This window comes from Lepidochelys olivacea (assembly GCF_965140295.1).
Source record: "Lepidochelys olivacea isolate rLepOli2 genome assembly, chromosome: 6".
Classification (NCBI taxonomy): Eukaryota; Metazoa; Chordata; order Testudines; family Cheloniidae; genus Lepidochelys; species Lepidochelys olivacea.
Window position 1 is genome coordinate 86699477 of NC_140416.1, and position 62557 is coordinate 86762033.

Genomic DNA, 62557 nt, shown 5'->3' on the forward strand with positions numbered 1-62557 from the left:
GAACTTCCCTACTTATGAACTTTCAGTCTTCCAGGCTGAGCACATGGTTGTAGCTTTTCTAATAGAGATACTATCAGGTCGGATTTGAGGCCAAATGCATGTATTTAAAAAAAATCAAATAGACACAGTTTTTTAAAAGTAAGAACACCTTCCCCTGCTGCATATGTAACCCCAACATTCCAGCATTGTGCCAGCACATGAGACCAGAAAGGGAAATTGACTAGAAATTGACTAAAGACAAATGTGAAACTAATTAGTGTGCTGTCATTGTCCAAGCTGAATGAAGTGCTGAAAGAAAATAAACATTAAGGGTGAAAAGCAGATTGGATTTAAACAAATTCCTTCAGCTTTAGTAATCTAAAGAGCTCTTAGTAACATAAGGAGGAAGGGGGAATAGTTTGTTTTTAATATATATGACTTTGTCCTGACACCATCCCCTTAAGTCTGCACATCTATTCCATGAAAACCTGGTTTTCCAAAGGACAGAAGCCTAAGGCCACACACATGCAGTTATCTTATTGGCCCTTTGTATGCACAAATACCTTTTTTGTGCAAGTAGTCATGATAATTGTGTGTGCTAAATAGGCATGCAGTTGCGTGCATGTTTTATCATGCAGCTCTGGACTCCTGCCTTTTGAAAATCAGGCCCTGGATAATTAAGGTTTTTTGATTCACTTTCAAGTTCCCTGTTAGTGTGATCACTGAGACCTACCTTCCTCCATTTTCAGAGGCAGCTGGTCAATGGATTTGTCTGTAGATTATGCATTTTATACTCTTGCTTCTACAAAGCTCTCCGGCTGCAGAGAGAATTCTAGCTGCAGTTATGTCTGTTGTGGAATTCTCAAGATTCTCACCACCACTTTCGTTTAAACATCCACCAACCCTGCTATAAACAACTGAAAGAAGCTCGCCTTGCATCTTGGCTGACAGCCCAGGATAGAAGCGGCTCTGGTGTGAGACAGAAAGTGAGCAAAAAAATAGTGTCAAACCATGAATAATCTCGATGAGGACTGAGTAACCAAGCCAGACAATCATGGTGCTAGGTTCTTAATATATCATTTCTTTCACTGGGAAGATACAAAATGCACTGCAGTCACAGCCAAACTGAAAATGGGGAAACATGACCATGCCAGGCAACTTCCTTTGCACAGCCCATACGAGTATGTCCCCGCCTTTTGTCCTTCTGGAACAAGGCGCATACAACTCTTGAAGTGCTGTACAAATGTGGAATCTGCCCATCAGACGTTTCTCTGGTCTAGGATTCTCGTGGATACCAGAGTTAAAACAGGAAGCAATTTGACTGTATCTTGTTCGTGCTGGAAAGAAAGCTGGACAGTTTCTGCTTGTGAACTGGGACCTAGGCCCCAGACTAAAGGACTGGATCAAACTAACCCGACAATTAGCACTAATGCAGCAAGTGACATACTGTCTGAGACAGGATCCTGGTGGCTTTGAGGAGCAGTGGGCTCCATTCTTGGCTACGTGGACAAACACTGCTTACATCGCCACCCAGCCCCATGATCAGATCTGACCCCAACACATCCTAGGAAAGTGATAGACATGATGATGCTCCCCTATGTCCCACTGCCCTGTCTCCACTGGCTGGTGTTATCAAACTCCATCTTTGTTATTCTGGTCAATAGTAAAATAGAGCTTTTAAAAAACACCAACATCCCCAGCCTAATACATTCTTCCAGCACCCAACTGGATTAAGGGCTGTCACCTTGCAGAGCCCTCCTCACACTGCAACATACAGTAGCTGTTAGCACCAGGCATATCTGATCAATCACATGGATGATATCCCAGCTAACGGGCCCTACAGTGCAGGGAAGACCGATTGCAGCTGCAGGGCCCTCCTGGCTGCAACAGCCGCACAGCCGCCAAACTGAGGGCCACATTGGCAACAGGTGAGGAGCCCAAGGGCTGCACCTAATGTCATTAAGGTCAAACAGAATGAAGCCGTCTTTTGTAGTTCTCCAGAGCTGGCGCATGCAGAGCTGTGGCACACACAGCTGAAGTATGCAGTCTGCACCCACGGAGCCTGCGGGGGCAGCCTGTTCTCAGGGCAATTCACCTGTGGGGGAGTGCAGTAGGTGATACCATTTTGCTCTCTGCCAGGTAGCTTTAAGCCCTAACCAGGGCTAACAGTGACTGCTTGGGAGATGCACTGAGTCAATGCATCTTCACATACCCTGGCGGTGTCCTCTCTGATGATCCTGGTGCACTTGGGAAGCTGAACTGCTCAGCTTTGGGACCCTGGCAGAACAGGGATTTGCAAGTGGTTTGCACCTCTGTGCTGCTCTGAAAGCAGACTGTCTACTGCTGGTTGAGCTCAAGCAGTGAATTTGACCTTCACAGTCCCAATGTGCAATGTGTCAGCTTGATCTGAGTGGCCTGGAGGCTCTGTAGGGGCCACGTTTCCGTATTAAAGGTAAGGATGGATGTGGGCTTCAATGTTTAAATACCTGGGTCACGTGCTGGGCCATCCCTAAGTCTCTCATGGGAATAATACAGAAATGATGGAGATGCTGTGGGATCAAAGGACCATGTGGGGCTGTGCAATGGGTGAGCAGAAATGTGCTGGCCCAGTGCCAGACCTTTCCCATCCCCCCCCTCCCGTGGAATGAAAGATTTCCTTAGAATTTGTCGACACAGGGACATGGCTTGTGAGCACCTTTAGGTTTTTCAGGATAAACAGCTTCCAGTCACACACACATTCTTTTTTCTGTATGTTGCATCTTTATCTCACTGTAATGAATCCACCTAGGAAGTGCCATAGCTCTATTTCGGACTGATTCACTCTGCTACAATGTTTGTGTGGACACATCCCCACGATGAAATAACTATACCTCTTCAGCTAGTCCTGTGACTTCTATCCCACTCCATTGTTTCACATCTGAATTGGCCTGTTGGGTTACCTGCACACTCTCTGCTGCTCCAGGGTCATCTTCACAGCATGTCCCACTCTCTTTTTAAAATACGTCAAGTGCATCTATTTGTGGCTCCAGCTGATGTCAAGTTCATAGACCTCTAGTCCATTACAGCCACCGTGCCGCAGGTTTCCCTGTGATTGTGACAGGAGATCCTAGGTTTCCTTGCCAGGGGGAGGCAAGTTCAGTCTTACCTTTCTACTAGACCCTGGAATGCAAAGTCCTACAAGCAGCTAGCAGAGCAGAGGCAGAAGAAGAGGTTCTCCTGGGACATGTGTCAGGCCAAAGCCAAGGAGCTGTGGCAGAAGTATGAAAATGCCAAAGACAAAAACAAGAGTTCCAGGAATGCTCCCAGTATCTCGAGTAAGGCTCCCAGTCCACATGTACGCTATGAGGACCCCAACCAGATTTTTGCCCGATGTTATACACTGATTTTGGAAAAGTCCAGTGCTGTGTGGATGCTGTGATTCCCAAGGGAAATAGCTTGAGACATTATAGATAAAGATGTATGAATGCATGATTTAGGAAAATTATAGAAAACCAACTGCCTCCCCTCCAAAACCCCCAAACAAACAAACCCCTCCAATGCCAAAACAACTTTCCCTTTTAGATCAGGCCTTTAAAGAAAGGAGTCAACAAGGAGTCAGTCCCCGCAGGAGAACAGGGTCTGTGGCCAAGACAGAAAGAGAGAGGCCCTAGAAGTATCCCTTGGTGAGTGTCTCTCTAAGCACTCCTCTGAGTCACTCATAAAAAAGAAGGAATCAGGAGCAGCAAAAAGCTGTCAGAACAATGGCAAAGCAGAGCCATCTAGGAAGAAGGCTCCGCAGGACAAAGGGCTGCCAGCCATGGAGTTTTGTGGTTAATCTGCTTTGGTGGAATCAGCAACCACTGGCATGTACTTTGTCTTTCTCATTAATGTTCTGTCCACTGAATGGGACCATCAGCCCCAGGGAGCAGGCAGAGAGGTGGTGCTTAGACCAATATTCTAGCAGGAACGTGACTGAGCTGTTCATTGAAATGCTGGACTCAAACCAAAACCAGTCCTGTTTTGGAACAGCTACAATATCCTCTGGATGGAAAACAACACTGGGGGCACCTTGACCAAGGTTTCTAGAGAGCAAATACCAGGGAGTTTCCATCCAAGAAAGATCCAGGCAACATCTCCTTACGGTAAAAAGAACAAAAGTGTTACAGTTCTCTAATTCTTAAGTACTGGAGGGTGTTGAAAAGACTGTTGGGTGGGAGTGCAGAGAACCTTGTGGGGTTTTATGCTGACTGAGGGCGTTCTGAGTGCATCTGTAGCCTGAGCTGCCAGTCTGTGTCATAATCCCCAGCTCTGAGCCCCCCTCTGCTCCTGCGCTCTAACGATCTCCAGAGGTTCGTAGCATCTTCCTGGAGACCCCTGCAGGCAGGGAAGCAGACCAAAACATCAGCAGTATTAGCAACAAATCTGCCGTCTGGCCCTAGGCAGCAGAGCAACTCAGGAGTTTGGCTTTATTTTTCTTCTGCTTTTGGAGCCTTCACTCTTCATAGAAGAGTGGCTGAGTCTGTCACTAACACACATTGTAGGCTAAGAGACACATAAAACCCTGACTATTCTAAGGAACCCAGCTCAGGCATGTTTTAAAAATAATTGTCTCTCATCATTCTTTGACAAACTGAAGCTAAAATCTCATTCTCCATGACCTTGTTTTGTCCGTTGTGCTAGGGTGCTGCTTTGTGGTTGCAGACCTTTGCTATATCTAAGCACCCTGAGTCTGGTCTTGCTCACCCTGGCTTTATACCCATATGAAACCTGATTGATACCAGTGGAGCTGTTCCTTGTTTACCCTGGTATAAAATAGGGGCCCGATTCTGATCCTACAGTACATATACAGCATAGCTTTTTCTTTCCTCCTGCGCCAAATAACAAGATCCAGGCAATAGAGATGAGCTTGGTGGAGCGCAGAAACTGAGCATGTAGCAGGCAGATAGTTGTGCAAACAGTGGTCCTTGCTCAGGCCTGTAAGCAGCTTCACTGAAAGGCAGGTTTCCACAGGGGCATGTGACTCCCCCAGCAACTGCTCTGCAGTCCCAGGAAAATGGTCTTTGGTTTGAGCATTATCCTTCAGGAGAATTTCTTCAGAGCTAGGTAACCTTCCTCCCCCCCCATACGTTCCGGTGCCTGGGTCCTGAGTCTCTGCTCCCTTGAGCTGAAAGACAATGGAACGCTCAGAGCTTTAAAACCTTCGGAACAGCTCGTCTCTATTTTTAGCAGAGCTGCTTTTGAAGGCGGTTGAGCTGGCGCAGGTACTGCGTCCAGGGATTAAGTCACTGTGGGTTCATGGCTTCCTAGATATTAAGCAGCACTTTGGTGAGTTCAGCAGTGGGAGGTTCACTAATCCCGGGGGGTGTTTCTGGGACAGGGAGGAGGGAGGAGAGGGTGTAACTGGTAAAATCTGCAGGCAGCCAAAACCCGGTGTTGTAATGTCTGAGTCCGTCTGAGTTTGGAAAGAGCCCCGCTGATATCACCCTGTGGAACTGTTAAGAGGCAAAATGCAAGAAAGGAAATGAAGTCCTCTCCAAACACTGCAAATGAGGGAAATTAACACCCACTCCTCCCACCCCACAACTGAGCTTGAAAACTTTTCACAGCAAGCCATCCACCCAATAGAGCAATCCTTCATCTTTCCCCCTATCCCTACCACTTCTCTCTATCTATCCTTACTTGTACTTGTGACAGAGGCCATGCCACAGTATCTGAGCTCTTCCCAAGTAATTAAAAATAGACTTTTTAATTGCAAGTCCTTTCACACGCATGGTGCATCAAACCAGGACAACACATGGTTCTGTTGCTTAATGAAGAGCCTTTATGGAAATGAAGTCAGGCTAAACACTGATTGTTAATCTTCAGTGTGCATTTGCTGACATGGTCCATCTTCTGTCACAGGATCCTAGGGAAGAGATGAACATGTTCAAAATAGGAAACAGTTAATCTGGAATAAATGTTCAATACTTCATGGCACTAGCAGTGTAAACAGTGACATCACCAGTGAACATTTGAACCAAGTGATTATTGCCTTGATTTTTCTCAGCTAGAATGTGGAGAACATGAGCATAAAATATTTTTCCCTTAGCTCTTTCTGCTGCTGTAACCGAGGGCTGGTGTGCCTTGCTGAGAACAAGTAAAAACAATGCACTTTAGTTTGCTTTGGAGAGGTGCGCATTCTCTTTTAACAGGTTGCCGGCTGTGCCTAGAATTCCTATTCGCTCCCCAGACTGTGCTTGGGAATGCTGGCTGATCCTCTTCCCCCCCTGCCAACATCTGTGATGGGGTGGGATATTATTCTGAGTTTGGCATGGTTCCTGTAACAGCGCGACCTGCCCCTTTAAAGGCCAAGAGGCCTTGGGCCAGTCAGTCCTGTTCAATCAGCTGTGCCCTGCTACACATGTGCAGGGTTGGATTTAAGAGGAAGGAACTTGGAAGGCCAGCAGTGGAGGGCTGGCTGGAGAGCAAAGTAGAAGGCTATGAAGAGCTAGAGGAGAGCACAAGGGACACAGAGGCCAGTGGAAGACTCCAGGCAGGAAGGCCTGGGAATGAGGCTGAGGGGAGATGTGGAAAGGAGCCCAGGAAGGGCAAAAGATGAGTGCACAGGGTAAGAAGAGAAGTGCTTGAGTTAGAGGAGTGAAGACCGATCCCTGAGGAAGGAATAGTGTTACCACCTGGCTGGTATTTGACCAGCCTGGCTGGTTTTTTTGTGGATTTGCCAGTTGCCAGAAAAATAATTAAATTTGCCATTTTTTTATGTGGATCTAAAGGTTTGCATTATTATCACAACACACTGGGATATCTAATGTTAAATGTTTCTGTGTCCAGCTAAAGATGCTACTGTGTGGCTGTTAAAAACAGGAAATTGCTGGAATTGGCAAAATCAAATGGCAAATACAAATTCAAGAAATTGACTCAATGGATTTCCTTTATGTATAAAGTTCCAAAACATTCACATTCAATTATGTAGTTTAAATTATAGAATCAATGCTGTTTGGGAAAAACTAATCTCAGTGAAGATGGACACAAACAAAGCAGTTTGGAGAAACATAACAACATTTTCTTGTTGTGGTCATCAATCTTATCAGTATGTGTTCTCTCTCTCGATCTGATAAGTGGCTGTTGAAGGGGGAGCGGGCTGCCTTGTGGTTGAGTGTTGGGGTTGCCTTGTGTGTGGGGCATGCTAATTTTTTTGCATTTCAAAGGTGGTAACTCTAGGAAGGAGGAGCTGGGCCCACTTTAAGGCTTGGTCAAAGACTCTGTTTTGTGTTTGGTTTTGGATTTGTATAACTTGGAAGGGGTGGGTTTTTGCTAACAACTTAGCCAGGAGGGCCAAGTTGCTGAGGGAAAACTGCAGGCCCACCCCATGCCACCAGAGGGGTCTCTGGAGGCAGCAACCCTGTTAGCCCCTCCCATTCTCATGCCTGTTAGATGGGGAATGTCCCATAGCCTCACTAAGGCAATCTGGGAACCAATGGATATAATGACTACCACGGAACATTTTGTATAGTGGGGGTGCTGAGAGCCATTGAACCAAACTGTAAACATGGTCTATGATGGAAACCACTTCAAGCCAGGGGGTGGGGCAGCACCCCTAGTTCCAGCACCTATGATGACTACAAGCCACTTTCCTGGATGTTCCATGGCATGCTGTCCTCCAGGCCTCACAGACGTCAGCAAGACAGACCACAGAGCTTCACATACAGTCTTCAGCCCTCCATAGATCCTGGGCTCAGCTTGTCTGATGTAGACACATAGATGTAGATACCAGCTGGAGGTGGGAGAGGAGAGCAGATGTGATGTTTATACTCCAGCCTATTAGCAGCACTGTGCTAGTTAGTATAACACTGTCTCTGAGGAGATCAAAAAGTAGCCAATTGAAATTAACCTTCCAAAATCCCTCACTACTTTCTTTAAACATCTCAGTATGGTGGACAGCAAACTAGACAGGAGTCTGCACTGTGTTGCGGCTTCAGAAAAGGCCACTAGGATTTTGAAGAGTAGTCCAGAGAAGGGAAGTGATAATCCCTGTCTATACAGCTCTGGTGCAGTCTCACATAGAATATTGTGTTCTGTAATGGAGAGAGATTAGATCTCAGGCTTGGCTAAATGATAACCAAGGTGGAAACCTGCAAATAACTGCAAGGGGGGCTTAGGGGTTATTTAGGGTGGAGCATGAGGTGTGAGTTTGAGTAATGAAATGACATAAATAAAAGAGAGAATTTAAAGTGAAGAAGAACAAGCTTTCTGCAAATAAAAGGTGTGGGACTGTGGGATTATCTCGTAGGGGATGGGAGCCCAATATCTGTCAAGATGTTAATAGCAATAATTAATAATTATAATTAATAATAACCAACCATGTAAAACTAGACTTGACAAAGTGCCAGGGCTATATAATAGAGAGAACAAGTACAAACGAGAGCAATGGACCAGATGGGAGCTAATGGTTTTTTCTGACTCTAACTGAGGATTGGACCTCAGGGGGTTGGACTGGAGAAGCTGCAACATGCAAGTGAGGTCTCATTACCTCCCTGCTGTAATGAAATCTAGGCTGAGTCAGTGAAGCCCTTTGGGCCGGGAGATGAATTTGCCTCCCAGGCCTCTTGGCTGAGGCTGCTCAGTTGCAGGAGGTGAGTGTCTTATGGTGTCAATTTTGACTGTATTTGATGGGAGCGGATCTCCAAGATCCTTGAGCTGATTTATTTCACAATCATACCATAGTTGCCATCCTCTCTCTTCCTGTTGTAGCAACCAAGCAAGGTACTAACAAACTTCAACCTGACTTTATTTTCCTCAGCCCTTTGGTACCACTGTGATAGGGGCTGTATAAAAATGCATGAGAGAGCATTAAGAATAAATAGATTTCCCACTAATGCAGAGCATGTGAGCGGCAGCTCCTCCAGGTGCCCAGAAGAGGCCTCCCTCCGGGGCAGGGCTCAAATCCACTGAAGCCCAGGACTGAATTAGCACTTCTTGTGGAATGGTCCCTGACTAATCTGGACTGGAGAGTGAGCTCTCTGAGCAGGAGTGTGTCAGTGATATGCCAGACTGTGGGAAGTAAAACCTGGCTCTCCTTGCTTCCTGTCCCCACAGGCTCCAGCCCCATGGTGGCATCACACCAGCCGGCGGGGATTGCTCAGAGTAAAACAGGAACTGTCTGCTTTATGTTTGAGTCCCAAGCCCATCTGAGATCTCAGCCTGCAGCGGGTTAGACTTCTAGGCCATGAGGCAGGCAGGGGAGGATATAAAGGACACAAACAATTGGAGTCTGTGACCCAGGGGAACAGCTTGACACCAGCCTTCTCCAACCAACCTTCACATCTCATAGTGTTGATGTGAATCATCACTGTCTCTTAGAATCATAGAAGATTAGGGTTGGAAGAGACCTCAGGAGGCCATCCAGTCCAACCCCCTGCTCAAAGCAGGACCAATCCCAACTAAATCATCCCAGCAAGGGCTTTGTCAAGCCGGGCCTTAAAAACCTCTAAGGATGGAGATTCCACCATCTCCCTAGGTAACCCATTCCAGTGCTTCACCACCCTCCTAGTGAAATAGTGTTTCCTAATATCCAACCTAGACATCCCCCACTGCAACTTCAGACTGTTGCTCCTTGTTCTGTCATCTGCTACCACTGAGAACAGTCTAGATCCATCCTCTTTGGAACTCCCCTTCAGGTAGTTGAAGGCTGCTAACAAATCCCCCCTCACTCTTCTCTTCTGCAGACTAAACAAGCCCAGTTCCCTCAGCCTTGCCTCATAAGTCATGTACCGCAGCCCTGTGATCATTTTCATTGCCCTCTGCTAGACTTTCTCCAATTTGTCCAATTCTGTAGTGGGGGGCCCAAAACTGGACGCAGTACTCCTGATGTGGCCTCACCAGTGCTGAATAGAGGGGAATAATCACGTCCCCCGATCTGCTCCTACTAATGCTGCCCAATATTCTGTTAGCCTTCTTGGCAACAAGGGCACAGTGCTGGCTCATATCCAGCTTCTCATCCACTGTAATCCCCAGGTCCTTTTCTGGAGAACTGCTGCTTAGCCAATCAGTCCCCAGCCTGTAGCAGTGCATAGGATTCTTCCATCCTAAGTGCAGTGATCATGTATGTTTAATTCCTGTCCTGTCTCTGTGAGGTTTTTAAAAAGAAGCCAGAGAGCTTCACAAAAGTCCCCAACCCCAGCACCAGAGTTAGGTTCTGAGTGAGAATCTCTACCTGAGCACTGATCGACAGCTATCCCAGCATGACACATCCTGGGAATGTCCTGGCCTGGCCCACTAGTTCAGCTGATGATGATCTCATTCTAATGGGAAGTCATAAGATCAGAGGGAAAATGTGAATGAGAGGGTGACGGAGGACTGAGTGTGCCCTGAATGCAACTTGTCTGATCAGGGAAAGAGGGAACTGATGATTTAGGATCTGGGGAGAGCAGCACAGAGAGAACAACTGCAGCTGTTTTGCAGGTTCCCGACCCAGAGCCACTGAGCTCCACTCATGGGCAATTGGCCACGGCACAAGGGAAACCCAAGGGAGATTGTAAGGATGAGGGTAGGATTTTCAGCAGCATATGTGGAATCCCCTTCTGTTGTTTGGTCTCTGCCCCACAGAACCTTCATTCTAAATTCTATTTGACACAGAGTGGGACAAAGATCGGGAAACATAGGGGGAAGGGAGAGGAAGGACTGGAGGGAATGAGAGAGGTCCCCTTGTGACCCAGCTCAAGGCAGCATGTGCACATCTTGGTGGATCTGCTAACTATTTTTGGCTTTTTGTTACCTTTTTCTCCCTCTTCATGTTTCTTTGGTTTCATAGCAGGAGGGAGCTTGAGGAAGGGGTTTTAATAAGGTGAAGGAAGTATCTTGGTGAACATGTCTGAAGAATGTTGCAAGTATAAGGGGTAGCATAGAAGGAGGCATGGAGAAACCTGTGAGATAAGTATGGAGGCTGGCATCATTGGTGGAGCAGAGAGAGCACGGGGAACACAAAAGGAACCTCAGTCTAAGATTTAGGGGTTGCATGATATTGGGCCTTGAAATCAATGGGGAAGTGATAATACAGCAAGATGAGATCTGTGATGTCAGCCAGAGCAAGTTAATGGAGGACCTAATCCGCTCCTACAGGTGTCTGCTGCTCCACTTCGCCGCTTGCGTTCTCCTGACTTTGGCTTCTTCTGGTTACAAGCCCTCCTTGGCCTTTTTCACCAGGGGGCAGTAGCAGCCTGTGCCCATCAGCTTTCTCTAGATATGTGCAGCTTCTACCGTGCTGTGATGGGATCAGTTCCTGGGACGTTTTTGTCAAGAATCTCTGGAACTTGAATGAACTGATGACACTTCAAATGCAATTTGACACAGTGCGCACCTTTTTAGGTTACCGAAATCCTGCTCTGCAACATTCAGAGGCTCATTGGGCACTTGAGAGCCAGTCTGAGTAACCCACTGCAGGATATGGACCTCCTTTTAATGTGCCCACACTGGAAAATGGCATCATCCTTTATGTTCCTCCCCCATTTCTTTACCGTCATTGCAGTTTAGTAAAGCAGCTTCCCCTCCTGGTGTCTTTATATAATAATAAAATGACTGTTGAATGAATGGGGAGTCCGATGAGGCCAGGGCTGGAGTGCAGATTTTCCCGAGAGAAGACTGGCCCTGGGAAGAACGCTGGTGAAAGAGAATCTCACACCGCAACTGTGGAGATATCTGTGATTTGGTGGGTTTAGGTTCTTTCTACAGAGGCTGCTATTTCTGCACTCTCTGCTCTGGGTGCAATGATTCCTTGCGCTGTGAATCACCAGGCATTGCATCCCTTGTTTTCTGTGGGCAGTCCATTGTGCTTTGTGATGACATTTTGCTCAGCAGAGAGTGACCGATTTTCATGACTTTGTGGTGGTTAATACATTTCCACTTACTCTTAATAAAGAGCCTGTAAAATATGTGATCTGTGAAATGGTACTTGTCATGGTAAAACATTCTCAGGGTTGGTAGCAGTGACTGTAATCCAGGGCGCCCACATGTTGCCCAGCCAAAAGCCACACAGGCAGTATGCCAGGTTGACTAATTCCCCTAAAGCAGAGCCAGTTGCCACCACCTTCATCTCTAATCTGGCAGTGAAGGCTGCATGATGCAGCAGCCACTGGGGTGTGATTGATCACCTCAACATTAAACACTGCTGGCTGGGAAATAAAGACTGTACAGGCTTCATGTCTGTATTAACGATGAAGACAGATGCAGAATGCCTCTCAGGAAACTATATTTTGTTGTCTTCTAAAAGGCTCTTGGAGGTCCGCAAGGCGCATAGGAAGCCCCTCTTCTGCCAGCCAGAGGGAAAAATCTTTGTCTAAAAATAAGTCAAAGGCTGGTCACCCATGACCATGCAGTTGCTGCCTTCCTTGTGAGTGTGGGCAGCACCCCAGGCAAAAATCATGTTGTGATCGTTTTGTCTCGCCCCTGGCTCTGGGGCTGTTCTTAACCCCCGCAGCATCTCATCTGACGGCTAAAACCTGAGAAGCTGCAGATTCCTGAGTTGAAGGCACTGGGCCCTGGTACCAGATTAGCATTTTTTTATTTCCTTTCATTTACCTGGATCCTGCAGAGCTGGGCAACTGCCAGTCCGTCTGTCAAGAAGGGAACTATTTGGGGAATTTTTATGATGGAACAATATTTTTTCGGTAAACAAACGGAAAGCTGGTAAACAGGGACCTTCACCTCTCAGTTCCCAGTTCACCTCCCTCACTGCTGAGATGCCACAGTGACTGCACTGTCCAGCGCGAAGAGCTCCCTTCACAGCTCTGGCAGGGGCAATACAAATAGCAGGGTTCCTCCCCGCCCCCCCTTTCATTAACTGCTCAACAATAAATGTGGGGAAGAAGAAGAGGTGTTTTGGTTCATGTGATAGAAGCATTTCCTTGAGGGTGTTAACTCCTCAGGTGCCTGAGGGCACACTGGGTATATATCCAAAGATCCGGGGCTCTGTGGACTTGCCCACACTGTGCATCAGTGAGAACATCTGACCCCTTAATTGAAAGCACGAGAGTTAATGCAGTTTGGGACATATTACAGCTGCTTTGTGTATCAGTCTTGGAATTAGTAGAGTTCTGCTTCTCTGCTACACTGTTTAATAAGCTCATCCTCCCAGCACATCCCTGCCCCATTTATCTGTTTCGCCCACCTGTCTGACACGTTCTCTGAGCCTTTAACAGACTCTGAGAACTAGTAGGTAAGGTCAGAATATCTAAGGAGAAAAGAGGTTCTGGAGAGCTGGCAGTTTCTCAACGAGACCGTATTAAAGGCACAATTGCAAACTATCTGATGCAAAGGAAAGATGGAAAGAATAGTAAAGATGGCTGCATCAGGAGCTCTTTAACTCTGTGAAAATCAAAAAGGAATCCTACAAAAAGTGAAAACATGCATGAATTGCTTAGGAGTTTAAAAGAAGAACACAAGCATGTAGAGACAAAATCAGAAAGGCTAAGGGATAAAATAAGTTACATCTAGCAAGAGACATAAAAGATTCTAGAAATACAGTAGGAGCAAAGAGAAAGACAAAGGAACGTGTTGATCCCCTGTTTAGTGGGGAAGAAGAACTAATAACTGATTACATCAAGATGGCTGAGGTGTTTAATGCTTATTTTGCTTCAGTCTTCACTAAAAAGGTTAATGGTGACGAGGTACTTAACACAATTAATATCAACAACAAGGGGAAAGTAACAGAAGCCAAAATAGGGAAAGAACAGGTTAAAGAATATTTAGATAAATTAGAAGTATTCAAGTTGGCAGGGCTTTATGAATTTCATCCTACGGTACTTAAGGAACTAGCTGAAGAAATCTCAGAACAGTTAGACTCTTTGAGAAGTCATGGAGGATGGGGGCGGCCTTAGACGACTGGCGAAAGGCAAACATAGTACATGTCTTTAAAAAGGGGAACAAAGAGGACCCAGATAATTATAGACCTATCAGCCTCACTTTGATACCTGGAAAGATATTGGAACAAATTATTAAACAATCAGTGTATAAGCACCTGGAGGTTAATAGGGTTATAAGGACTAACCAGCAGGAATTTAAAAAGTCAAATTATGCCACACCAATCCAATTTCCTTCTTCGACAGGGTTACTGCCTAGAGGATAGGGGAGAAGCAGTAGATGTGATATATCTTGATTATAGTAAGACTTTTGGTACAGTCCCACATGACAGTCTCTTAATCAAATTAGGGAAATGTGGTCTAGATTAATTTACTATAAGGTGGGTGCACAACTAGTTGAGAGACCGTACTCAAAGACTAGTTTTCAATGGTTTGTCAAACTGGGAGGAGGTATCTATTGGGGGTCCCACAGGGATCAGTCCTGAGTCCAGTACTAGTCAATATTTTCATTAATGACTTGGATGATGGAATCGGAGAGTATGCTTAAAAAATTTGCAGATGACACCAAGTTGGGAGGGGTTGCAAGCACTTTGGAGGACAGAATTAAAATTCAAAATGACTGACAAATTGGAGAATTGGTCCAAAATCAAAAGATGAAATTCAACATAAGTGCAAAGTAAGTGTAATTCAATTCAATGTAAATGCAAAATACTTCACTTAAGTACTCCACAACTACAAAATGGGCAATAACTGGCTAGCTGGTAGTACTGCTGAAAAGGATCTGGGGGCTATGGTGTATCACAAATTGAATATGAGACAACAATGTGATGCAGTTTCAAAAAAGGCTAATAGCATTCTGGAGTGTCATGTAAGACATGGAAGGTAACTGTCCCACTCTATTCGGCACTGGTGAGGCCTCAGCTGGAGTACTGTGTCCAGTTCTGGGTGCCACACTTTAAGAAAGATGTGGACAAATTGGAGGAGTCCAGAGGAGAGCAACAGAAATGATAAAAGGTTTAGAAAACCTGACCTACGAGGAAAGGTTTAAAAAAACTGGGCAAGTTTAGTCTTGAGAAAAGAAGACTGATGGGGGAGCTGATGACAGTCTCTGCAAATATGTTAAGGGGTGTTATAAAAAAGACAGTGATCAATTGTTCTCCATTTCCACAGAATGTAGGACAAGAAGTAATGGTCTTAATCTGCAGCAAGGGAGAGTTAGGCTAAACATTAGGAAAAACGTTCTAACTACAAGGGTAGTTATACTCTGGAACAGGCTTCCAAACGAGGTTGTAGAATCCCCATCACTGGAGGTTTTTAAGAACAGGTTGGACCAACACCTGTCAGGGATGGTCTAGGTTGACTTGCTCGTCTAGGTTGACTCAGAACAGAGGGCTGGACTTGGGTGATATCTGGAGGTCCCTTCCAGCCCTACATTTCTATGATTCAATGATCCTATGTAGACTGTGAGCTGTCTGCGGCAGGGACTGTCATCTTTGTTACTTGTCTGTACAGCATTTAGCACAATAAGCCCCTGATCCTTGATTGGGTTTATTAGTCACTATTGTAATACAAATAAAAAATGAGACAGCTGACTTGCCACCCAAAAGAAAGCCTTCCATCTTTGAAGTGTTCATTAGTAGGAAGTTTTGGTGTAGTCAGGAGCTGGCAAGGTCAGGACAGGCAGCATATGTGGACAATTGAGGAGTTAGAGGGTGCGTTGAGGGAGATATAGGATTGGGTGTTGTTTGCCTAAAAGACTGAAGCTAGCAATGAGGAGGGCAGAATCTTGCAGCATTTCATGGTGGTGGGACCATAAAATTTGTCTTTGAAGGAACCTTTAGTGGGTCAACTAGTCCATCTCCCAGTACTGAGCTAGCTTTGATTTAATGGAGCATCCAGTCTCACTTTGGATATGTGTGCACTTGAGTCTTTTAACTGGAATTTGTTGCCAATTAAATAGAGTGAGCCAACACATTTGTACATGCTAGTCTGGATACTCCACAAACATCTGTTCCAGGGCACAAATATTTGGACTGTCCAGATTAGCTTGTACAGACGTGTTGGCTAACTCAGTTTAACTGGCAGTCAGTTAACTGGCGTTAATACGCTCTAGACAGACCTTTCAATTCTCTTTAGTGATGGTGATTCTCTTCCTTACCTACCACCTTGTTTCATTGTCAAACTGTTCTGACAGGGATAAAGTCTTCCCTACCGTTTAACTTAGGCTCGCTTTGCTACAGGCTCATCCTGTGCTCTCCTCATTGACTAGCAAGAATTGCTGGTGTGAACACACATTATGGGATCTTTCACCTCTCCCGTCTTGCTTCTGCCTTGGGATCTCTCCCTGACCTCATTAACTATTCTTGCATTGAAACTTTTGTTACTAAAGTTTTTTTTTTTTTTTTTTTTTTTAATGAAGCATGAAGCAAAATAGCCAATGAGCAATTCCACTTTCCCTCTGTCCTACTGCCTTCTCCCCTCCCTGGGCAGTAGCAGCCCCTCACTTTCCTTTGTCTTCCTGTGGCTTCTTCTCCTGTTTCTTTTGTTCCCTTCTGCAGCAGGCTCAGCAGGATGGTTGGAGCCTTTGCCTGTTAGTTTACACCATCCTCCTGTATGTGGCTCCTGGTGTGTCTCCTTTGCCTATTTTTTAATTTGATCCCCATTTCACTTTCAGGTCTTTAAAAATCTCCTGGTGCCACCTCTTTATCCCTTTGTTACTTCTACTTACCCTTTGCATTGGGATGGTTTTCTGCCCTCTGTGCTATTCTGCCCCTTGGCATGCAGGGTAGTATCTAGGCACCTCACATATATTAATGTAGTGAGGTAAGATGAAGAGGAAGGATGGCCCAATGGTTAGGACACTAACTTAGGATGTGGGAGACCTGGGTACAAGTCATATCTCTGCCACAGATTTCATGTGTGATGCTGGGCAAGCCACTTAGCCTCCCTGTGACTGAGGAATAATTATGCGGCTAATAATACTATCAGACTTCACTGCGGGGTTGGGAGGATAAACACATTAAAGATTGTGAGGTGCTCAGCTGCTACAATAACAGTGACCATATAAGACAGGTTTCAGAGTGGTATCCGTGTTAGTTTGTATCAGCAAAAACAACGAGGAGTCCTTTACCTTAGAGACTAACGCATTTATTTGGGCATAAGCTTTCGTGGACTTATGAAAAGCTTACGCCCAAATAAATGTGTTAGTCTCTAAGGTGCCAAAGGACTCCTCATTGTCTTACATGAAAAAACAGACCTATCCTCACACTGCTCCTGGGAGGATGACAGTATGATTACCCTATTTTACACATGGGGAACTGAGGCACAGAGAGAGACTTGCCCAAGATCACACAGCAAATCTTGTGATCCTAGATCTTCTGAGACCCAGTGCTACACCCTTAAACAGATACCTGGGTAGTAACAGTCCATGTGACTCCCATTTCCTGTGGTTGCAACACTTACCAACGGTTTAGGAACCTCTCTTCTATCTCCTCTTCCTGCTTTGGGTCTATAGTATCCACTGTCCCCTGCTGCTGACTTCCCCTCTCTTCTTTTCTCCTTTGGTTTTAACCCAGAGGTATTCCGCATGCGTATCTCTCATGCCCATCTGCCCCTCTGAGCATGTGTTATAGCCCTGATAACTAACCCAGCTCCATTGCCCTTTATCTCTCACTCCTGACCTGCTCATGCCCTTCTGTAGTTTATCATCTCACTAGGTCTCTGTGATGCACCCAAATCAGTGTTGTTCATGCATGAAACCCTCAGTTCCTCTTGTCAACTCCTATTCATGCCATAAAGATGGCTACAGTTTTGTTTTACATTACGTGCTTCTGCAATTTTGTTCTTTCTCCTTTGTCCACCTCCATATCCCCCATTTCAATCTGGAATTTGACCCTTATGTGTCAGTTTGGAGCCTTGTATTCCAGATGTGCAACTACATTTAAAAAAAAACAACAACAACAATGGGTGGGAGCTGGAGTCCCACAGCTATACCGAAAAGGACATGGCTAAGATGCTAAATAGTTGTAGAGGACATGAACACCCCCACCCCACTGTTCTCCCCTGCAGTAGTTGTGCCTATGCTGCATCAATCCTCCCATTAATAACGACTTTCCTGATACTCCGCTCATATCTTTCTGGTTTCTGTCCTTCAACTGTGTCCCAGCTCGGTTTCCCTAGTTTAAAGCCCTCCTAGCCTGGTACCTACAAAATTGGTTCTAATCTGCACAGGCCTTTCTCCCCCATGCACCCCCAAATGAATGTGAAGGCTCTGTTAACCCAAACCCACGGTCTCCTCTAGCGGAACACTTCCTGAAGGATCTTTCTCTAGTAAGTCACCTTTAAACTGCAAGGCCTCTGAATAGATCACCAACAAAGGAAGGCTAAGACCAGGAAAATAGATGGTGCCTTGCTAAGAAGTGTCTGAGTGGAGTTCTCTGGCTGGCTGCAGGGGTATGCTGTGTTAGGTTTCTGGTAAGGCCAAGTCTTGCTGATCTTTATGTACAAAATGGCAAAGAGTCCTGTGGCACGTTATAGACTAACAGACGTATTGGAGCATGAGCTTTCATGGGTGAATGCCCACTTCGTCGGATGCAGATCCAGACGAACAGGGCTACCCCTCTGAAGTTATGTTTGTTTACTGGATAATGGCCTCATCTGGTTTTTATCTCCCACTTATCTCATGTGGGATGGATCTGTGTGGATGAAACCTCAGCTCCCTGGCTGGTCTCTCCTATCATTTCACCTAGTGGTTCAAGGTGCTCAGTGCTTCAGGGAACATAATTCTTCACGTGGCTCACACACAGGGGTCTTCATACAATGGATTATGTGTGGTAAGTTACATTTGCCTTTGTCTTTTTAAAAATACAGTCAAAGCAGTAGTTATCCCTGAATCTCGAGTGGAATCTCTGGAAGGTCTGGGTGGAAGGATAGTGAATGGCTGGCAATTGTTATCTTTGATATTCAAGATGATTAAATAGGGAGGTTTATAAACCGAAACATGCTCATTTTCTAGCTCAAGACCTAGCCCTAGTGGCCCCCGTGCTGCCATCGTGAAACCCTTCCGGCTGAGCCTTCTCAGCCCCATAGGTCCTCAGACTCCATATAGATCCCGCAACAGGAAGTGAGCTGGCCCTTTTGTTGCTGAGGCATGAGGCAGAGTGGAATCCAGGATGGGTTTTCTGCAGTTAGAAGGGCTCTGCAGGGTAGAAAAGCCTTGCTGGGTCTGAGTGGAGGGGGTTGTAGGGAGCACGTGAAGGTGGTAGCAAGGGCCCATTTTTACAGTGTCCCTTTCCTTATCTTAAAACCCCTGTTGCTATGGCTGGTGTAACCTGACCCCTTCACCTTGAGCCTGAATAAATACATCCATTAGGTTGGAAGAGAGTGTGGTACCTACTGCCGCCTCCCTTCCCACTGTTACCATGGCTACCCACACAACTGGGAATGACATCACTCTGGCCAGCAGCACATCCAATGGCTGCAGCATCCTCAGGAAGCAGCTTTCAAACGGGCTCTCCCATGGAGGGAGGTGTGAGGGAAAGCCTTAGGATGGTGGCATAGGAAACCAGTCCTCTCCACCAGGTGTCTTTGGGATCCTCTTTGTTGTTACTGTAGCTGATTGTGTGCTTGACTTTCTCCTTCCCAGCCTCCAGCTCACGGGCATCTCCTTGTCCTGTGTTGTTTATGACATTGTGATCTGTTGTCCTGGAAATAGTGGATGTTATATCCCAAGTGTAGCCTATGACTTCACTGCAGGATGAGGCAGGAGGAGCAGATGGTTCTATCCATCTATTATATTGCATTTCCCTTATCCTACTATCTCGTTGGAGAACAGGGATCCATGATTCAGCACAAATATCTCTGGCCTGTATCTTTCTATGATTTAAAATACATGTCTGTTGGGTTAGGATATGGCTGGTGTCACGACTTTGGTGGCTTATACACTGAAATCAATCAAAACTAGAAGAATCACAGGTTACCAAATTACATGGCCCTACTCCCTCTCCCCCCTACCAGTACCATTTTTTGCTGTCCTCATTGGTATATTTGAGTGCTGAGGGGATGGGGAGGCTTTACTCCTCAATCCCTGTTGCCTGTGTCTCCCCCGCCTTATAGCGTCTCTTCAAAAACCCTCAGGCTTCTGCTGGGTTATTTTATTGTTTCACACGTTGAACCTGTGGCAATATGTTTCCCCTGCTCCATGCAGCCACCATGTGGTCCCTGGCCTACAAATCTCATAGACTGGAACCCTGCTAGTCGGGGCCAGTTCGGCTGCAGTTATGCCATGTACACGCTAGGCCGTTAGGGAACCAGATGGAATCTGCCCCTTCCTTCAGATGAGCTTTCCCTAAAATTTGTGTTCAGAAGGACTGGTGGTGGAGAGGGCTTGGTAAGCACACAGGGACTAGTAGGCTCTTGGGAGAATAAAGATCTGATTTGCCTACAGATTTCAGTTTTTGGTTTCTACAGGCTGCTCTGCTCTATGCTAGTCTATTCTGTTCCATTCAGGTTTGTATACTGTACCCATCACTGGGACATCTGAGTGCCTTAACTAGCCGGAAAACTACATTTAAAAATGAGTTTTGAAATTTGCTTTTCCTGGGGGATTGCCACTTTGTAGCTTGTTTAGGCTGAGCTCTCTGCATACAGCAAGGACCCCTCACCTCATATCCCTCCATTCCCCACACAAGCTCCCTGTGGGCTACCCTCCTATCCCCTGCCAGGGTTTCTGTGTGCCTTCTATTCTCCCCTTGTCCCCCAGTAGGTTCCCCCAACCAGCCTCCCACCAGGGCTCCCCCCATGGTAGGGACTCTGTCTGACCGCCATTCCCACCTTTACCCCCATGCTAGAGGCTGTATGTGCCTCCCTTTTCCCCTCCCCCCCCCCACCAGGGTCCCACATTCTCCCCCCATGTTAGGGCCTGTGTGGACACCCACTCCCTACTACTATTCTTTCTGAGTGATAAGTCATTCACGGTGTCAACATGCTAATGTATTGGGAGGATGAACAGAGATGAAATGGGGTTGGTTATGCTGGAAGGCATTAATGGGTGCCATCCATAAGTCTATAGACAATGGCAGAGGTGCTTGTGGCTGTGGTTTTGCTTAAGAGCTGGTAGAAGCTGCATGTGTCCCCTGTTTCCCACCATTCGGTTTTCCCATTTTCCCCCAAATCAATAGAGTTCTACTCACTGAAATTTCCTGAAATTTTGGAATTGATTGTATGAAGCATTCAAAGGTTTTTGCGTTACATGCAGCCAGACAAACCGAGAAATGCCTTTGAACAGAGTGTGAGAGGCCTTCACAAGCACGGCCAGTAAACTGGTCAATTCTTCTTTATGATTAAAACTCGGAAATGGAAAAATGGATTAAAAGTGGGTTCCCTTTAGTTCATCTATGGCAATAGTTTGCTGTGAGTTCATAGGAAAATGGTAACATTGGATTATGGAAAGGGGTAAAACTCCTGTAAATTGGGATTGAGGTGAAAGAATGGAGCTGGGTGAGGGGAGGTTGGGATTGAGGTGCATGGGTGGATCTGTAGTTGGAGACAGAGGTGGGCTTGAGGTGCCTGAACTGAACTGTGGCAGGAAGGATGCACTGTGCTGCTCACACTATGGCCTAGTTTCAGGGCTTCTCAGCCTTTGTCTTTCTGAGCCTCCCCCCCCCCCCCAACATGATATAAAAAATTCCATGTTCTACCTGGGTCACAACAACGGTTTTTCTGCATATCCAGTAGATTAAAAGCCAGGGCTGGCGTTAGGGGGTAGCCAGTAGGGCAGTTGCCCTAGGGCCCCATGCCACAGGGAGCCCTGCAAAGCTGAGTTGTTCAGGCTTCGGCTTCAGCCCCGGGCGATGGGGCTCAGGGTTCGGCTTTCTGCCCTGGGCCCCAGTGAGTCTAATGCTAGCCCTGTTCTCTGGTTTATTTTGGCAGATCCCCTGAATCCTGCTCATGGCCCACACAGGGACCTCGGGACTCATGGTTGAGAACCGCTGTTTACATCTAAAACTTGAGTTGATCTACCTACATTGTTCAAGACTGTGAAAAATCTCATGCCTTGTGCAAAGTAGTTAGGCTGATCTAATCAGGGCTGTGGAGCAGAGCCCACGGAGCAGCTCCGGAGCGGTGGAGCTGCAGCTTTTTGCCTGGAGCTGGAGGGGAGCCAGAGCACAGCTCCAAAGCCCTGGATCTAACTCCCGCCGTAAATGCAGCTAGGTCAACTGAGGAAATTCTTCCATCAACCTAGCTACCACCTCTTGGAGAGGTGGATTAACTACCCTGATAGAAAAACCCCTTCTGCTGATGTAGGAACCATCTACACTACAGCAGCACGGCTACAGTCCCAGTGCTGTAACTGTGTGGCTGTACTGCAGACACACCCTATATCTAGCTCTGGTGTTGTACTCCCTCATTTTCAAGCATACTGAAGTTACCCATTTTGTAATGGGTAACTTGCTAAGTTGTTTCCTGCTGCCCCGTTAACCTGTGGCTTTACATTAACAGGGACCTATACACTGGCACTCCAGGAACCCCCATGCTGAGCAGGAGGGATTCCTGACACCAGGCACTATGAAGTTAAGTGATCGGGGCTGGAGAGTTCACATACAAAACCTGTACTAACAACCCCCCTTTGTGTCAATGGGAAGTGCAGGCTCCAGCTTCTTTCGATTTCTCACCTATCCAGACTGGTTCAGAGAGAAAATATCTTTACTTACAAGAGTTGAAAAGAAAACCACATCTATTTACAGTGGGATTCCCCAGTGCCCTCCCCTGGGATATTAACCCTTCACCCTCAGGCAGGGAGATTCCTTTGTGTGCTCCCCTGGGCTATTGACCCTTCCTCCCCGCTCTAATATAGCAATTGCCCCGTGTATTTCCCTGAGAGCTCAGCTTTTTCTCACTATCTATACAGAGATCCCCTCTCTTTACATCGTCATGTATTAGGGTGACCATATTTCCCAAAGGGAAAATGGGGCACAGTGTGGGGCTGACCCAAGCCCTCACCCTCCCCTGCCCCCACAGAGCTGGCCCGAGCCACTCACCAGAGCCCCCTCCTTGCATGGGGGGCAGGCAGGGCTTGGGCGGGTAGGGACTCCTATACTAGATAGGGTGACCATATTTCCCAAAGGCTGGGACTGGCATCGCTGCTCACTCAAGCCCTGCCTACCCCCTACCCAAGCCCTGTCTCCCGCACTGCGCAGGGCTGGTATCACTGCTCCCCCTCCCCCCGTACCCCACTTTTTTGACAAAAGTGGGCTTTTGTTCCATTTGCTCTTACCAACTCGATCAGTTGGCAAGAGCAAACTGGACAAATGTCCACTTTTGCCAAAAAAGTCAGGATGGCCGGGACAGGGCTTAAAAAAGTGACTGTCCCTGCCAAAATGGGACATATGGTCACCCTATCATGTATAAAAGTTTTGGGTGCTGTTAGGCTTACTCGTTGGAAAAGTCTTTTTCTAAGGGAGCAGAACAGTCACTGATATGTTTGGGTGGGAGCCTCCATCACTTCTCTTTGTTTTGTCTCTGACCCTAGCAGGTTTCCTCGAGATATTAACTCATTTCCCCCCTTGAAACATCCTTGCTTTCTTCCCGCCTCCCTTTTTGCTTTGTTCCTTTCCCCTGACTTTTGAGTTTTCTCGGAAGGAATCTCAAGCTCTGGCCTCCTTCAGGCTGGAGTGTTGTGTTCCTGTTTTTTCCTTTCGTGCTATGGGCAGGGATTTCAAATTCCAAGCCAGGGAGGAGGGGGAGTAAAGGGGAGGGACAAAGTTTTCTCACTTTTTTTACTCTAAGAGTATTGGGGGCAAGGGTGTGACAGTGAGGTGTTGGGGGTGGGAAGAGCTTTATGTGGGAAGAGGTTTTGAACAAGAAAGGAAAACTTTTTTTCTTACGCTTTCATTAATAGCATTCTACTAAAGAGCACAAAGGAAGGCAAAAAACCCAGTCTGGATAAATGCAAGTGCAAGAGGTTATTCAAACCAAAGAGGTATCATTAGAAAATGAAAATCCAACCCTAGCGAAGCTACTAAGAGAATAAACTACAATGGGTAAAACATAAGAGGAGATGCAGGAAGCCTGAGAGGGAATTTTAAGAGCAAACAGACACAAATAACAAGACGTTCTTTAGAGAGACAAGGTGGTGAGGTAATATATTTTATTGGACCATCTTGTGTTGGTGAGAGAGAAGAGCATACCCCAAGAAGAGCTCTGTGTAAGATCGAAAGCTTGTCTTTCTCACCAACAGAAGCTGGTCCAATAAAAGACATTACCTCACCCACCTTCTATCTCTAATATGCTGGGACCAACCCAGCTCCAACAACACTGCATACAAGACATTCTTTAAGTATAGTGGAAGCAGGAACCCTGCAAGAGATTTAGTGGATCTGCCAGGCTACCAGGCTAAAGGGGAACATTAAGGAGGATAAGGACAGTGCAGAGACGCTAAATGATTTTGTTAGCAGAGGATGTTGGGGAGATACATGCCCCAGAATTACTCTTTTCAGGTAACAGAGATGAAGCACTGTCGGACAGTGAGGTGTCACAAGAGGAGGCGCTGAATGAACTGATTTATTATAGAACAAGAAATCCCCAGGACCAGACAATATTCATGCTAGCATACTGCAAGAGATTAAGAAAGAAGTGTTTGAGCTACTAATGAAAATACACAATCTCATTAAAATAAGTTACTATACTAGTGAAAGGCAGGTAGCAAACGTTATATTTCTTTGGGAAAAAAAAGTGCTAGGGGTGATCCAAGAAATCACAAGCCAGTGAGTCTTACTTCAGTCCCAGTTAGATTGATTGAAAGTATAATTAAACCCAGGATTATAAAACAGCTACATGACCATACTATCCTAGAAACATAAGGATGAAAGGGACCTTGAGAGGTCATCTAATCCAGCCCCTTGTGCTAAGGCAGAACCAAATATACTTTGACCATCCCTGACAGATGTAAAGGAAAATTGCACCTTTCTAATCCGTTAGAATTATTTGAGTGTGTCAGTAGAACAGTGAATGAAGAGAGAGATGGAAACCAAATTGATTTGGGGTTTCAAAAAGCCTTGGACAGAGTCCATCACAAGTGTCTATTAAGGAAACTAAGTAGCCATGAGGTGAGCAGTAAAGTACTGTCATTGATTAAATACTGGCTAAGAGACAGAAAACATAGGTCTCAAACATTCAGAGCAATTCACTTGTGTGTTTGTGCGTATGGAGGTTCAAGCAAAGTTATTTTTGTGCTTCCTCAAACCAGCCACTCTATGCTGGATCACTGTCTCAATGCAAGGTGGAGCAGCCCAGAATGTGTTCTGTATGCAGAAGCAGCCAAAGAGCAAACACAAGGTTAGGATGCATAAGAAGTAGGATGGAAAATAATACAAAAATTATAATGCCACTGTATAAATCAGTGGTTTGCCCTCACCCGGAACACTGTGTTCAGTGCAGGTCACCCTATCCGAAAAAAATAGGAGATACAGACACAATGAAAATGATTAAAAGTATGAATGCAGTGGTGTTGTAGCCATGTCAGTCCCAGTATATTAGAGAGACAAGATGGGTGAGGACCCATTATTGAAGCAAGTTCCGTTGGTGAGGGCGAGCTCGCTCTGTGTTCCATAACTGACTGTCAATTATACAGTTTCTTGCACTTTCCTCTAAAGCATCTCATTCTGTGTGCTCTCAGAGACAGGATACCTGACTAGGTGAACTAGTGGTCTGGTCTATCATCTTATTATTCCTATGTTCATAAATAAGTGGTCTGGGCTTCAGTCACTCCCTCTCTTGTGTGTAAGTCATTGAAAGCTATGGGTGTTCAGTACCTTGCAAAATCAATTTGAAATTTTTGACCTAAATGACTTGACCAAGGTCACATAGCAAGTCAGTGGCAGAGGAGGGAATAGACTTTGGAAGTCCTGAGTCCCATTCCTGTGCCTTAGCTCATGGAATAGGCTTAATGTTAAGAGGCTAGGATACTGAATAGAAAATTGGCTTAAGTGAGAAGCAAAGGGAAGTGACAGAAACATTTCTGTTGGAAAGGGGTAACTATTGACAAACCTTAGGGGTCAGTGTTAGTGACAGTGTTGCTCATAATAAACATAAGTTATTTGGACGAGGGTTTTGGAAATAAGATCTCCAGGTTTTCAAATGCTGGAGGCAAAGCAAATGAGGAGGAGCATTTGAACTGGATTCCAGAGGATTTGGGTGGTTTAGTGATTGGGTAACAGATGGCAAATACCATTTAATGTAGAAAGATATTAGATAATTAGTCTGGAAGCTAGGAGACAATCTGGGGAATCTGAGCTAAATGGAGCAATCACACTGCCTGCTGATCCCAAGTGGGCAGAGAGAAAATCATTAACCCCATCAGCTCTGTGCAGAGCAGCAATGAAAAGCCACATACAGGATGTGTGTGCATGCATGTCTGTCTAGGCATTTCTACATACATATCACTGTGCTACCCAGCTGTAATAAAGAAGAGGGGTGACATAGTGCACAAGACCCTTGTTGTACTACTAATAATTAACTACTCAGAATTGTGCTGGATGTTGCAAATAGACCTATGTCTAGTCTACTCTCGACTTTTGCCAAATGTTTTCCACTGGTGCCCACACCCCCAGTTCACCTCCATCAGTTCATCTCCCTACGGAATGGAGAGTGCTGGCATAGGCAGCATTTTAAGCACTGTGGATCTGCTCTGAGCAGGATTAGATGAGATGGTGCTTAAAATGCTAGTGGCCATTAGGAGCACGGTCTATTTTGTCCCACCATTGCTACCATTTGTGGAGCTGGAACAGCAGGAGCAATGTTGAGAATTTTTTGGCAAAAAAGGCTAGTGTAAACACCCCCACTAGAAGAGCACAGGCCCTGCCCTAGGGAGCTTACAATCTAAATATGAGATGTGACACAAGTAAAGGTGACAGTCAAAAGGAACCGGGTGAGAAAGGATAAAGCTTACAGCAATTCAATCGTACCATCGCTTATTCTTGTCACATGCTCAGCTTCGTGGTTCTGTAAATGTACTTATAAGGAAGATGAAAAAAGTGAAAATAATTGATTCCCTTATTGAAGGCCTTGCAGACAAGGTGAATTAACTCCTTCTTAGCTGCTTTATCTTTCTACAGTACTGGGATCAAATCAACTTTAGTTAAAACTGCTTTGTTGATTGTAGGTTCTATCTGTTTATAGAGCTTTCCATATGTACTTCATATCTTTTTCCCACCTGTGTCTATTGTATTGCCTCATTTTCATACCCACTTCCTTTATCCTTCCATATACTCTGCATTGCACAAAAATACATGAACTTATGTTTACACAAATAACGTACAGTGTTGAGGTATCATCTGTTTGTTATATTGTGTGTTACAGTATTTTTGGTTGTTCCCATGCAGCTATCACACACTTTGGCAAATGTTCAGTTTTCTTTGTCCATGTAAGTGTTCCCCTTGCAATTGCATAGAAAAATGTGGTTGTATGCATAGGAAGAAGTTGCAGCTTATTTTTTAGGCTCTCTGCTTCGGAGACTAGTAGACTAAAGGACTGAGATGAGGAGGAAGGTAGGGATGAAGGTAAGAGTGACGCGGCTGGAGATGGTTACAAAAGTCCAATGATATAATCAAACCAAGATATCCCCAAACAAATACTGCTTCTGCTCTTGGGTTAATCTGACCATTCCTACAGTTTCTTCACAGGGTGCCCTTACTGCATTCTCTGCACAGGGACCCCAGAAACTGCTCCTAGCCATCCCCTTGTTTTCCCTAAGCCCCATCCCAGGATATCCTCTGACAAGAATCTGCTTTACGTCCTCTCTAAAGGAGAGACCTGCCTTCATCATAGATTACCCTCTAGTGAGTGTCCTGAGCCTACTTATAAGGCTCAGGTGACTAATGGATTCATCATTCTCCACTAACTCCATCACCTCTGTCCAGAAGACAGACATTCAGTTACCCCACAGGTGTGGAACTTGTCTCTAATTGGGTTTCCCTCCCCTGTCTTCTCTAATAGGTGATGGGAGAAAACCTTATCACAGAGTCAGATTCTGCCATCAGTTTCAATAGGATGATTTGCAGAGACTGGAAGAATGAAGCCCATAATGAATACAAGAGTTCCTGAGGATTGAATTGTGTTAAATGTCCCAGCCACTGTTGTCTCTCATGGAGCTCTAGATGAAGAAGAGGAGGATGGGAATGAAGATGCTTGTGAAGAAGAAGAGTTTAGACTTTTGCTTCCCATTTATGGATGATGAAAAGAAGTGAATGATACGGAATCAAAAGGAAAAGAAGAATGAGGATGAAAGTAACTATCTAGCTATCTAATTAGTATTTATTACTGTAGTATCTGGTCTCTGGACATGGATTATTAGTTACAGTGAGCTCTGTCCATATGGGGCTACTAATTCTCCATCCTACTCTTTGAGTTAGCCATTAGGTTCCTGAGCAGATATCAGGGTTTTCTTCTGCTCTGAGTATCTGGCAAATAATTTGGTGAAGAAGTGAGTTTAGCAGCACACTATGAGTGGGGCAAGAGTTGGACATATGTCAATCTTCTTTGGGAAGGAGTCTAGCGACTTGTACCTGCTTTTCAGAAGGCTTTGCCTCTAGTTCCCTCCCCAGACTCAGTGAGTTACAGTGTGCCAAAGGATTGCAGCTGCTATGACAGATTTAAGGAGTATTGATTCTTGAGATAGCATAGGCCTTCCTCAGCAGTTCTGAAAATGTGATCCATGGACCACCTGCTGGAAGTCTAAGGAGAACCTGCATAGTGCTGGCTCCTTATTACAGTTTCCTGCTGTTAAAACACATTAAAGAGAACTAAACATACTTAATGTGACTTTTCCAAGAGAGCAATTGCTGTAGTTGTCCCAAGGCTGTTATGTGATCAAGGACAGGAAATCATCTGTGTGATTGTGAATGAGAGGGGATGTGGGCTGGAGGATAGTTAATGTGGGAGTGTGTGCATGAGACAATCTTTCACCTGAGACAGTGTACCCAGTTATGAAAAATTCTGAGAATCCTAATGTGTCTCAATAAAAGCTTTGAGATCAGTACCAGAAAGTGGAAGTGAATGCTCATCCAGTCCAGTTTGTGGAGCACTGGTGTAATATGATCTCTGCAGTTTGTCCTGCTTAGAGGACAGGTGTGATGTATTACCTGCACCTTCCTGATGATCTCTATCTTTAGTCTCGGGTGCAGGGGAATTACATACTGCAGTCTGAAGGGATGAACTCATTAACCACTGGAGCCAGGAGATCCTCATCAGAGAAAAAGGTGCAGAGTATTCTTACCACTCTAAGGTGGAAAATGGTACTTTTGGCAAGTAGAACTGTTTGAGTATCTAGAATCAATGACAAGTCCACCATGCTCCCGGAGGCTGGGCATTGTGGTCTTGAAAACCCTGTATGATCTGGCAAATGTGGGTGAGAGAGGTGACAAATGTCTTAGGGAAAGAAGAAAGTGAGTCAAATCATTGTGTATAAATTGTCTGGAAGGCCTCGGTCTTCTTTTCTGCCTGCTCCCGATATTGTAGTGTAAGAGGAGTAGGAGAAGTGTAGATATGTACATAGGGAGGATTTGAAGACAGCCTAGTCTCCCATTAGATCCAGATGATAGAAAAGGGGAGGTGACCTACTGATGTCCCTTCCTGTCCTACATTTCTGTGATTCTATGATAACTGCAGTTGTATGGAGGTTGCCTTAAAAGTCCTGCTTTCTGTTTGCCTCTCTGCACCCTTCTCAGAGTTCTGGGTGAAGGAGTGAAGGACACAAAACTGAGAGCACAAGAAGGTTGATGACCCTTTGTATGTGTTTGGCGAAGGAGCCAGCCCCGGCCGCACCTCCTAGATGTGCGTGACGGTGAAGATAAAGAGCAAGATGAAGCTCAGTGGGTGCCTAGATGTGTGTGAGGACTCATTGCAGCCTCCTTTCTCTGCTCATTGTCTGGCTCTCACACGTAGGTGCGATATAGTCTCTTCAGCAGTTCCATGTGTTTCTCAACTCTTCCCTCCCCCTCCTTCCCCGTTTTCAACCAGTAGGAATGAGAAGTGGGAGATCTGGAACAGCCACCCTTAAGGTCTCGCCTCCAAGTCCCGCCGCCCCCCAAAACGGAGCGCTGATGTGGTGGAGAGGCTGGAACACGATGCAACTCCTTCCTGCCCTGGCGGAGATGTGGATAATGCAGAAGAGGGGGTGAGGCAGGGAGCCTGGCAATTCCACCCTCTTCGCCTCCCGTTCTCTCTGGGCGGAGAAGAGGGCGATGCACGGGGAGAGCCGTGTGCGCGTGTCTCACGCTGTGTAGCTGACTCCCCAGACCCCCTCTGATCTACAGCGCGCGGCGGCGTGTATGCAGGATGCAGCCGGCTCCTCCATTCCCCCCAGCTGCCTCGCTGGGATGCACAGAGTGAGGAGGAGGAGGAGGTATGTGTCATACCGTGTAGCCACTGCCCCCCACCTCCCGGATGTAGGGAGCGGAGAAGAGGCGTTTATGTGTAGCTGATCCGCCCTTCCCGGGTGTGCAGGGCGAAGGAGGGCCGCGGGGGGGGGGGTGCAGCACGCGCTCGCTCCCGGGGGCGCGGGGGGAAGGTCACTGTCTCTGTAGAGCTGCTCCCACCCCCGGCCTGCGCTCTCCTCTTCTCCACCCTCCCTGACGTCTGGAGCTGGCAGCCCGGCCGGTTCCGCATTCCCGACCCCTCCCCGCAGCCCAGGGGCCGCTATATAACCGGGGCTGATGCAACCCACCCAGCCGCCCGCCACAGCTTGTGGGAGGGACGCACCGGGGCAGCGACGGGGGGCGGCGGCTGTGGTGGCGGTGGCTGCTGGCCAGGCGCCCCGGGGGCGGCAGCTGCTCCGGCTCCTCCCGGGACCAGACTCGGCAGGACGGGCCTGGGGACAGGGGCAGAGCGCCGGAGCCAGGCGGCAGCGGAGGGGCTGAGCGTGCAGCCTGTCTCCGGCTCCTGCAGCCAGGCCCCGGGGGCACCTCGGCCGCCTTCTCCCTCTGCACGGTGGGTCTGGGTGGAGCGGGGAGAGGGGGGGAAAGCTCGGTGCGGGGGGGGGCAGCTCGGTGCGGGGCCGGGAGCGGGATCTGGGGAGTTTTAGCACTGGGCAGAACAGGGATCGAGACGTGGAGGGTCGGGAAGCCCTGGGCTCCCTCCCGGGGGTAGCCGCTAGGACTGGCCCGGCCGGGACCCGGGAGAGGAACAGGCTAGCTGCAGAGCCCGGCCCGGAACCTGCACCGGCCGGGGTCATGGGGAAGCGTCGTGGGCTCTGCCCCCCCCCATCCTTGGAGAGCGGGGCCATGCTGCCTGTTGCCCCCGGGCTGCGCTGTGCTCTGGGGTCTGCCGTGCTGCCCCGGTCCCGCAACGCACGAGGACGCTCAGGAGTCCAGGGTCCGCGTCCCTCCCCGTGGCCAGAGCAGGGCGGCTGCGTGTCCCCCTATTGACCCCAGGGACCGCCTGCCCGCCATGCCCCCGGAATGTGCGCTGGCCCTGGGAGCTGCTGAGCCGGGTCCGGCCTCTTCTCACCCCCCTGCTCCCGCCCACGAACGCGCCTAGGGGGCTGCTGGGCAAGGAGCGCAGACTTTCTCTTTTGGAAGGGAAGCTCAGCCTACAGTTTAGGCAAAGCCTGGCCCCTATCCCTGTCCTGTGCTGGTTGGTGTGAAGAGACCCTGGAGTGCATAGGGCCTGGTGCCAGGTACCAAACGCTTTTATTTCTGTGAAGCCAGCGGTGTGTTCGGGGCTTTACAAGGCCTTGCCCTCAGCAGTTTGCAGTCCAGCTAGACAAGGGAAGGGAAACAACAAAAGAGAGATGAAGCGTGGGTCACTCATGGGTGCTGGAATGATTTGTATATGGGGCTGCTGAGAGCCATTGAACCACACTTTAAACTCTGTATATAATGGAAACCTGCTGCAGCCCCTGGCTTGAAGTGAACCCGTAGTGCCAGCACCTATCACCTGGGGTTTTGGGTGCTAGGACTTTATGCATGTCTGGGTGTCCTCACTGCTTCTGGTAGGTTAAGGAGGATGGGCTGATAGGGTAGGGCTAAGGCTAACAGACCTTCTTAAAATGCAAAGACAGAAGCCTCCTGTAGGGCTAGCTCCAGAGCCTGTTGTCTACTGTGTCTACGAGCAAAATTTTCCTCTTAGGTGCACCTGGACATTCTGTTCGCCTTCTGTGCAAGGAACGCTCACTGATGTCCTGGCATCTAGATACTGCACAGATGGGTACATCAAAAGGCAAAAGGGTATGCCTACACTAGACCCATGACATTGCTGTAGCTTGGGCTCATGGGGCTACAAATTGCAGTGGAGATGTTCAGGCTTGGGCTGAAGCTCAGGCTCTGAAACCCTACACCGGGGGTGGGTTTTAGGGCCCAGGCCACAGGCTGAACCTAAATAGCTCTATGCTGCAATTTTTAGGCCTGTAGCCAGAGTCAGTTGACCCAAGCTCTGAGACTCAGTTCTGTAGCGTTCTTTAATGCAGTGTAGACGGACCCAAATGAGACCTGCACACGCATGGAGAGCAGAGTGAAGGTTCACAAATGCAGTATTTTGCCCTAACTCTAGCCATCTGTTTTGGTTAATGCCTGGCTTTGATGGGTTCTGGTAATGCAACTCATTTCAGTTTGGTGCCACAGTGGGGAGTGGGTTTTAGCATCTCTGCAGATTTTTGTTTTCTAATTCACCTGTCCACACAGTGAATGTGTGGGTTAAGAATAAGAGAATCTGAATTCCAGGAGGCCCAGTTTAGTTTTGTTACAAGAAAAGTTTCAATGTGTTCTGCTACCCCATGAGTGTACTTCCTCCTACTTGCTCTCTATGCCCTGGAAAGGCAGGGAGCCCCTAGAGATTTCCTCTGCTCTCTCAGTCCCAAGTCCACTTTAATAGCCAGGCATAGAATTGAATGGAAGTCACATTCTTTTGTGCTTTCTGCTCCAGAAGGCATTCTTCTATTTCAGTGGTAGCGAAATAGCTTTGAGAGCAAATTGGGGGAAAGGGAGAAATATTGAGACAAGAGACACACACACACACACACACATAATGTTTCCATTTTCCTTTAATGAAGGCCCTGTGGAGGTGTATTTGAAAACACAGGGTCTCCTATGCCTTCAAGGAGGGTGAGAACACTCTCTTGGCTGATTCCAGGGCCATATGCAGTGTTTGGTGGGCCAATGAAATGGGGCCTGGCTCATTCTTTTGCTTGTCTTGGCAGCCTGCTTCATGGCTTGTATTACCAGCTCTGGAACGCAACCACTGCCAAACTCTGTGTGTGTGTTTGTGTCCGCGCGCATGTGCACGATCTCTGAGAGCACAGAAGAGACAAATGCTTCAGCAACTCAGACTTGGAATTTTTAGCATGTTTCTTGAAACTTGCATGAAAATTTCTATCTGGAGGCCTTTGCCAGAAGCCTGCCTCGGGAATTTGCTAGTTATTCTTACATGGGGCTTTCTGGGAATGCTACTTGTTTGAGAGCAAATTCTTAGTCTAACTCCCACTAACTAAAAGAGAAATCCCCATTTATAGGGTGGGGAGGTGTGGTGCAGGGGCTGCAGTCCAAATCAGCCCTGTTCAGAGCAGCAATTGGCTGTCCCAGGTTTACTTGCAGTGTAATAGCCATGTCAGTCCCAGGATGTTAGACAAGGTGGGTGAGGTAATATCTTTTGAAAGTTGGTCCAATAAAATATATCACCTTACTCACCTTGTTTATTTGGGGATTTAACAGAATCCTAAGAAATGAAGTGCAAACTGCTGTCTCTTTCTGTGGCTTGTCAGCCTTGTGCCCTTAAAGCCCCTATGGATGTATCTGCACCTTTCTCACAATCTAGTATTCCCCTTCTTGCAGTGCTTTTGAGGTCCTGTGTTGTGGTGCCCACTAAAGAGGAGTAAATAGGACCTCCCCATCCCTCAGTTTTGCTAACTAGCCAATGTCAGAATGGGCAGCTTTTGAGCACTGTACAATTGTTCCTCTCACCTCCTTACTCCCCCATACTCTGGGCTGAGTTCGCGGCTCCTGCTGCACTCCAGTGGCTGGATATCCAGAAGAGTTCAGTTTGGTGCTAAGTTCTTTTGAGATTCTGGCCATTAGCGTAACCATGGGAGGTGTGCAGGGTGTTGAGTACTTTTGGAAAATCTGGCCTCAGATCTGCTGTCCTGGAAAGTGAGACCTGCAGTGCACAGCACTGGCCACTGTGTTCGGCTACATGATTCCTCCTTTGGCACTAGAGCAGCTCGAAGAAGAAGAAGGGGGTGTGGAGTTCTATCTATCACTGACTGGTCTAATGGATTTCCCAGTTGCCTTTAGTGTTCAGAATATTGATCCAAACATCAAAGGACAGTTAACCTGTGGCCAGACAACCAAAGGGTATGAATGGGCTTGTCTGCTGAGCAGGGTTAGTATAAACTGACTAGTCCTGGTCATTATTTGGATGGGAGACTTTTAAGGAACACTCCAGGGTTGCAGGAAGTGTTTTGAAGAATATGTACAGGGCATTCTCCCCTCCGAGTCAGTGCTGACCCTAGGTCCCCAGTGCAGTGCTAGATGGTGCTGTGCTGCTGGAAGTGCCAGCCTTTCTGATGAAATGTCTTTTTAAAAATAAACTCCAGTTCTGACCACTTGTGGTCGTTGAATGTTCCAGGGGATTTTTCACAAGAGTCAGGTTGTTAGCCTCAGTGTCCAGACCTAATTCCAGCTGAGATCATTACACTTTCCCTCCCTAAATTCCTGCAGCTGTTTCAGTTGGAAATAAGATCGTTCTTATCTTCATGTCCTAAACTACTTGTAGCTCTGCATTGTGGTGTTAAACATATGTCCTGTTCCACTCCAGAGATGATGATGATTTGTATGTGGTAGAGCCTAGGAGCCCTAGTCACTGACCAGAACCCTGTAGTGCTAGACACTGTACAAACACAAAACAGAAAGACAGCCCCTGCCCCAAAGAGCTCACAAGCTAACTAGATGGCTGCGTAACAATGGGGGAAGGGTGTGATCTTGATGTATAGTTTGTTTAGTAGTTTAAAGCTTGGGAATCATTGGGATGGAAGGTGCTAGAGAAATAGGAGGAACAAGAGCAGATTGTTTGTCTAATGGCAATTAAGGTTTTACTTTCAGATTACTACAAGTGATGGACATGGTAGGGAAAGATCCTTGGGGTGGGGGGAGGGAGGCAGGCAAAGAGGAGCCCTATGATATGATCTGTATCCAGAGCAAGGGATGCCACATGAAGGGGACTGATAACTACCAAGTTAGAAAGCAGTAGGGATGGTTACTCTGGGAGGGATTGTGCATTTGGAGGGCTCTAATGCAGCTATCCTGAGCTGTAGTTGGGGGGTTTAGTGTTGGACTGGGAATGTCTGACAGGTGGAAGGCTGAGGGGTCACTCCCAAAGGATGGCTGCTCCAGTGCGCTCTGATGATGGCTGAGCTTTACTTCTGTGGATTTGTAACAAATGTTCTCTTTTAAAAGGTTTTGTTTGCAGCAGCATTAGAGATAATATTCCCAAGTGCAGCTCAGGGGTGCTGGAACAATTTGTATAGTGTGGGTGCTGAGAGCCATTGAACCAAACTGTAAACCCTGTTTATAATGGAAACCACTTCAAGTCAGAGGGTGCTGCAGCACCCCCACACCCCTAGTTCCAGCACCTACTGCACCCCAAGAGGCTGAGCTGGGCAGCATGGCCAAGTGGTGCCGCTTTCTGCTGAGGGGTGGAACTGGGAAATAGCACTCTCTCTGCTGGGGAGTCTGTCTCTGATAGGGAAGAGGGCAGCTGGGCTCTCTCTCATGGTTTGAGGGCAGCCAGTGGATCTCTCTCACTCACACATTTGGGATGGGAGGTAGACAGCAAGGCTGTTTGGGCTTTTTATGAAGGCTTTACTAGAGCACAAATCCAACCAAAGGCGGAGCTGTCTCTCTGTGAGACTCTTGTGGTATTTCTGCCATCTGTGTGAAAATAAACAGAAGTTCAAGGCAGAGCCAGACCCTTCCCACACCGGAAACGGGCTCTGGCTTCTATCTCCTGGGGAGCATTCCCTGCCACAGTCATCAGGGCCTTAGGGGTCTATTCCTTGGGGCCCAAGGATTTTGGAACAAGGCATTGCAGGGATGGGTGTTTATAAAGTCTGCTGCATATGACTATTCACATCATATCCTCTTGCAAAGGCATCTGGGTGGGTGTCTCTGGGAAGGGCATTGATGTTGCTTCTTAAGTCAGCACAGATCCAGTGTCTGACTCAAGGAGTTGCTTTCCTGACTCCAGCTGGAAAGTCTATTGCGCTTATAGGTAATTCGTGCAATATTAGGCATACAGAGGCTGCCATATTGCAGCAGGGTCCTGGTTCAGCTAACCTGGCAGTCTGTCTCTGACAGTGACTTATATAGCGCTTATACTATATCCTTGGTAGAGAGAAGGGGGTTATTTCCTGAGCTGTCCCAGCTGGTGACTACCCTGAGAGCCCAGAGTGCCTTTTCAGTTTTGTCTCAGCTGATGTCACTGCAGCTGATTTCTTTGATGCACTAAACATACTTGACTCCTTTGCATCAGGAAGATCCACTGATTTAATACAGAGCACACAAAAGTTGAGTGGCTTCCATTAAAGTTAGCATTTGCCAGTACCTAGCACGCTGTTGTCTGAGAGGATAGGATACAACTGCAGGTCTTGGTGACTTCTGTGGTCTGGTTACTGGCAAATAATTTAATAATGATCACTGTCTGTCCTTTTTACCAGTTTAGACTTTAGCCCTTTCAATGGCATTCTTCTGAGCAATCATTACCCTGCAGTCTGGAAGAGATCTAAGGGTTAAAATTATTGCTTTTTAAAGTAATATGCCTTCTTGTGCTTGTCTTGCAGGAATGGGTAAATAATAGCGGGCCTTCTATAAACCATTTATTTGAAATATAGAATATACTGCATTCATGACGAATAAAGTGAGGAACAGTTGCATGGGAATATCAGATAACCGAAGGAAAACTCTATTGCGTGCTAAGGCATTCGGCATATTGAAAGCTTAGTTTTTGCTTAATTTCTACAAATTAATAACATTTAACATAGCAATTCCCTGTGGCCTGTCCTTGATGGGTTGGGAAGGCTTGTGTGCTCCTGTGACCCTAAAAGCTATGCCATTGGGAGTTTTCACTCCCTGGCAGGATCACCCAAGCAGATTGGTCAAAGAGTAGGGACCAGATGAAAAGGAATCCACTGGTCCTCCAGATTGGGGATTGAGTGATAAGCCAACAATTTATCGTTGTAAAAAAAGAAAGGGGGGGGGAGGGGAGTTGAGTTGAGTTATGGAAACACAACAAGGTAGCCATTCAGACAAACAATGTGCCAAAATAATGGACTCTGTATCGGCAGAAATGATAAGGGAAGCCTTCAGGAACCCAAAGATTCTGACGGGTTCTTTACTGAAGGTAAAACAAACTAGAAAAGTAGGTTTCTGCAACATTTGAACAATGGGTTCAACAACAACCAAAGTAACGCAAACAACCAAACAGACAGACAAATTTAATCTCAAAATCTGTGGTTTAAGCAATGGTCTGGAGCTGACAAAACACTTAAAAGTTAAAATATAGCCCTTATATGTTCAGGGAGACAAGATTGGTGCCACTCAGAGGGAACAACGTTAATTATGACTTCCAAAGCAGAAAAATTGCTTATAGACAGGGTGCCCATTAGCAGCTGATTGCTCTGAGCAAGGCTTCAAACATGATACGTGAAAATGTCAGTTACTCAGTGTTACCAACAGACAACTATGATGACAAGATCAAAGATCAGTTCTCTAATTGCCTACAAACTCCAGTTGACAACATTCCCAAGCATGACATGTGCTTGTTAATGAGGACTTCAAGGCCAGGGTTGGAGATGACAGCAACAGGGGTTGCCAGAATCCAAACGGTGAAAGATTGGTAAAACCGTGCCTGGTAGCAGGGATCATAATTGGTGGAACACTGTTCCTCCACAAATATATCCACAAGGTAATATGGAATTCCCCAGCTGGAGTTACCAGGAACAAGGTTGACTATCTGTGTATTGGAAGGTAGTTTAGATCTACTCATTAGGATGTATGAGCATACAGAGGAGCTAGTTAGTATCTGAAGTCACTACAATTTGTGTGGCAACACTGAAGATCTAATTTTTCTATACTTTCATCTTTCTCTTGCTCTTAATATATTTATAGAACCTCTTCTTACTGTCTTTTATGTCCCTTGCTAGGTATAACTCATTTTGTGCCTTAGCTTTTTTATTTTGTTCCTAGACAATATTTTTTTGTATTCATCCATAGCAATTTGTCCATGTTTCCACTTTTTGTAGAATTCCTTTTTGATATTCACATTAATGAGCTCCTGATGGAACCATTTTGACCTCTTACTACCTTTCTATCTTTCTTTTGCATCGGGATAGCTTGCTGTTGTGTCTTTAATATTGTCTCTTAAACTGCCCTGCACTCTCCTGAACTCCTTTTTCCCTTAGATTTTCTTCCCAGGAGAGGTTGCCTACTAGTTTTCTTTAGAAACCGTGTCGAGGAAATGTCTAACTTGTAGGTACATATAGAAATCCCCAAAAAGGTCGTGTGCCCTGGAAAAAGTCTCCAAAGGTCAACTGTCCTTTGGCAGCCCACATTTTTGAAATTAGTGTCTTTCTAACCTGGAGGGACAGTATTCAGGAAGTCATTGAGAATTTTGGGATGGTACCAGGGTACCTGACTGCACTTTTCAAAGTGGTGCCTAGGACAGGACATTGTCTGATCTCTTGAGGGAACAAAGTGTTGCAGCCGTAAATCAGGCTAAAAAGAATAAAAGGAGAGTGATACGCTGCTTCACTGGTCTGCTGTGTGTGGGGTATTGTTTTGAATTTCTGTACAATGTAGCCAGTTCCAGACATATGGAATTTAGAGCTGTCCAGTGATAAAATTTCCCGGTGTGGAGGTTACTATCTTATTTTGTTTTCTGTCTTTGGATCCTCAACCAAGCCAGCTGATAATCTGTCTCTTCTCAGGCCATGAAAAATTACTACATATTTTCTCTCTAGTTCTCTCTCTTTTTTTGTTTTTTTTGTTTTTATCAAGTAGGTAAGAGTACTGGAAAAACATCCATTTTTATCAAGTAGCATCAGCCCAACAAGACTATTCATTAGTTGAGATTCTGCATCTTTTATTTCTTCATTTTCTCCTTTCCAAACAAAAATGTCCTAGTCTCTGAGGTCATTTTGTATTGAACACTCCCTTCCCCAGTGCCTTACCTTTTTCTTTCTGCTCTCTGTTCCTGTGGAGTTGATGGCCAAAGCTGAGTGCTGGATTCGTGGTGAGGACACACCCTGATTTACAATAATGCCCTTATCAGGTTTCCCATACTACTTTTTGTTCCTAGACATTGTCGCTTTTGTTACTGTTGCTGTGTGGTGAGCAGATGCCCTTCTGTGAACTGCTCACTGTGACCTCTCTCATTAGAGGTTGCCACTAGTTCAGAGCCCATTAGAGAGCAGAAAGATTTAAAATTGTTCTTTCCAATGTGAGCTACGTTATCACCTGCCACCATGCTGCCCATTTCCCTAGTGGTATTGGTATTGCACTCCGCCAACTGCCTAGGCTGGCTTCATATAACTAGCTTTAAAACTATTGCTAGGCTGTGCAGAATGGGACCCTCTAACTCTCCTTGTTTAGCTGGTCCTCCTTTCTCCCAGCTCTCTGGATAACAGGACAACTCAAAGTGCATTGCCCCACATTCTCCTGCACTGTGTACATGGTTCTGGGTACACTCTCCCTTGCTGAGGCAGTGTGGGATAAAAGCCCAGACTTTCCCAGAGTACATTGATGCAAACCCAGGTAGGCAGAGTCATGAGTGCATGGACTAACTTGGTGACATGGTTGTGTTGTGAAAAAAGCTGCTGCATGGACACAACTGAACCATGTATGTTGTAACTGGGTCATTTGCGAGTGTCAGCCTTGTTACACCAACACAGATGTAGTTACGGTGAGGGCACTCAGCTGTTCTCTGTGCACTCAGTTGGTCTCTCAGCCCCATTCACTCTTCCATGGGCTTCCTGCTTCTCATCTAATTAAATAACTTTTTATTCTTTTTCATAGCTTGGCTACTTCTTATTCTCCAGCTTGTAACTGACCTGCCAGAGTTTGCCCCAGTCTATTTGCCTCACTTGGCCTGGATTTCTTCCTTCCCCTCTCTTTTTGTATTTGTTTTTGGCCAAAATAAACTCTTGTACCTGTGGATTTTTCCTTCCCTTTTCCCTTCCTTTTATTTGTTCTGGAGGATGGATCCCATCTGTGATTCTAAGTTAGTCTTATGCAGCCTCCATGCTGATTCTGTGGTCTCTAAGTTCCTATCATTTTCCTTTATCTTCACTCATGCAAAGTTCCCCTGCTTGAATTTCAGTTTCAGACCTGGCTGTAAGTCTGATCGTCTGGAGAGGATGTTGGAGCCAATGCACATTATGGTAATTGTTGATGGCTCCACCGTACTTCCTGCACCAACGCCTGAAAATTATTCAGAACTATGTTTAGAGTAGTCTCTGATCTTGTCAGATCCAGAACAAGATGTTTCAAGAAGCAGTCATTCATAGTATCAAGAAATTGTTTCTCCAGACAACATCCTGAAGGGACCATTGATCAGTTGGCATCTAAGTAGCTGAAGTTGCCCCTTATCACTCTTGTAGTACTTTGTTGCCCCTGTCTGATTTCTCTCCCCATCCTGATCTGCAGGTATGTCCCTCCTACTAGAGGTAATTTCTTTTGACCTAAGGATTTTATCCACCTGGGTTCTGCCTGATGCTCCCCCTCTTGTAGGCATTCTCTCTCAAGGAGACTGTGGAATCCTGTGTGGGCAACACTGTGGTGGCTCCCCAGCCTCTCTAACCAAACCTAACTTTTCTCTGTCATTTATAGTCAGGATTTGCAATATCCCACCACGTCTTACTTGTGAGCTTCATGCACTGGTACATATAGTTGTTCTTGTGCCTCTTTTCGTTCACTGCCTTCCTCCCCTGCAGCCTTCCCTGGGAGCAACTGTAGTTACCAACTGATACTGGTGTCTCCAGAGCTCTTTATCTGAAGCTCTTTCCTTTCTACTCTAGTCTCCCTGGAATATGCACGATTACTGTTCAGTCAGTGTGTTTAATCCGCTCAATGCGGCCACAGAGCTGGGGAGTGGGAGGTCCCATGGCATTGTTGGGCCTGCTCCCCTACTTGGCAGTGTAACCCTCTGCAGACATCTGTCAGATGTGGTCATGACTGAGCTCTTATGGGAGGACTCTCAAACATTGGGAGATTTCGTGTCCTTGCTGCTCTCCTGCTGGGACTTGTGTCTATCACCAATTACAATGTGCAAGGAGTGTTAAAGCTGGGGAATGGTTCCTCTTCCTCAAATAACTTTGCCTGTTGTAGAGAACAGGGGAGTACGATGGCCCCGTTGGAGTTTGTGTGCTGGGAGGGTGGGATGAGATGCAGTGCTTCTGCCACAGGCTCAAATTGCAGTATCGGAGCAGAGGCCTGGGGGAATTGGCTCCTCATTGCTCTGAGACTGTACGTGTCTCTTCACCCCCTCAGTGGCACCAGAAAGATGTGGGTAGGGATCCCTCATAGCAGATTAGGTGAGGTTGCCCTGGCACATGGTATTCCAGAGGTTTGGGAGTGAGGGCAGAAAGGGAGAGAGCAGCTGCTTCCCTTGGTTCATACCCTGTTGGGTTTTGGAGTAAGCTGTGCTTGCTCCCACTTGTGGGACTCTCTGACTAAATCCCTATAATGGCCTGTGTCTCGATCTCTCCCTAGAGCAAGAAGCTGCTTGCCCTGCTATGATGCCAGGGCAGATTCCGGATCCATCCCTGACAGCTGGCGCTCTGCCTGGGCTTGGCCCCTTGTCAGGACTCCCGGGCACCACCCTGACGGTGGAAGAGCTGAAGTACGCTGACATCCGCAACATTGGGGCTATGATCTCTCCACTGCATTTCTTGGAGGTGAAACTTGGGAAGAGGCCCCAGCCTGTGAAAAGTGAGGTGAGTTCTGGGGGAATTCCCCAAGCCCTGCCTCCCTCTGGGGGGCTGCTCTGAAGGCACTGTAGACTGATGTCTTCTCTATCCATGGATGGTAGCAGGACAAGCTTTCCCCTCTCATGCTACCTCCGCCTCGCCTCTCCTCCCTACCCCCTGGACAATTCCATTCTGATAGGCTGTTCAGTCACTGGTCTGTCTGCCAGGATGGCCCCAAAAGTTTTTAATGAGTTAAGCATGCTGAAAACTGGACTGAGACAACCCCCTTCACCTCCTGTCACTCTGGCCTGGGGTGGGTGCGAACCACTGACCCAGCAGTGAAAGGCTCTGTATCCCAGTCCAGCTCTCCAGATCTCATGATACTCTGGCTCAGAGGAGAGAGGCCTTGGTCACCCACCCACTTTACAACTTGAGGAGCCAGTCAGGAACTGAAGCCATGTGGCCCTTTGTCCATCGAGCTGTTATGGAAATCTCTTCATTTGCTGAGAGAATGAGCCTTTGATCACATGGGGGTTGGCACTCGGGCTCCTTGCTCCCTGGATGGCAAGAGCATAGAGTGGTGGTTAGAGAGAGGCGACACATAACTTTTCTCTACAGTTTCCCCCCCCCACTCCCTCCTGGCTTGTGGTTGGAGCTGCGCCTCTAGCTTGCTGGCTAGGGAGGGGGCATGCCGCAACATAGCTATTGGGAAGAGAAGGCTATTTGAACAATACATATTCATAGATTCCAAGGGCAGAAGATACCACTGTGATTATCTTGTCAGACCTCCTGTAATACACAGCCATAGAGCTTCCCAAAGTAATTACTAGAGCAGGCCTTTTAGAAAAACATCCAATCTTGACTCAAAAATGGCCAGTGGAAAATCCACCATGACCCTTGGTAAGTTGTTCCAATGGTTAATTAGTCTGTTAAAAATTTACTCTTGATATGAAAATTTGTCTGGCTTCAGTTTCCAGTTAGTGGATCATGTTATACCTTTTCTCTACTAGACTGAAGAGCCCATTATTAGATATTTGTTCCTCATGTAGATACTTATGGTCTGTAACCAAGTCACCCCCTTAACCTTCTCTTTATTAAGCTAAATAGAGTAAGCACCTTGAGACCATCACTAAAAGGCATGTTTTCTAATTCTTTAATCATTCTCATGATGCTTCCCTGAACTCTCTCCAATTTATCAACGTCTTTCTTGAATTGTGAACAGCACAACTGGACACAATATTCCAGTTGCACCAGTGCCAAATACAGCAATAAAATAACCTCTCCTACTCCTACTCGATATTCCCCCTGTTTATACATCCAAGGATTGTATTCGCCATTTGGGCCATAGCATCACACTGAGAGCTGATAGTCAGCTGAGTATCCACCATGACCCCCAAGTCTTTTTCAGAGTCATGGCTTCCCAGGATAGTCCCCCACTTAGTAAGTATGGCCTACGTTCTTTGTTCCTAGATGTATACATTTCCATTTAGCTATATTAAAATGGATATTATTTGCTTGAGCCCAGCTTACCAAGCAATTCAGATAGCTCTGTATCAGTGACCTGTTCTATTCATTATTTACCACTCCCCCAATTTTTGTTTCATTTGCACACTTTATCAGTGACTATTTTATGTTTAACATTTTCATCAATGACCTGGAAGTAATTTAATGTAGGGCCAAAACCAAATCTCCGCCGTACCCTACCGGAAACACTCCCATTCTATGATAATTTAATTGCGTTTTACGATTACATTTTGAGACCTATCTGTTAGCGAGATGTTCATCCATGTAAGGTATGCTATATTAATTTTATGCCTCTCATTTTTAATTAAAATGTCATTTGGTACCAAGTGAAATGCCTTACATATGCTTAAAGGTAGTATTGACGTAACATACTTATCAGCCAAACTTGTAATCTCATTTAAAAAAAATCAAGTTAGTTTGACAGGAACTATCTTCCATTAACCTATGTTGATTGGAATTAATTATGTTACTGTCCTTTAATTCTTTATTAATTGAGTCCTGTATCTGCCACTCTGTTGTTTTGTCCAGAATTGATATCAGACTGATAGGCCTGTAATTACCTGGGTCATCTTGTTTATGCTTTTTAAATATTGGCACAACATGAGCTTTCTTCCAGTCTTCTGGAACATCTCCAGTGTTCCAAGACTTATTGATAGTTAACATTAATGGTCCAGAAAGTTCTTCATCTAGCTCTTTTTAAAACTCTTGGATGCAAGTTTAATTGAACCTACTGGTTTTAAAATATCTAACTTTAGTAGCAGCTGTTTAACAGCCTTCTGAGATAACACTTTTTCTACTCCACTGCTATCATATGATATGACTACATACTCTGTTTCTTTTTCAAATACAGAACAAAAATATTTATTGAGCACCGCTGCCTCTTCTGCATTATTATTAATGCTACCATTTCCATCTAGTAATGGACCAATACCATTGTTAAATTTCTTTTTGTTCCTAATGTACTTTAAAAACTCCTTCTTATTGCCCTTAACTCTGCTACCCATAGATGTCTCCTTGGGTCCCTTTGTTTCCCTTATCAATGTTCTATAATTCTTAGCTTCTGATTTACATTCATTACTATCAACTTCCCCTTTCCTCCATTTGTTATATATTATGCTTTTTTATACCTTGTACCGTGGTGTACAACGTTGAAATTACACTGTGAGCAGTTGAAGTCACTTGCACCAAGATTTCCATATATGGCTACTGATTGTGTTAACCTACTTGACATACCTTAGAGATGATTTTTTTTTTCACAGGTTCTGAGCAATTGCAGCTCCCAGTGACTTCAAATTGGAGCTTCAAGTGCTCAGGGACTGTGAATATCAGGCCCAAGATACAACAAGCTGTGAAATCAGTGAAAGTGTTGGTCTCTTTCAGAAGCACCAAAAGATCAAATAACAACCCCCCTTGCCATGTTCAGTTGATACTGTATGGAAAGGTTCCAGGCTCACCCAAGGTTTGTGCATTTATTCAAAATTCCATAGGCTGGCAAGCCAGGGGTAGGAGGCGGGGGACAGAGAGAGCTTGGACCAACCGCTTTCAAGCAGTGGTCCTGTACTAAATCAGTATGGGTGCTGCCAAAGCATCACTCCAGCTGCATGTTTGCAATGCCACTGAAATTTGATCCAGCTGTACAGAGGGGCGACTGGGCCAATTCTGAGTAAATAGGGTTGTGGTCCGGTGCACTGGGTTGCAACCACATTGAAATTTGGTCGAGACGTCCCTTGGTCCAGACACAGAGGGCGATCAGGCCAAATGATGTTAGAGCCTGGTGCACAGAGATTCTGTTGCTGTACATCAGACTGCAGGGGAATCTGCTGTGATATTTGTCTCCTGGTAGCACCAGCTCATGCACTATGTGGGTAAGAGGGGGGAAACTCCCTGGCTGAGGGAGACCTGGGCTCCCTGTTGAAGGAGGGAGGATGAGCGAGAACAGAGCCCCTGTTTTGGGGCGGGAGGGGGGCGATAACCAGAATTTGCCCCCCTCTCAAGGAATATGTGAATTTGTACCACTGGTTTCAAGCACTCCTGCACTGTGATTGGCTGGTGAAAGTTCTGAGCTGCGTGGAGGTGTCAGTATGTAGGGAAGGAGGAGCGGCAACACTGTAGGGTAGGGAGCCTATGTCTTCAGGCCAGTGGGATTAAACATCTCCCCTATTATATCACGTCAGGGTTCAGAACCCCTAACTTGTCACCTACAAATGTCTCTGAGATGGTTAGCAGGTGAAGCTCACTGGACATGGAATTCTCCCTGGAGTGGTGTTGGTGTTTGGGATGTGATCTCTAATCCCTCGGGCATGAGTATCACACAAGCAGTACTTAAGTATGCACAGCAGAGAGGCTTTTTCTCTTCTTTGCCCTCCCAAATATAGATTACTGTTCATGGCTGGACTCCTGATTTTTTCAATTGCTCTGAGGGCTTTTCCTGCTAAAGGATTCCAAATTAATTGTATACACTACATAGAAGGACCAATTCACTCACCATTGCAACATTGTCCCCCTGTGCAGTGTAATACAGCAGCTGATTAACAGCTACACAGCAATATTGTGCGCCAGGCCAGGAAATCAGGAAACTTGCAGATCTCCCTGAAATTGCAGGAGGCTTTTAGAGATGCAGGTTGCAGTTAGTTGAAGTTTGTCCAGTGTGCCATGGCTAACTCTTGAGAGGTGCCATGGATGTGTTCTGAAGACTTTTTATTTCCTCTATCAGCTGAGCAGCAGTGAGCTCCAGCATAAACCTAACACATGCAGAAAATGTAACTTGTCCCATGGTTAGCTGCATCAAGCTGCAGCACTTCTTAGAGGCCGGGCAGACCACAATGAACTGCCCTTGCCCCCCAGCACTCTACACATTCTGCCAGTGAAATTCAAGGTCCTGGCCCTTCTCTTTCATGCCTTGCCATCAGCTGTCCTGTCTTTCTGTGTGCCCTGATATATCAGCTGTATCTGATAGTCCCTAGGGGAGATCTTACCAGGTGCTCTCAGTGGAGGACCCTGGCCTTGGAATCTGCTGTTGCTGGAGATCAGAGTAAGTCCTTGCCAGGGTCTCCTGGCTGGCAGGCACTGAACACAAATGATACCTGCTGTGGAAAGGAACTAGCTGCCCCTGGGCTTCTGCTCCCCTTTCCCCCAGCTGCTTCCAGTGCCATCGTCCAGTTGGAAAAGCAGGTCCATAGCTTTCCCCATCCCTGGTCATCTGGCTGTTTCTGCTACCGCTGGCTCCCTCAATGGCCTTAGGCACCTCTCTTAACCTCTTTGTGGCTCTGCTTTCTCATCTGTACAGTGGGGGTCATGCTGTACTCCTCTCCCTGGGCCAGTGGGGTTCTGTGAGACTATTCCATTAATGTGACTCACTCAACAGCAGGGAGTCCTCTAGCCAGCTTTTGGATGCTCTTTGCATGTCTTGTTCACCGTGTCTGTGGTGGGAGGGGGCAGAGGAGATGCATTCTGCCCTGCTCTGCTCTAACATAGAGCAAGTATTGAAAGAGTTTCCTTAGAGCTGTAAGTCAGCAAACACCATGCAACAAACAAGGGGCAATCCAAATGGCACATGCCAGAACCCAGGTGCACTGCTGTAACATGTTCATCAGCCACACTAGTCCTAAAGGCAGCAAGCTGAGGATAGGAAATGAAGCTGTTCAAAGCGGAGGTTTTGCAGCTGCAGCCTGGCAAAGCCAAAACTGCATATCCCAGGAGTGGCCAAAGAGCAGCCTACGCACTTGTTACAATGCAGCCCACAGCTGCCTCCAGCTCTATGGGAGGTGCAGCTCAGACACTACAGATATCTGCATACCTGGCTGGAAGGGCAGGGTCTCCCCTGGCACTGGGATGAATAGACTGCTTCCTAAACCTTACTCAAAGGAGCAGCCCTACCTGAGGTGTGTCAGTACTTCCTAGGAATCTGGAAAGCTCAACATGGAGGTGGGAAGGCACTTGGATTGGCTGCACGGGGGTGTTAGAAACAGTCACTGCTGGGCTCTGGAAATTTTCCTCTCCAAACCAGAGCAGGGATCTCCCTAGACCAAAGCCCTTCTCCTGAGGCCACTGTCCATGGGGAAATTCATGTTGGTCGTAATCTGCACTGTGAAGAAGGCAACTCCAGCCTCTTCCTGAATTAGAGAGAATGGGAGGACCTTTAAATATGAAATAAAACCCTTCAGCCCCTCTCCTCACAGGGAGTCTCTTCTCCTCTTCCCCCCCCCCCCCGCCCACTGTGTTTGGTTTAACCCTTGAGCTACTTTAAATTCTTTCTGTATGATAACCCAGTGCCCCCTCTAGAGCCTCCTATGTATAGATTTTACTGAGCTTTAGAAACATGAATGAAGTCTCGACCCCTGGCCGAGGAGGACAGTGTAGATGTCCCCATTTTATTAATGGGAAAACACGGGGCATCCTCCTGTGTCAAGCTGTGGCACAAGAAGTGGACCTGCTTCAGTGTCCCCTTGGAATCCACCTGTGCAAAGGAATAGTGTGTCTGCAGCACACTGAAATCCTTCTAGTTCTGTAAAATGCCACTGTCTGCAGATCCCTCATAGTAAAAACAGCTCCTCTCAAACCCCTCAAGGGTTACTCACAGCACCTCTTCAGTCCCATTCCCACATCACTCACCATGACGTGAGTCATTAACTGCTCTGTCCCAGCTCCTGTGGCCCCTGTTGGAGGCCTGGAGAGTGGGGGCCTCATACCTTAGCATCCCAAGACCCACATTTATCCCACAAGCCTTCTCCTGGAGTTCCAAGTCAGGCGACAGAACTGCTGGTGGCATTCCACATAGCTACCCCTGCTCTGGGATCAAACTCTCCCTTGTTTTGGGCTCGGCTTCTCTTAACCAGGGTAGTTCTTCCTCCTCCTTCACAGAGGCCTCTGCAAGTGCTCTTCTTTAACTCAGCTGGGGTTCCCCAGCTTTGGCCAGTCCTCCCAATCAACCTCTTGCTCTTGCCAGTGGCTCTCTGTACTAACTTTGCTTTGCGCTCCTCTCCTGTGGCTGTTCTCTGGATCTCCCTTTCCTCTTCAGGAGTCCCACCTGCCCTTCTCTGTCAGTGCACTCAGACCTCTCTCCCTTCTAGGGCCCTGGTGCCACCTTTTAAGTCCAATTTGAGTCAGCTGACTCGACATAGGTGCACTTTTTCCCCTCTTAAAAGGGCTAGTGTCACCCTATTAACAGGCAGAAAGAGGGCAAGTGACTAGCCTGAGGCCACAGTGTCTGTGAAGAAATCACAACGAGACCCCAGGAGTCCCAGTTCCCACTCTTGCTGTCCCTGCTAAGCCACATGCCCAGAGCTTCTGTAACCTTTCTAAGAGACATGACCCTTCTCTGTACTATGTTATCTGAATTGTTAGGATAGATGGGATAGTTTGACTGATCAGTGAGATGAGGACAGGGGAGGGATCATTCACTCCCTTTTCTGTGCCTGAACTGGCCAAAGCAGACCACAAAAATGTGTCAATCAACTGAGAATCATGGACAGCAAGTGTTGTCCCACCAATGGTATTGCTCCCTATTGCTGCCACAACTAACCATCTGTTTTGCAGCAAACATGGGGGAATGTTTTTGCATGTTAAAAAGCAAGTGGGCTGAGATGAGTGGGGAGTTGAAAGTACATGTCTCCTCTTCTCTGTGCTCTTTCTTGCACTCAGCAGGCTGCTTTTAATAGCTCCTCTTGGCTCAAAGACTAACTTGGAGACAAATCAGTAGCTGGTGGAAGCTATGCTCATGAGAGTGGAATGGTGATTACACTGACCTCCAAAACGCTGCTTAATTTTTGCAGAGATTTGTTAAGAGTTGCTTTTGCGCTTAACTCTGAAATTCTTACTCTTTCAAGAATCCAAAAGGAAGAATCTGTGGGCTACTGGAACTATTGGCAAAGTGAGAGGTCAAAAGCCTCTTTCCATTCACCACCTTGCAAATGTTAGAAACACAAGATTTTAACTGTGTATAGAAAGACTTGGCAACCTTAATTACATTAAAGTGTACTGTGAGATTTAAATCTATTTCTGGGCTGTTCTCCCCTGGCCTGACACCTTACACTGTCACTTGCACTTCCGCAAAGCGAGTGTAAAACATTTCTCAGTCTGATTTGATGCCCTCTTTGCACAGGGGTGAAAGACATGCAGAACAGGGGAGAGTTGGCTCCTCTGTGGATATTTTAATGGAAAGTGCTATTATTGAAACTGGCCTTGTTTAATATTTTTATTCTCAGACAAAATGCTTCCCTAAACTGGAAGTAGGAATGTAAGTGTATTAGCTATTTTGGGGGTGGAGGACCTTGAAGAGAACTCTGTAACTGTCTCAAATGTTGGGAAGTCAATGTCTTGGTTACCCTTAAAACCCAAACATAAGAGATGCCCAATGAATGTCATCCAGTCACCTTAACTCTGACCCATCCCTGTGTCCATCCCGTCTCACTTGTGTGTTACATGGAGACATTTTGGTTAAAGGGGTGTGGAGTTTATAAAGTTGGCAACTTGTACGGTTTCCCTAGGTAGGAGACCAGGAGCCTTGGAGCATGTGGGTTTGGTTTCATAGATATGTCTGTGGTACTCAGTTGGTTAACCCAACATTGCACTGCTGGTGGATAAACTACCAAACGTTCCCTCTAGCTCATGAGAGGTTCCTAATCTTAGGCACAGTAGCTACATGTCACTGCTGAGCTTCATAGAACAACAACGTTTAAAACACCCTGTACTTGGCGGGAATTGTCCTTAGTGTGGTCCATTTTGGCTTAGAGATGTACAAATCTGTCTTGTCAATGACTGCAGTTGGCCATAGAGAAGGCAGGAGTAGTTTGCTGAAGTGATGACAAGATGTGCCATTGCAGCATTTAAACAGAAGTGCGTGGTCAAGTCATGCAATAAATGAGAGGCAGTTTAGTTTGATAATTTCTCAGAGTCCCTGATGTGATGGAGATGGGGAGTATATGTGGCTAAGGGCATGTCTACTCTGCAGTCATGGGGATGATTGCAGCATGTGTAGACATACTTGAGCTAGGTTTGATCTACCTAGCTCAGGTACCAACAGCAGTAAAGCCATGGCAGCATGGGCTTCAGCTTGGGCTGTACAAGCCTGCCAAGGAACATGGGTACTTACTTGGGCAGCTAGTCCCTGGTGCTGCGTCTTCACTGCTATTGGTACCCAAGCTAGGTAGATTAAAGCATAGCTTGCATATTTTTACATGTGCTGCATTCACCCCTCCAGCTGGAGTGTAGACAGATCGTAAGACTGGTTCCTGGTTTTCGTTGTTGTCATAAATATAAAGGGAAGGGTTGTCATAAATATAAAGGGATTTTAAAATCCCTCCTGGCCTGAGGAAAAATCCTCTTACCTGTAAAGGGTTAAGAAGCTAAAGGTAACCTCGGTGGCACCTGACCAAAATGACCAATGGGGAGACAAGATACTTTCAAAAGCTGGGAGGAGGGAGAAAAACAAAGGGTCTGTGTCTGTCTGTATAATGCTTTGGCCGGGGACAGAACAGGAATGGAGTCTTAGAACTTAGTAAGTAATCTAGCTAGGTACATGTTAGATTATGATTTCTTTAAATGGCTGAGAAAATAGCTGTGCTGAATAAAATGAATATTCCTGTCTGTGTGTCTTTTTTGTAACTGAAGGTTTTGCCTAGAGGGATTCTCTGTGTTTTGAATCTAATTACCCTGTAAGGTATCTACCCTCCTGATTTTACAGAGGTGATTCCTTTACTTCTATTAAAAGTCTTCTTGTAAGAAAACTGAATGCTTTTTCATTGTTCTAAGATCCAAGGGTTTGGGTCTGTAGTCACCTATGCAAATTGGTGAGGATTTTTACCAAACCTTCCCCAGGAAGTGGGGTGCAAGGGTTGGGAGGATTTTGGGGGGGAAAGACGTGTCCAAACTACGTTTCCCAGTAAACCCAGATAAAGTTTGGTGGTGGCAGTGGAAATCCAAGGGTAAAATAATTTTGTACCTCGGGGAAGTTTTAACCTAAGCTGGTAAAAGTAAGCTTAGGAGGTTTTCATGCAGGTCCCCACATCTGTACCCTAGAGTTCAGAGTGGGGAAGGAACCTTGACAGTTGTGCTGCAGGCATTGACACAGAGGCAGAGTTAAGGCTGTTTGGGTGACTTTCTCTTGCAGTTCCAGATTCCCTGATATATATTTTTTTAAGTGTAACCTGACTGTTGAATTTCCAGGCGTTATAACTCTTGTATCTTTTGAGAAAATTACAATGTTTGCTTAAGGGTAAAAGGCCCACTTCCTCAAAAGGTATTTAGGCACCTGCTTCCATTGATTTCAATGGGAGGTAGCCAGTTAAATACCTTTGAGGATTTGGGTCAGCATCCTTAAGTAATAGATTAATATTTATGAACTGAACTGTACCATAACAAAGGGTTTAGGGTGGGTTTTTTGATGGGTTACTGCCCTAGGTTTTTGAAGTAATGCCCCTGATACTTTGATAGTGGCTTTCTGACTGTGTGATGTAGGGTTAACACAGCAAGTTTGAGTCCATTAGCATAGAACAATGGAGTCATGAAGTAAAATACAGAAACCTCTGTCTTTGCTCAATGCTACAATGGGATCTAGGTATCTTGCTGCACCCTCCCTATACACCATGCTCTGCACTAGGGCCTTTCATTACTCACTACAATTCAAGGAAACAGGCCTGAGGACTCTGAGTCGAGAATGCTGAACATGCTGCATGAGCAGGAAATGAATGGAACCAGTCAGGGAATGGCTCATTCAGGTCTTCATGGCTCTTGGGCCTGGCTAGTTTGATGCTCGTGGAATGACACCACTCCCTTCAGCTGCCCCCAGCCCTTACCAGCTGTCAATGTAGACTTCACACATCTACAGCTGTAGACTGAACTGTCTCTTACATTGAGATCCCTGCTCAGAAGCAGTCTGATCTGATCAAGCCACCCATGTGCTTTGAATAGCCATTAAAGAAAATACTTTCCTTGCAATCCTGTATCTGCCTGTTACAGTATCAGCCCAGGGTTAGGCTAATATAGGGAAGAGAGTAGAAGTCTCTCCTATTGCTCCCCCAACACACACACACACACACTGGGCCACAACATTGCACCAGGGCTGCACTGGACTAATGCACAGACCTCAGCTCTGCAGTATGGCTGGCTTAGTGTAGCAGGGGAACTTTGTAGCATGAGGAGAGGCCCCTCTCTGTGGGGCTGTTCTTGCTTTCAGCCCTGGGAGGGTCAGTGTTGCTCTTGACACATGAGACCACTATGAGTATCTTTACAGGCTCTCTGCTTATACTCCCACACATCTTTGTTGGGGCAGGGGAGTCTGGGCTGTTGCACAAGACCCTTCACAGCGGTTTCTTACATGGATTACACAGTTCTCTGGTGAAATTAGTTTGCCTCATTCTAGAGTCCACATCACAGAAACGGAGTAATTGGTCACAAATGGGAGTGATCAGCAGTCTCTGCTCCAAAGAGCCCAAAACAAGACTAGCAGGTAGAGTTGCAGGGCAGGACTGAGGCGCAGTGGGCCAGGAGCGGGAAGGGAGGACAGACCAAAATAGCCAGGGATGCTGCAGGTCAGGACTGAGGAGCATCAGCTGAGCTGTGGGGGGAGGCTTGCACAGCCACTATTGCCAGTGAGACCTGGTGAGGGGGCTGTTGCCAGCTGCATCACTCCCCAGTTACTTGTCTGGCTGTTCTAACGCGGGGCCTGTGTCCTGTTCCAGCTGGACGAGGAAGAGGAGAGGAGGAAAAGGCGCCGTGAGAAAAACAAAGTAGCAGCAGCTCGATGTCGCAACAAGAAGAAGGAAAGGACGGAGTTCCTGCAGCGGGTGAGTACCCCATTCCCTTTCCCCAGCAGGCTTGGTACAGCCTCCCTCTCCAGCTATGCTTCACTGCAATATGCACCCCTCAGTCATCCCCACCGGGAGAGGAAAAGGTGGAATGTACGCCCACTTAGCTCAGTGGTTTGAGCATTGGCCTGCTAAACCCAGGGTTGTGAGCTCAATCCTTGAGGGGGCCATTTAGGGATCTGGGGCAAAAATTGGGGATTGGTCCTGCTTTGAGCAGGGGGTTGGACTAGATGACCTCCTGAGGTCCCTTCCAACCCTGAGATTCTATGATTCTATTAAATAACTCCCAAGGCTATTAAAGGCTCTTCAGCAATCAACCAGCAGGGGCTGTTCATTCTGCTGAATCTCATTTCTCGCCCAACTGCAAGGTTCAAAGAGTTCCCTCCTCCAGTCACCACCTCTCCCTGCATCTGGGAGCCCAGCAGCTGCCCTGAGGCCTGGTGCCTGGCAGATATAGTCTCTCATTTGGTAGTTGCATGGGAGAACATAGGGCCACTTTCCCATTTTTCCCCAGCTGGTCCTGCAGGGTAAATGGACCACAGTCTCATGTGTCTGTTACCAGCTAGAGCAGGTAGCTAGCTAAACCCACTCCTGTAGTATGGAGTTTGCTGGGGCAGGAAGGCATCTGACACACTTAGTTCTGGTGTGTGTAATTCTGTGTCCTAGCACTGTGTGCAGCCCTGCACATACTACACATCTCACCCAAATAACCACAAGGGCCCACAAGCCCAAACAGTGCAACACAAACAGGTGCCAAGAAGATACATGGTGAGCACTAGGATAGACTCTAGAGACTTGTCAGCCCCTGACATGTGGTAGTGGAATGCCCACAGTCTGGCCACTTCTCCCAAAGCGTGGAGATTCCTAGTCTGTACACTAAAGGCACATGAAACTCTCTCCCAGAGTGATTCCCGTACAGTACACACGTGTACTCTTCCTCCTACAGTGCCTGGTGCCACCCCAAAGATCTCACACACAGGCTATTGCACTCCTGCCTCCTCAGCAGGGATGCACCCCACATTCCCACACAGTCATGTGCAGTGAGGAGCACCTCTTGGACGTGGGGCTCCTTGCACGAAACACTAGGATCTTTTTAAAGCAAATTCTCTCAGTAAGACAAGCCATAAAGTCTGAACCATAAAAAGATCAGAAATCCTTGTTGCTTCTCTTCTCCCTGAGAAGCTGGGTCTTCCTTAGGTACTGGTTCCTCTTTTCTTCAGGGCAGAAAAATACTTCTAGTGCAAAACATCTTTTCTGTAGTATTCAGTTCAGTTTTATTAGATTGCATATGACGTGTCTTTTGTGAACATGAGAAAAACATACACAATCTAAAACAGCAACATCCATATAATACATTCAGGTGTTATTCAGAACTCTCTTCTTTGGCATAGTGATAAAAGGGCAAAAATTGACACTGATTTAATTACCACTGGGGATTGAGAAAATACTAAAAACCATTGTCCTTTGAGTTTGTGATAAAGAATTATTTTTTAATACAAAAAAGGTATAATCCAGCGTGTTCTCAGAAGCTGGGATATTCTACAGGCCAAAAGAAAATGAGGTAGATCTTCCAACACTCTAGATTTACAAGGGCAAATCTGAAGATGTGAAGGAACTTTTCTATATCTACCTTTCAAAACAGCAGTTTCTATGGTTTGGAATCTTCCCTGAGTATATGCCTTACGTAAATGCAGATTTCATAACTCTTTCAAATATGGTTCAAAACCATGGGCCGTCTTCAGAGTAGAAAAATCAAAGGGCCAATATAGAATCATGAATCATAGCCAGATCTTCTTGTTGAGGAATATCTATCACGCTGTTTGAGTAGTTGATTGAAAGGTACTGACAATAAGCAAGTAGTAGAAAAACTCAATTTAGCTATACTCAGTTGGAGGGTATCACACCAGGGAAATGAGGAGTACACAGGTTGTTCCTCCATCTCCTGAAGGCAAAGACAGAGCAATCTATAATCTGGAAGAGTACAATTCTTAGACCAAAACTTAAGAAAGCAGTACAAGCTCTGCTGCTTACAGAAAACACCCACCTCAGCATGTAAAAATGAGACAGGGAGGATTAAGTCTCCTCAAAAAAATTATTTTTAACTATCTCTAAGGCCAGAGTTTTCTGTAGTGACTGATGGGGACACGACTTCTGAGTAACTCTGCTGCACAAACTAAGACCTGATATGATTTACACCTGTTAACTATCTCAAAAGCATTGTTGTAGATTTAAGCCATTCCCCCAAGACAGGTGTGTATACCCAATAAAGGTGTGTGCACCTTGCACATGTGAACAGTGCCGATTAATCTTCATCCTACTGGAAACACCAGTCCACTTCGCTTGGCTCATTGGACATTAACCAGGACAAAACATTTAGTAAATGTGTGATAGGGAACAGTCTTGCTCTGGGTCTCAGGGGATGGCCAGGAGGGAAAGTCCCATTTGATCCCAGCACTAGATTCTACTCACCAATAGGAATAAAATCTGATCAGAAGACTTTCATGTGGCTCCCTGTGCTGCATGGCCATCAGTTTCACACTGGGCTGCTGAGCAATATCAAGCAGGGGTAGCTTGCAAACAGACCTTCGATTGGTCGAGGGCAGTTTCTCTCTGTGTATTGTGCATGTAGGAGAGGGAGATTCAATGCTGGGCACTGGGTACCGTAGAGCAAGTTGTTCTTTCCCCGCACCTATGAGCAGACAGATTAAAGCCGTGTCTGTGTTTTTGGCCCTGCCAGGAGTCAGAGCGTCTGGAGCTCATGAATGCTGAACTGAAAGCCCAGATAGAGGAGCTGAAGCAGGAGAGGCAGCAGCTGATTCTAATGCTAAACAGACACCGTCCCACTTGCATTGTGCGGACAGACAGCATCAAGACACCAGAGAGTGAAGCCAACCCACTGCTTGAACAACTAGAGAAAAAGTGAAGGTAGCACTGGCCAGGACAAGGAGGAGACAACAAACTGGGGTCTCCAAAAATGTCGCCTATGTAGTGTATGAAGAACTGTGCACCAAGGCCTTGTCCAGCCAGAATCCAGTGGGCTTTCTTGGAGATTACAGGCCAAGCAAATAAGGGGAAGGAGAAGATCAAGAACCTGCCATTCATCCCACTCTGAGGCTGAACCTGGAATGGGTCTAGCAGCTGTGGTGAGGGCAACCACTTGCAATACCTCTTTGTGGCCCTTCAGCCAGCTCACCAGCCCCAGGGATCAAGCAAGCAGCCTGCTGCAGGGCATCCTGAAGCTGGATCACATTGAGATATGGGGAGGGGAAGTTGCAACTTCCTCTCTTCCCACACCTACTGGTATGCCCCTGGCCGGGAGTGAAGGCTTGATCCAGGAGGAGAAATGAACATGTGTGGGAGATGGATGGCAGGCAGAGACATGCTGGCTGTATCTCCCAGGTCTGTCCTATCTCCGTCCCTCTGGATCCTGCCACTGCTCCTTGCACACACTCCGGAATGGAATCCGAAACAAAAAATTGCGAACACTTGACACAAGCCCTGCCTCGCGGCTGGGCCTGTCCATGGCACTGGGGCGCAGGCGCCCCACAAGCACACTCAGTATAATGTTTACAGCCCAGCTGTCCCTGTCGGCCGTGCTTTTGAATGCACATTTTTACACTTTTTTATATTTTTTACAAAGTTTTTATACAGCTGTCTCTATACGGATTTATATAATCACTAGATGTGATCCCATAGAAATGTATGTTATAATGGTCCGTTTGTTACAAACGCATATGCCACAGTTATCTCATTGTGTTACTTGTTAGGTAGCGTCTGGCTCCTTTTCCCTCGGCATGTTGGGAAAGGGGCCCATACAGCCCTCCACAATGGCTCCACGACCATCTCCATCCATGTACGTTCTTCGTAATACGCAGTCCTGTATCTTGCAGTAAATGTTACTTTGACTTATTCCCCTGCCTCCTTTGCTTTGTCTGGATTGTGTCCTGGTGTCACTGGGCTGGGGACTGACTCTGGTCAGCCCTTTGCACCAGCTTTCCCCCATACAGTTCTAGCTGGCGGACACTGGCTGAGAGAGGCTAGTTCCTGCACCATGATAATGGGTGTATGCATTAGTAATGGTGACATAGGCCCAAAGGTGGCTCACTCCTTGGATGAGCAGGAGGCAAATGCCTAGATGTAAGGTAGTGTAACTCAGGCTCACATACACGTAGGGTGTAACTTACCCCAAGGCAAGCAGGTGTGAGTTACAGAGGCCATCTCATTCTGAGCCCTCCTCTGAGTTTCTCCACTCCTGTCCCCGGGCTGTGAGGTGCACAGAAGCATAGGTGACCACCTTTGGGGAGGTGAAGTGGGCAGGCATCATGTGCACATGGAAGAAGGTGATGTAAGACTTCTCTGAGCCTGTTCCCGGGTCGCTAGCATGCCTCTTCCTGCCAGCTATAGGATGAGCTCAAGCCCCTCTCCAGCCTCTGTACGTGCTGCTGTGAAGGGTGAAGGGATAAAGGTCAAACCATGACTCCCCTATTTCCAGTGGGCAGGTGGGTCCCCCAGCTCAGGTCTTACTGGTATTAAAAATCACTCTAACAAGGCTAGTAACTCTGTCCACATGTGTTTGGGTCAGAGACTCCAATACAAGTGTCCTTCACAGCGCACCATTGAGAAATGGGGCCCAAACCCAACACACTGGCTGCTTGGAGCAGGGACATAGATAACAGTGGGGAAAATATCTGCCCTTAGTTTATGCCAGATCCATGAGGAGAGAATTGCTAGGAGTTCAATGCAGATGCACTATTAGAGCTACCCTGGTTCCTAGCATCCATTCACCCTCCATTCTGGAAAGCTGAAGTGGGCAGAGGGGAAACAAGGCTGACTTAAACTCAATCATTAAAGGGGGAAAGCTTTGAATGAATGTGGCTGTGCAAGAAGTCAGTCCTGCCAGGGAGCACCCTCCAGCAGCAGGCCGCCGCATGGTAGGCACATCTGCCTCAGTTTCCCCTCTTAGGTAACTCTAGGGCTCTGGGCCAGCCTCTCTTGCTTCAACAACACCCCTCCTAGGAGCGTTTGTTACAAAATATAGTGCAAGTGAACCCATAACAAAAATCCCACACCAGCCTCTCTGCTGGGAGTGCATCCTTACCATTATCTGGTGTTTCCTGCTACATCTAGACTCCTTGCTGGTCCTCTTCCATCCTTCTGCCAGGACAGTCACCCCAGCCCTTGCAGCTGGAGTGCAACACTTCTTCCCAGCAGGAACCTGCACAGACTTTCTGCTAGGAGGTCATCTTTACCAGGGAGCATCCTTCACCCCCTGTGGTCCTCTCATATTCCCTTGGGTCTAGCTCTCCTGTATGGAGACATCAGTGGGTAAACCCATCCGCTGCTCCCCTGCCTTCAGCCTTCACCAGGGCCTTTGGCTCCAGCTCTGTGGCTTAGACCCAGCTAGTATCTCCCCCTACTGCTCCTCCTGCCATCAGCTCCCTGACCCTGGCTTGGGGAAGTCAGACAGTAAAGCCCTCTGGCTGCTCTCCTGCCACCAGTCTCCCCACAGAGAACCAGCTTCTGTTTCCTTGCAGGATTTCTCCAGTCCCTGGTAGCTCTCCTCAGCTGCCCTTCTCCTGACTGAACCAGTCTGCTGTGACTCACTGGAACTCTCCCACTCACTGGGTCTTTCTTCCATTGGGTCTCTCCCAGCAAGTTCCTTCTGGCAGCTCCTGTTGGCATTGCTGACCAGCCTGTTAAAAGTCTGGTCAGCAACACAGCAGGGGCCTGGGGCTAAGGCAGGCTCCCTATCTGCCCTGGCTCTGTGCTGCTTCTGGAAGCAGCTGCCAGGTCCCTGTGGCCCCTAGGCATTGGGTTGGCCAGGGACTGGGAGGCTCTGTGCACTGCCCCCCCTCAGAGTACCAGTTCTGCAGCTTCCATTGGCCAGGAACCATGACCAATGGGAACTGTGGGGGACGGTGCCTTCAGGCAGGAAAGTCATGCAGAGCCACCTGGCCACACCTCTGCCTAGAGGCCACAGGGAACTGATGGCCGCTTCCTTGGACCTGTGGTAAGTGCCACCGGGACACCGCATGCCCCTGGCGCCCCAAATCCCTGGCCCAGCCTGGAGTCCCCATCCGCACTCTAAACCTCTCATCCCTAGCCCCACCCCTAGCCAGAGCCTTCAGCCCCCTGCACCCCAACCCCCTGCCACAGCCTCCTCCTGCACCCAAACCCCAGAGCCTGCACCCCTAGCCAGAGTCCTCACCCCCTCCCATACCCCTGCCCCAGCCTGGTGAATGTTAGTGAGGGTGGGGAAGAGTGAGCAATGGAGGGAGTGGGGATGGAGCGAGCGGCAGGTGGGGCCTCAGAGAAGAGGCAGGGCAGGGGTGTTCAGTTTTGTGTGATTAGAAAGTTGGCAACCCTATTCCTGCTTCTGGCCTGTCTCCCCATATCTGCACTCTCTGCCCCTTAGGCCCAATTCACCCAGGCTTCCTCTCCGTGGGTCTCTTTCCTCCCTGCTCTAGGCCCAGCTGCCCTCTTTAAAGCCCTTTTAGTTGGTCAAATCAGAGTGTGTTCATAAGGCACAGATACACTGGCCCTGCTCCCTCTGAACGAGCCACTGTCACCCTGTGACTAGCTGCTTCTCTAGTTCATGCATGTAATTTCTCTATATCACCCTGCATCCTCCTTGGTATTTGCCCCCTACCTCCTCACCCAGACTTTCTTCCTGGCTTGCCCTTCCCTCTCCTCAATCTTTCTGTTAGGGACCTCCTGGAAATATTGCTCCTAGATCAATCACTTATCTAGCACCAAAGTGTGCCTCATATTTTACAGACAAGCTCCTTTCCCTGAGAGGCTCACAAAGTGAAAAGCTACAAATGCATGTGGGAGAGGATGCAATATAAAATTAAAGTGATCGAGCAGAGTCATTCTCTCCACTATCCCCTTTCCAGCTCCCTCCCACTCCCAACACACAACCCCCAGTGCATTGCCTTCTGCGCAGGATCTGCGATAGCAGAGCAGACATGCTCCATCTTATCCATTAACTTGCCTCTGGCCATAGCCAACACTTGATGCTTCAGAGGAATGCGACCCCTTCTCTTCCCGTAAGACTCTTGCCCATTGCGCTGCATCAAGGGGGTTGAGAACACTTTTTCCTGACTCCTAGAGGATCATGTTCTGGCCTATGGAACTAAGTCCCTCAGCTGAGCTTACATGCCTGCCTAGGTTATTGTAGTGAATCTGCAGGGTCCCTACTGGCTTCCCATCCCCTCTTGAAGGGCCTGAAGTTTACATGTTATTGGACAGGGAATGGAGAGGCTGGCAGGTCTACTCTAACAACCATAGCTTTGCCATCAGCGGAGTTCCCTGCAGGCGTTAAGGTGGTTCAGTCTTAGGTTCCTCCTAGCTTCCTCATGGTGCTTTGACATCCTGGCCTCAGTAACCAGAAGTGCCTTCGACTTGTACCACCTTCACCTGGCAGGAAGCTGCCCCTCTTCCAGTCTGATGCAGATCTAGGCCCAGTGATCTATCTGACTCTCACTTCCAGGTTTAGCTATTGCAACATACAATACTGTGGACTGAAGGGGCAGACTACCAAGAAGTTCCAGATGTTACAATGTGCAGCAGCCTGTGTTCCATCCAGCAAGGGATACTGACAACACATCACTCCCGTGCTTTACAAGCTACACTGAATCCCTGGCCAATACAAGACCCCAGTTATCTGAGAGGTCACCTCCCTTGCTGTGACCCTCTCCTATTCTGCCCATTACATTCTTCAAGGTTTCTAGCGTTAACTGTGCTAAAGGTGACACAGCTGCAGGGACTGGGCCTTCTTTGGCAAATTGCCATTGTGATAGGGCATCCACCCCACACAAGGCCTGAAGGGGTTAAAATGGCCAGGTGGGCCAATTAACTGCCTAGGCTGCACCTGGAGGCATCAGGGAACAAGGACTAATTAGAGAGGAGGCTCAGGAGGGCAGGAACAGGAGGGGCCTGTATAAAGCCCAGTAGCTAAGAGTAGAAGAGGGCTGCAGTTATTCTCAGGGTGAGAAAAGGGAAGGTAGGAAGAAGCCCAGGGATACCGCAATAAGGTTTAGGACTGTGTGGACCTTGATTTCTTGTTGTAGGCTCCCTGGGCTGGAACCAGTGTAGAGGGCAGGCCTGGGTCCCCCTACCAGTCACTGGGGAAGTGGCACTGTTAAGGGGCAGTGAAAGAGAAGACTGCCTGGGACAGCAGGCCTGGAGAGACTGGGATGTAACGTGCTTCCCTGGAAGGGGAAACCCACAGTGACCAAGCCACAAAGCAGGAGCAGCTGAGTCCTGGAAAAGAGAGAGAGAGGCTGAGAGTGACAGAGTGTGACTGCAAGAAGGGTTGTTGGCCTTGCAGAGCTAATCCTCAGATGTGGCCAGGAGATGGTGTTCTAGCAGTGAGCAGAGCACCCTGTGACAGCCATGACGCTCCCTGTCACACAAGGCTATAAGGGAAACCGCGCTTACCACCTTTAGGTAGAAATATAAGACCCAGTCATTCCCATCTTAAAAAACCAACCACGCCACATGCAGCTGCCACTAGGCGAGGACACAAACTTTGGACTGTTTATATGTTGCAATGCTCAGCCACCGTGGCGTGCGGTGCCAATAAATGCCTACATAGACAGAGTGGCTATTCAGGACTGATCCATCAGCTCCTCCCTGAGTGGGGTGGCTGTGCAGGGGATTCTGGGTAAAGCCCATTCCTTCTAATTCACCTCAGAACATGGTCCCTTTGCTGCTCTTCAGTCAATACCCAGTTGGCTGCAATTCAGCTTAGGTCATTTTGTCAGTCATACTTGGCTAGGCCTCAGCTATGAGCAAATGAGACTAATGAAGAGAGTTTGGGCTGTGTAGAAAAGTGGGAACAGGCAGATCTGATCTGCAGAAAACAAAACACACAGCCAATCAGATCACACAAGGAAGGCAGGTGCAGCCCCAGAACAGGCCCCAGGCTCCCAACCTCCAGAAAAGGCCAAAGGTGACCACAAAGTGAGAGGCTCATGTGGTCGGCCTGGATACACAGGTAGTATGTTGCATTTATTTTTGTAGCAGCTGAGTATGTGGTGTGGCTGGAAGATGGAGACTCATTAGCCATCCATGGAGACTTGGTGTATGTAACAAGTGGAAAATATAATGAATAGATGTAATCTAGGCAGAGGGGAGGTAAATCAATCTACTTAGCAATTCTGTGCTACGGTGTTCCTCTCTCTGATTTAAGTTGTTTGCACAGACCATGCAAGAGACTACAGATGGATTTCTGTGGGAACCTTTTCAATACTAAAAATGGAAATTATAATAGAATTCACTTTCTTTCTCAGGAACCACAGACCAGTCTTTGCCACAAGACAGTTACGTGTACACACAATAATTTCAAATTCTTTTTCATGAATAACACTCCAAAGATGCACCATTACAGTGCAGCAGTTACACTGCACCCACATCACTAACTAGATATTTGTTACTTTCCTTTACATGAAGATTATAACACAGGATCTAAA

General features: G+C 46.9%; 1 protein-coding gene across 2 annotated transcripts; it reads left to right on the top strand.

Moving 5' to 3' along the window:
- Positions 1-29922: 29922 nt before the first annotated feature.
- On the top strand, positions 29923-56991 carry JDP2 (Jun dimerization protein 2). Of its 2 annotated transcripts, none has more exons than XM_084631726.1 (4): positions 29923-30207; positions 41558-41781; positions 52956-53060; positions 55819-56991. In XM_084631726.1, exons 2-4 carry the CDS (start codon positions 41581-41583, stop codon positions 56002-56004), a joined length of 492 nt encoding a protein of 163 aa, XP_084487852.1. In that variant the 5' UTR covers positions 29923-30207; positions 41558-41580; the 3' UTR covers positions 56005-56991. The 2 variants fall into 2 exon arrangements, with proteins under 2 accessions (XP_084487852.1, XP_084487851.1); XM_084631725.1 differs by lacking the exon at positions 29923-30207 and adding an exon at positions 30429-30791.
- The last annotated feature ends 5566 nt before the right edge of the window (positions 56992-62557 follow it).

What these genes read in the sequence shown, in the direction of transcription:
- JDP2 (XM_084631726.1), top strand. Translation starts at nt 41,581, where the DNA reads ATGATGCCAGGGCAGATTCCGGATCCATCCCTGACAGCTGGCGCTCTG. An exon ending in CCCAGCCTGTGAAAAGTGAG is followed by an intron (nt 41,782 to 52,955) that starts GTGAGTTCTGGG and finishes GTCCTGTTCCAG; the next exon opens with CTGGACGAGGAAGAGGAGAG. An exon ending in GGACGGAGTTCCTGCAGCGG is followed by an intron (nt 53,061 to 55,818) that starts GTGAGTACCCCA and finishes TGGCCCTGCCAG; the next exon opens with GAGTCAGAGCGTCTGGAGCT.